At 34.7% G+C, this 72089-nt stretch overlaps 2 long non-coding RNA genes and 1 other non-coding gene across 5 annotated transcripts; 2 read left to right on the top strand and 1 right to left on the bottom strand.

Moving 5' to 3' along the window:
* Nucleotides 1–11744: 11744 nt before the first annotated feature.
* LOC112668938 (U6 spliceosomal RNA) lies at nucleotides 11745–11846 on the top strand. The gene has a single exon (XR_003141961.1). It is a non-coding gene; the product is annotated as a U6 spliceosomal RNA (small nuclear RNA).
* Nucleotides 11847–18698: 6852 nt separating this feature from the next.
* LOC112668791 (uncharacterized) lies at nucleotides 18699–48903 on the top strand. Of its 3 annotated transcripts, none has more exons than XR_007405211.1 (6): nucleotides 18699–18883; nucleotides 21905–21971; nucleotides 26734–26858; nucleotides 28051–28331; nucleotides 47845–47911; nucleotides 48779–48900. It is a non-coding gene; the product is annotated as an uncharacterized LOC112668791 (long non-coding RNA). The 3 variants fall into 3 exon arrangements; XR_007405210.1 differs by having other exon boundaries at nucleotides 21814–21971; XR_007405212.1 differs by lacking the exon at nucleotides 18699–18883 and adding an exon at nucleotides 20276–20395 and having other exon boundaries at nucleotides 21814–21971; nucleotides 48779–48903.
* An 8106-nt stretch (nucleotides 48904–57009) lies between these two features.
* Nucleotides 57010–61990, bottom strand: LOC112668917 (uncharacterized). Its single transcript, XR_004808690.1, has 3 exons — nucleotides 61887–61990; nucleotides 58336–58461; nucleotides 57010–57295 (listed from the first exon to the last, which is right to left on the bottom strand). It is a non-coding gene; the product is annotated as an uncharacterized LOC112668917 (long non-coding RNA).
* Between the last annotated feature and the right edge of the window lie 10099 nt (nucleotides 61991–72089).

Below are 72089 nucleotides of genomic sequence, written 5' to 3'. Positions count from 1 at the left end.
TTCATTTGGGGAATATAAATAATAGTGAAAGGGAATATAAGGGAAGGGAGAAGAAATGTGTAGGAATTATCAGAAAGGGAGACAGAACATAAACACTCCTAACTCTGGGAAACGAACTAGGGGTGGTGTAAGGGGAGGAGGGTGGGGGGTGGGGGCGAATGGGTGACGGGCACTGAGGGGAGCATTTGACAGGATGAGCACTGGGTGTTATTCTGTATCTTGGTAAATTGAACACCAATAAAAAATAAATTTATTAAAAAAAAAAGAAAAGCAATGCTGGAGGCATCACAATTCCAGATTTAAGGCTACATTACAAGCTGTAGTTTATCAAAACTGTATGGTCTGGCACAAAAACAGACACATACACCAATGGAACTGAATAAAAAACTATAAATGACCCACAAGTATATAGTCAACTAATCTTTTACAAAACAGGAAATAATATCCAATGGAAAAAAGACAATCTCATCAAAACATGGTGTTGGGAAAACTGGATAACACGTGGAAGAATGCAACTGTATCATTTTCTTACACCACACACAAAAATAAAATCAAAAAGGATGAAAGGTCAAAATGTGAGACAAAGAAGCATCAAAATCCAGAGGATAACACAAGCAGCAACTTCCGATATCAGCTGTAGCATGTCTCTGGAAGCAAGAGAAACTAAAGCAAAAATGAATTACTGAGACTTCATCAAGGTAAAAACTTCTGCACAGCAAAGGAAACAATCAAAGAAACTAAAAGGCAATCTTAAAAATGGAAGAAGATATTTGCAAATGACATATCTGATAAAGCATTAGTATCAAAATCTATAAAGAACTTATCAAACTCAACACCTAAAAAACATAATACAGTCAAGAAATGGGTAGAAGACATGAATAGACACTTTTCCGAAGAAGACATGCAGATAGCTACTAGACATATAAAAAGATGCCCAACGTCACTCATCATCAGGGAAATACAAATCAAACCACAATGAGATGCCACCTCGCATCTGTCAGAATGGCTAAAATTAACAACTCAGGAAACAACAGATTTCAGTGGGGATGGGGAGAAAGGGAACTCTCTTACACTGTTGGTGGGAATGAAAACTCAGGTACCCACTCTGGAAAACAGTATGGAGTTTCCTGCAAAAGTTAAAAACAGAACTACCTTATGAACCAGCAATTGCATTGCTAGGTATTTACTTAAAGAGTACAAAAATACTGATTTGAAGAGGCACATGCACCCTGATGTTTATAACAGCATTATCAAAAATAGCCCAAGTATGGACAAAGCTCAAATGTTCATCAGCTGATGAATGGGTAAAGAATATATGTATCTCAGTCATAAAAGAGAATGAAATTTTACCATTTGAAACGACAGGATGGACTTAGAGGGTATTATAGTTAAGTGAAATAAGTCAGAGAAAGGCAAATAACATATGATTTTATTTATATATGGGATTTAAGAAATAAAGCAGATAAACATGAAAAAGGGAAAGAAGAGAGAAAGCAAGAGGGAGAGAGAGAAACAAAAGAAACTACAATAAAGAACAAACTGAGGGTTGATGGAGGCAAGTGCGTAGGGAATGGGTTAAATGGGTGATGCGTATTATGGAGGGCACTTGTGATGAGCACTGGCTATTATATATGAAGTGATGAATCACTCAATTCTACTCCTAAAACTAATATTTCACTACATGTTAACACTAATATTACACTACATGTTAGCTAGAATTTAAATAAAAACTTGAAGCATTTAAAAAAAAGTTATGTGAATTGAAAACAAAACAAAACCAGCCATTGATTGCAGATTTTATTCATATAAATAAAAAATATTTAGATGTATTATAGTTAATAAATGAATTTATCAATTTGATGAAATACAATGTCGATACACAACCAATAACTATTTTTATGTTATAATAATGATCATGAAATAAGTCTGAGGGATGATTAGGTATAGCATAAGAATAGTCAATATTTAGAACTAAATCTAAAAGCTTGTGTGTAAGACTTCTACATACATAGCATTTTATTGAAAGAAATTAAAGATTTAAATTAATGGAAGAGTAATCTATATTCGTGAAACAGAAAATTTAACATTGTAAAGATGTTGATTATACTGAAATGATTTATAATGCAATAATGGAAACCTATATTGGCCATCTACTCCCAAAATAATGCTATGGGAGAAAAAAAACCTACAAAAAATAGTGACATAAAATAACAATATCCTATATAGCTTATAATTCTATATGTTGATATATGGCTATAGCTGGACACACATTTTTTTTTTTTAGCTGGACACTCTTTATCTCAACCAGTTTCTGTCATGCTTCAAAATTAGGTAGCTTTGTTTCCATGGATTGGCTAACTGTTGGTGTTGCTCTTATATCCCTCGAACAGACTAGTCGGGCAATTCTTTCATGGAAAGGAAGAGGTTCATAAGACCAAGTAGAAGTAAGCAAGGCCTTTTGAGGCCTAGGTTTGCACTGAGACAATGTCACCTTTGCTAAATCTTATTGGCCATGCAAATTATAAGGCTATTCTAGATTTAAGAAGAATAGAAATAAACTATATTTCTCGAGATAAACAGCGAAGTTATATTACATAGGGGAGATTGAGGGAGATCAATAATTAGGGCCAGTAAAGAAGTCAGTCTACAACAAAACCCGCTCAAAATCTCAGCAAGTATTTTTTGTGTAAATTGAATTTATTGTGAGAGTTATATAGGTGTAACATATATAAAATTTTATTAAGCTATATAGTTACTGATATGTGCATTTTAGTCTGAGTAAATAGTATTTCAACATACTCACAAAGAGAAATGAGCTATGAAAAGCTATGATAATCTTGAGAATGAACTATGTTGGGAGATTTATTATACTATATACTAAGGAATAAAACATTTATATTAATTAAGACAGTATGTTGTCTGGTAAAGGATAAACAAACAACAAAAGAAACAACAGTATTTGTTAGTAGATGCATGTATGAACTTTTGATTTATGATACAGTTGGTAAGTAGAACAGTAAAAAAATGGCAGTCTTCTCACCAAATTATATTGGATTATTTGGATATGAACATAGAAAAACAATGTAACATAACTAGGTAACCTCATATAAAAATCATTTGTGGTAAATTTTTTACCTAAATGTGAAAAATGAAACAATAAATCTTCAAGGACTTAACATAGAGGAATATACTAATGACCATGGAATAGGAAATGGTATTTTAAACTAGACTCAAATATCACTAACTACTAAGAAAAAAAATTTACACATCTGAACTAAATTGTAATTAAAAAATCCTGTTATCAATTGAGTAAAAAGTCAAGCTCTAAACAGGAGATATTTGCAATGTCTACGAATGTCAAAGGAATCATTCACTAAATTTTTCAAAGTCCTATCAATCAATAAGAACAGATATTAAAAAAACAAAAATCTGGGCAAGAGAAGTGAAGAGGATATCCAAATGTTCAGTAAATCTATGAAAATTTGCTCAACATCATTGCCATCAGGGAAATTCAAGAATTCTAGATAGGATGTGGAAGTTCACTGAAGAACAATTTTCCTGCAACAAATAGAAAAAAAATTTAAATTTCATAATTTAAAGGCATTGTAGAGGAATGGAAGCAATGAGGCTCAGAAATTAAATTTCAGAGGTGAGAGAACATCTCTGAGACAAGTTAGAACTCTCCAACTCTCAAAAAAAAAAAAAATTTTACCAGAAAATTTTCTGTTATTGGATGCAAGTTGAGGATCCAGCTTGCTCTGGCAGAGAACCTCTGCTAAGTGTTATAGAAATATGCAAATTATTAATGGTGCTAGCATGACAAATTAGAAATTTGAGAGAACACAAATAATGGTCAGTTTTCCCTATGGGACATTTGATGAGTGCTATGGCTGCTTGGGAAGCTACAGATTCAAGTTAAAAGATTCTGAAAGGCAGAGAGTATTATCTTCTGGTCTTATGCTTCTTAAGAAACAAAGACCTACAGAATTAAAATACCAAGAACCTGAGCTGGAAACTGAATGACAGATGACAGAACACTGTTTCCTGAAGTTTTCCTTCTCCCCACACCCCACTCTCACTCCACTCCTTAAAGCTGAAGTAACTGAGACCCACAAGACACAAGGATTGAGTCAAAATCCTGGTTGGGTTCAACCAAAGATTGGGGGAACTCAAAAGATTAAACCTTTCAAATTATACTGTACTCCTAACTCAGATTAATTTAAAATTGAATTAATGTTATTAACTTTTCTCTTTTTTCCTCCCTAAAGAGAATTTTCATTTATCAAATACAAATATCTAAATCTTAGTAGGCTCTTTTGCTACCATGTCTGGCATAAAATGAAAAATTACTAGATATGTATAGAAGGAAATAAAACATATTTATGATCAATGAAAGAGCTGACTATATACTAGCCCACTTAAAAATTATGATTATTAAGTTAAAGGAAATAGAAGAAAAGATGGATAATATGGTGAATTTCAATAAAGAATTGAAGCCTATATTAAAGAACCAAAGGGACATTCTGAAAATGAACAATACAATATCCAAGTTGGGAAATATGTTCAAAAATAGAATGATTACAGTAAAAGGTGTTTTAAGAAACACTAAATTTAGTTTTAAGAAAACTAAAAACAGTTCAATAAGAAAATGTCCAAAAGGAAACAGAGAGGAAAACAAATATAAAGTTAGATCAGAATTTACACATTTAGACAAGTCTAAATTTACACATTTAGACAAGTCTAAAATTCCAATAAAGATCTTAGGTATTATTGAATCCTTTTCTTATCTATATTTTAGGCTGTGTACATTTAAAATTTACCTTATTTTTTTTTAGATATATTTATTCATTTTAGAGAGACAGAGAGACAGCACTAGCAGGGAAGGGGCAGAGGGAGAGAGAGAGAGGGAATCCTCAAACAGTCTCCCTGCTGAGTGTGGGTGTCTCTACTGGGCTTGATTCCAGGACTCTGAGATTATGACCTGATCAGAATCAAAAGTTGGCTACTTAACCTACTGACCCACTTACCTTGTAATTTTTTTTAACACTAAAGACTCTTAGTACTATTATAAACATTTATTTAGATTTATTCACATGTTTAGTATTTCCTTTGTTTAATAAGACTTCTTTCACCTCAGGTACACATTTTTAGATATGTCATCAATTAATGTCTTTAAATACAAAATATATTTGGTCTTTTAAAATGTCATCTTTTTACCCCATGTAAGGTTAAATATACTTGCAGATTTGCAATTTTTTCTTTCCATATTTTTGATATTATCAGACTGATTTGGGCCTTCTTCTAATGTTTTTGGGAGGTCAGTTCTCAGTTTATTATTTCATGATAACCTATTTTTCTCTCTGGCTGCTTATAGTTTCTCTTACTCTGGTCTTCTAACTTAAATTATGATATACTGGTGTAGGTATTTTTATTATTTTTAGTTGTTTTTTTTTTAAATATTGAGTTTAGAGGATTCTTTGGTTATCTTGAATCTGATGATTTGCTTCTTTCATAAATTTGGGAAAATCTTCAGTTATTTTTTTCCCAAATATTAATTCTTTTTCTCATTGAGGTTTTCTCCTTAGAATTGCATTTGTCTTCAAGTTAGACTCCTTACTCATCATTGTCATTTAGCATCTTTTTTGTATGTTGTTTTCATCTTTTTAATGTCTGCAGTCTGCTGCATTATCAGACATAGCAATGCTTGGTTATTTCTCTCTTTCACTCTGTCTAATATGCTCTTTAGATTGTCCATTTTCCAATTACATATATATTATTTATGTACATAAACTGAAATGAAAATAAAAAAATAAAACTATACATTTATCTGTATCTATATCCATGTATATATAATTGTTATAATTCTTGTCTTTTACAAATACATCTGTTAATTTGATTTTTATTCTTTCCTCATACATATAATGGAATCTTAAAAAGTCATACTAATATGTTTTTATTAAATATATTCAACTGATAAATTCAAGATCTACTGTCTTAATATATGTGATCTCACTATTTTTTGTTTTGTATTGTTTTGTTTTTTAATCTCTCACCAGAAGTTCTATTCCTAGTGGCTTGGTTTCTTGTGTATAAGATATTTTTATTTATTACTATTGTTATTTCTATTGTGAAGTCATGAGTTTTTGAAACCTTATCTGTAAAACATCTTTGATTCCTGAAGGTTAAGTTCTAAGTTATGTTTCTCCAGAGAGTATTTTTTATTTCAGTTTTTCTTCAAGTAGGGACATTTAACCAACATAGGATGACCTTAAACTAAACTTTGTCTTTGAGAGGGTTTTTGCTACACAAATATTTAAATTTGTCACTATTTTTAGCAACTCGCAAAATAACTGTGCATGTGTATGAATCTATGTATGTATATTTAATTATAGTTATTTTATTATATATTAATTACCTTCCATTCAAAATCAAGGATGAAATACAGCTATCTGGTCCATCTCCCACTGTATCATTTTTTCTTCAGTTCACTGTGGGTTTTGGCTTTCATAAATGCAGACTTAATAACAAGGTCTTGTATGAAATCCACGTGCATTGCATGGGTCTCTGACTTTATCTCCATTCTAACACAAAAAGACTGACTTAAATACTTAGCTCTAGGCCATCAGAGATAATCAAATACTCCAGAAAATGTACCATAGTCAATACTCAATACTGTTCTAAATTTACTTTCTTTCTCAATATTTGGCCTCTGTAAATTGTCTTATTTCAATCTACATCTTATATTTTATCCAGAACTTTTTTAAGTACTATATTTCTCAAGGATTGCTCTGGTCACCAAGACCACCATATTGTTAGAACTGAAAATCTAGTTTTGTGACTTTAAAAGTCATAGCTGTCAAAAACGGAATCTAACATATAATTTAAAAATACAGAAAAAATCCCACCCCACAACAACTTCTATTTCTGAGTTCCACACTCTCCCTTCACACAAACATAAACTATAGTTTAAATGAGTACTTAATTATACACTGGTAACGTTGCTAAAGAACTTGGCAGACATTCTACTTTTAGAAGCACTCCACACAGATTTATATATCACATTTTACATAATGAAGACTTCTTTCCCACCTCTTACTAAAGCAAAGTAATAATAATGATAATAATAAGCTTCTTAAAAGAAGGATGGGGATATATCAGGAAGGTTTAGTGAGCTGAGACAAGGAACAAGTTAAGGGTGTTGCAAGTTAAAGGGTGGGTGGTGGATACACTTCAGAAACAAGGTAAAACACTTAAGATTTTGTAGCCCAAATTAGATCATATTAGTGTTTAAAGCTTCTCAGATTCCCTGGATTGTTGAAGGAAAGGCACAAAAACTAAACGTATGCCTGAACTGCCTCTCCCCTGTATTGCACCCAAGTTGGGTTTCACATTTGGCTGTGCTCTTTCTCAATCTCCAAAATAAGGTATAATTTAGACTACTGTTTGAGTACATGGGCAATGTTTCTTATTTTTTCTTCTGGTTGAAATTAAATAAGCAGAAAGACAGAGCTTCATGCTTCTAAACCTGGTTGCTATTTGGTTTCTGTTTCTGAGAATACTGACTTGCTCAAGAAAGCCTTGGGCCCTTTCATGAGCATATACTAATCTGATTCATTCTGTCTGCAAGCTTAGGCATGTGGCAAGATGTCCCCTTTACAAAAACTATATCCTATGCAAAACATATGCAACATGGAGAATATTTCCTTTGCATTGATTATGGCAGAAGTGATTTTATGCTTCTATGTTCCGAGTCTAGAAGACTGATAGCTTCTGTCTGGTTCTCTTGGATGTCTGAGCTAACTGGAAAATGTTCCATTATTCTGTTAGAGAGATAGAACCAAAAAACCCTATGAATTCATTTATAGGAAGAGGTTCTATGTAAGATTGGCCTTGAATACAACAGCCATATACATGATGCCATCTTGAACACTTCAAACTCACCTGCCAGTTAAAACAGCAATGAATGATTCCAATGGAAACCACATGGAACAGAAAAATTACTCATCTAAACCCTTCCCATATTCCTAACTCACAAAATTATGTAACTAAATGAAATTGTTATTTGCAAATAATTTAATAGCAACAAATGAATGAAGTGCTTGTTAAGCTGAACTTACACCCTTTGTCAATAGTTAGAAAATATAATTATTTTGGATAAGGAACTTCACATTTACATTGTTGAGGAGCGAACTAAAAATTGGACATTTAGAAATTTGTGGGTTTTTTTTTTTCACAAAGACATGATGATCATTTTTACTTCAGTAAAGTGGTCAGATTTGAGGTGTACTGTATTCAGGCCTCATCTCCTTAGGTTTCTGCTGTTAAGTTGAGCTGTTTATGGGAACTGGAAAACAAGTAAATAAAGAACATCGGAGAACTGTTTCAAAAATAATTTTTGGTGTGGCTACTCATACATAAAACTGATTAGAAGTAAAAAAATAAGAAAGCTAATCAGATTTTGAAAAAATTAAGTTGCAAAGAACATTAGCCTCATCTGAAAGTTCTGTTATTGTTTTGGCAAGTCTTAAAATAACTCTCAATAGGAAGTGGGCTGCAGAGGGTGCACAGGTCCCAAAAAGGACATATACTCCTATAGCTATGTCTGATATGCCTGGAAAATAATAAATGTGGAGAGCCACTCAGAGACTTGCTTCTTTTCCTCCAAAAGTTTATAGCTTTTGATCTTTTAGGAGAAGATTCCTTAAATGTCGATTAATTCAAGCTGATTATGTTGAGTCCACTGTATATTACTGAATTGTTTGCTTAGTTGTTCTGCCAATAACTGAAGGAGGGGAATGAACATTAACAAGTTTAATTGTAGATTTTTCTATTTCTTCCTTTGATTCTGATAGCTTTTGCTGCATGCCTATTGAAGCTCTCTTATTAGGTATATTCACATTTAGTATTAGTATATTTTCCTAGGTAACTTCCTTTTATCATGATGGAATGTTCCGCCTTATTTTGGGTAATAAGCCTTGTCTTAAAATATACTTTGTTTAGTATTTTTTCTTCTTGTTAAAGTGTACATGCCATATTTTTTTCTATTCTTTGTTTTCAACTTATCATGTAGACAACATATAGTCCAGTTTTGACTTTTTTTAACTTCTAATTTTAAATTTTGAGCCTATCTGAAGCTTTCTTCCTTTAATTGGAAAGTGTGGTCCATTTATACTTAATTAGATTACATAAACACTTAAGTTTGTGTATCCCATCTTAGTATTGATATCTTTCAGCTCCACATGTTGTTTCTCTTTTCCTACTAGGAAAAGAGCTAGATTTATTTGTTTATTTAAAAAAATGTGATAAGATTTAACTTTTTACTTCATCATGTCACAAACATTCTCTCATTTAACATATTTCCTCTAGTTTTATGTCAAAAACATCAATTTAGCCATCCTGACATATATGTCAATGGTATATGGCTGAGGGAAGACACTGCCACCATTAGTCATCCTCCTTCGCAATTGTTCTGCACATGTGTCAACATCCTTTGCCTACATTCATAAAGCAGGTGCTAATGCCATATATTGTCAAAGTCAGTGGGTCGATTCATCCAATATCAGGAAATATATCATCAAATGCCATGTGTAATCCAATGCAGCCATATGACTAGAGTCTAGTATTTCTGTTAAAGAAAAAAAAATGCAGTTAATCTAATATAGTTTATTTCTGAGGCTTTATTCTCTTCTTATTCAGTACATCCCCCAAGGGCCATTTCATCTTTTTCCCATAAATTCAGTTTTTCTATAAATTAACTCTTGTGTGTACTACTCTTCTGGATAATTCCCTCATCTTTTCCACAGCCCCTACCATCATGCGGACCATTTCTTACCTATATTACCTTAGCCACATCTTCACATGCATCTCCTCTCCATTTACCAGCTTCTACCCCACCAGCATTAGCATCACCTGGAACTAGATAGCACAAATTCTCAGGCACCACCCCAGAGTTACTGGTCACCTTGGGGTGTGAACTGGCAATCACTGATGATTTGAAAGCACACTCAGGTATTAGTACCACTGCTATACAGTAAAGATGATTTCACATTCTCTCCTACCAACATGTTATCTTTAACACCAATTGCCTTTTCCCATTAATGCTGCTGATTGAACAAGAATTATACTACTCCACAGAAAATCTGGAATATTCTTTTAATCTTTATCTAAATTATTACTTATAGTTTTGAAGTAAATTCAATTTTATCTTTGTTTCTTTTGCAAACACTAGCCAAAATGAATGAATCAGCACCTGAGTATACCTTGCCACTAAAATTGACAAGAGATGATCTACTCTGACAGTCTGTACACTATGATCCATAGGCCAAATCTAGTCTATTCCTTGTTTCTGTAAATAAAATTTTACACAATACAGTCAAGCTTATTCTTTTTTTATAATGGCTGCTTTTGATTTACCCTAGCAAGGTTGAGCAGTTGTAACAGAGACCATATAGTCTGCAAAACCTAAAATATCTGTCCTTTTACAGAAAATGTTTTTTTATCTCTAATTGACATTGTTGCCAAGTATTAATTCATCACATATTTATTAAACATATACTATTTTTTAAAGTTTTATTTATTTATTTATTTATTATTATTTTTTTATTTATTTATGATAGACAGAAAGAGAGAGAGAGGCAGAGACACAGGAGGAGGGAGAAGCAGGCTCCATGCCGGGAGCCCGACGCGGGACTCGATCCCGGGACTCCAGGATCGCGCCCTGGGCCAAAGGCAGGCGCCAAACTGCTGAGCCACCCAGGGATCCCTAAACATATACTATTAATCAGGCACTGGTTCAGGCACTGAAGTGAACAAGGACAAAGTCCTCTGCAATCATGGAACATATATCATAATGAGGGAGGGTGGCTGAAAATAAAAGTGTACCAGTAAATAATTAATAAGATAATTTCAGAAGGTCATTGTGCTGCGAAGAAAACAAAGTGGATGCAGCAATAGAAAATGACAGGCCAGGAGATAGCACCATTGAGTTAGATGTCAGGAGGCCTCTCTAAGGAGATGACATTGAGCTAAAACCTCTATGAAAGATGAAATAATAAAAAAAAAATGTGCATAGTTCATGTGAAGAAAATGACCTTGATTTGTCCTAAAAACATAAAAAAGGCCAGCATGGCTACAGCAAAGTAGGTAACTGGGAAGATATGGGACCCTGGATAAATATTTGCAAGACTCTTGATCGATGACAAATTGTATTTTTTTTTCATTTCCACTGAGTCTCATAGAAGGAAGTGATATTGATTAAAGATTGCTTACTATTCTTTTGTGTGTTAATGATTTATGTTGGTTGCACTGCAAGCATAAATGATTTTTACATCAATGGTGAGAAAATTAGGAACTTCTGATTAAAAATTTTTTAAAAAGAACAAGATTAATGTCCTCTTTAGATGCAAGGTTGAAATATTGCTCCTTACTCATCTCTACCTTGATCAGGCTGTTTAAGGTGGCATCATTAAGTCAGACCTTAAAGTTTTCCACTTCCCTAAACCTAGTGATGTGAAAAAGTACAAAACAAAACTCAAAGACTATAAATAATCAAGCAAGGGAAAGATACAATAACTTGAACATGAACAAGAAATAAGTTCAAGAATATATACAAATCTCCTTTTATGTTTTTTATGGGAAAAAATGTTAACTGTAGGTGCACAGTGGGGGATGGTGGTTTGTTGGGAAGAGGAAAATGTGTTAATGAAACACTAAAAATTCAAACTAAGCATCGACAACTTAGATGTTTGCTTTAGCAGCATATATACTAAAATTATAAAGATACAGAGAAGATTAACAGGCTCTGGTGCAAGGACAATATTCAAACACATGAAATATTCATAGTTTTAAAAATGGGCAAAGAAGATGTTTAGAGATCTCCCCCCAAAATGATATACAGATGTCTGACAAGCATGTGAAAAGATACTCAATCATTAGGTAATTGCAAATCAAAACTATAATAAGCAGTCACCTCATGACTCTTGGTTACTGTTGATGGGAATGAAAAAGGGTGCAACTTCTTTTCTGGCAAATAGCATGGAATTTTCTCAAAAAATTGAAATAGGACTACTAAATGATCCAGCAAGTCTACTAAATCTAAAAGAACTGAAAGCACAATCTAGGAGATATTTATACACCCATGTTCAAAGCAGCACTGTTGACAATAGAGTTGAAGTTGAAGCAATCCAAGCATCATCAATGGATGATTGGATACATAAAATGTTGTTTATACATACAGTATAATATTATTTAGCCCTCAAAGAGAGGAAGGCAACTTTGATACACGTTTCAATGTGAGATGAACCTAGAGGACATAATGCTAAGTGAAATAAGTCAGCCACAAAAAGATACACGTTGCATGATTCCACTTATATGAGGTATTTTGAGTAGTCCAATTCAGAGACAACAAGTAGAATGGTGGTTGCCACGGGCTGGCGAGAGGGGAGAAGAGGAGTTATTGTTTAATATATATAAAATATTGATTTTACAGAACAAAGGGGTTTATAAGGATGGATTGTAGTGATGGTTACACAACCATGTGAATAAATTTACAGAGTTGAGATGATACGGCAGCCCCAGTGATTCAGTGATTTAGCGCTGCCTTCAGCCCAGGGCCTGATCCTGGAGACCCGGGATCGAGTCCCACGTGGGGCTCCCTGCATGGAGCCTGCTTCTCTCTCTGTCTGTGTCTCTGCCTCTCTCTGTGTGTGTCTCCCATGAATAAATAAATAAAAATCTTCTAAAAAAAGAGTTGAGATGATAAATATTATCTTATGTATATTTTACCAAAATAAATGTTTTAAAGGATATCAATAACTTGTAGGAAAAAAAGAAGACATGGTGTCAACAGATTAGAACAGAGCTTGGGGTATTGTAGATCAGAGTAGGTATTGTTGACTTGTTAATATTACATGAAAATATCATGCAGATAGAATTTCTCACTCTTCAGTTGGGGGTGAAAGGATGAAGAACATATAAAATCTTGCCCTATAAAACTGCTCAGATTGAAAAAACTAACTTAAAAATGATTTCTCTTTTAAGAAAGGGCCAGTGTGAAGTAATTTTACATAGATTCTTTTGTTTTCTCCTTTTCAATGTGTTGAAAAACAGAATATAGAAATTAGCAAAAGGTTGATCATGGCTATTTATGACTTGACTCCGCTCTATGTTTGAAATTAAGTTCATGTTCATATTTATTTGAAACATCATTATCAGTATCATTTTACTTTTATTTTTTTATTTTAAAGATTTTATTTATTTATTTATGTGAGACACACACACAAAGAGAGAGAGAGAGGCAGAGACACGGGCAGAGGGAGAAACAGGCTCCATGCAGGTAGCCTGACGTGGGACTTGATCCCAGGTCTCCAGGATCAAGCCCTGGGCTGAAGGAGGCGCTAAACCACTGAGCCGCCCATGCTGCCCCTATCAGTATCATTTTAAAGATGAACAAACTGGGACTTCTGGGTGGCTCGTGGTTGAGCATATGCCTTTGGCTTAGGTGGTGATCCCAGGGTTCTGGGATCGAGTCCCACATCAGACTCCCTGCAGGGAGCCTGCTTCTCCCTCTGTCTCTGTCTCTGCTTCTCTCTCTGTGTTTCTCATGAACAAATAAAGAACATCTTTAAAATAAATTATAAAGGTTAACAAACTGAAGGTGAAGAGACTAAAGAACTGTAAGTGGTAAGAATTTCCAGTGGAGTTGAATAATGACCTATTCCTGTCTGGATCTAAAACTTAAGTTCTTGGTAGTGAAACACTATATTTCTTTTCTGTAACTTCTATTAGAACCCAATTTCTCTATGCATCCACATGGACTTTGGAAATGTAGAGAATAAAAGATGGCAATTCACAGGAAGCCGCTATTTATAAACTCACAAACCATCTCCTTTCCACATGACCCACCCCGAGAATTAATTTCTTACTGTCTTCCTCAGCATTGGCTGTAGTCAAAGACTTCATAAATGGCTAAGCTACGGGAGACAAATCCCTGCTTTGGGTCACAAGAAGATATAGATTCATTACCTAGCTCTGCTATATGCCAAGTACATTAGTGTGGGCAAGATTCAATCGCTGCAATTAAGTTTCCTCATCTGTAAAATTATTTCGTCTACCTCATAATGTTGTTGTAACAGTTAAGGGAAATAACATATGTGCAAGTACTTTAAACAATAAAATTGCATATAAGTGGAGGCTATAATTGTCATCTAAGTCCCTGTAAATCCAGGAGGAAGGATCTTAACCACCAGTTAGAGATTACAAAGAAAACCTTTTAAGAATCCTAAAAATAGGATCTTTCAATGTATTACCTATGGCAATAAAGCATTCAGAGATTAAAATATGAGAATATTCCTTTAATAATTTATTTTGAGAATAGTAGAGAAATACAGCTTTTCTGTCACAGAATATTTAGTGTTCTGTCTTAATTTCTTATCAAGAAAGTACATTTTCTTTATTTTATGCATAAGAAATTATAATTTGGAATCATAGAATCCTACAGTGGAGTTTATAAATCTTTTATTTATGTGTAAAAATTAAATAATGAAAATCTTGATTCTGAGAGATTAAGTATTGTTTAATGATAGATTAGGGGCCAATCTAAATTCTAATAATGTCTGTAGATGATTTTGATCAAATTCTTAAATGTTTATAACCTCCTTTTTCTATCTGTTAAAATGAAGAACAATTTGTTTGGATTAGTTTGGGCTCTCTACAAACAGTACCTGAGACATGGATTTGGATATAATTCATTTGAAAGGTAATCACAGAAAGCAGAGTGAGGAAAACAGGACAATGAAATAATAAAGGAAGAAAAGGTAATGAAAGATGCATCTCTAAACTAGCTTCTCTGGTGGACAACTAAAGCTCAGTTGCTCTGGGGATTGTGCAAGGAACTCCACAGAATTCATCTCAAGATGATCTCTCCAAAGGGAAGAAAGCTGAGGTATTTATCCACTGACTCCTGTCCCTCATTGGTTAAGGACTGCTCCCAACCTGTGTGGCTTTAAGGCTTTAGAAGAACTCTGAGAGGCAGGAAAGCAGAGAGTCACAGAATGTGCATTTGTGGGAGGTGGGTGCGGGCCAAGTGCACTGCAAACAAGTAAGCACAAGAGAATGTTTTGTACCTTATTAGTTGCTGCGATGACTAAGTAAATAGATATGGGTGTACTTAGAATGGTGCTTCAAATATTGTGAAAACCATAAATGAGAGCTGATGTTTTTATTAGACTAAGAGATTTGTTTATAGACACTACTAATTGTTTGGGATTTTGCTCCGGCCCCCTAATGCTTACTCTTTTTTTTTTTTTTTTTTTTAATGTATGCATTCTCTCCTATACTCTGTTACTAAGTATATCTTTCCATGATTTGCATAGGTATGTCTCTGTGTCAATATGATCAGTCTTCTTTTCTCCTTAGCAGTTTGTACAATTCATTATCTCATCTATGAGGTCCTATTTAAATGGCAACTCATTGGAAAACAAGATCAAGTGGTTTGTTCAATCTTCTGTAATTGTGAGGACCTAGAAAAATTTTATGGATAGGAAGATGTTTAATAAATATTATGCTTTTCAACATGGTTATAAAGTGAATGTCTTTCAATTGCCCTCACCACTGAGTTTTACCACTGTTTAAAACACATGGCCTTATTACTTCAATGAAAATTCAAATTCATAGCTCCCATTAGCATTGCAGACAATTTCTGGCCTACTTTCCCTGGATATTAATGGAAGTTTAGATCTTTTAATGAGCTTAGTACAGAAAGAATTTTGGTATTCACATAAACTACTGCCCCTCTCTTAGCCTAGGGCTACAGAGAAAACAGTCACTATGTTGGTCAGGTAACTTCAAAGATATTTAACTGTTAGAAAAGCCACTAGTTACTGCATAAACAACAAATGCACAGTCATTTTTGGCACATTTCAATGCCAAATTTAACTTCCTGGACACAACTTTTACTTGGTCTCCTCTTACCTCCCTGATACATCCGTTTCCTCCTTATTTCATTGTTTTTCAAATTTCCAGATAACATCAGGGCTCAGCATTTGGAAAGATTCTCTTCATCAGTCTCCATGCACTTGTCAGCCAAATCTTCCCTCCTGAACTTCAGGAACATGTAACTGATTATGTGTACAATATCACAACTTTGATGCTGTGATAGATTAAACTATTTTTAAAAAGCCACTGATTCTACTCTGGCTTTATATATATCTTTTCTTTCATATATATATATATATATATATATATATATATATATATATATATATCTTTTCAATGTGATATTGATAGTCCTATCAAGAGGTTGAATCTTCTTTGCCCCATCGAATCTTGGTTGAATCTATAACTTATTTCATTGATCTCTTTCATGTAGTGAAAGTGATATTGTGTAAGTTGTAAGCCAAAACTCAAAGTAACTTGCAATTTTCATACTTTCTTATCTTGCCCTGAAATTTCCACATAAAAGAGTCTAGGATGGGGGCTCCTGGGTGGCTCAGTTAGTTAAATATCTACCTGTGGCTCAGGTCATGATCCCGGTATCATGGGATCTAGCCCTGCATCAGCAGGGGAGGGGAGGGACTGCTCAGCAGGGAGTCTGCTTCTCCCTCTCCCCCTCCCCCCTCCCCCTTGCTCATACTATCTCCCTCCCTCTCTTTCTCTCTCTCTCTCACTCAAAGTAAAACAACAACAACAACAACAACAAAAACAAAAGCCAAAAAACAAAAACCTAGGATAGTGTATCAGAGGACAAGATCGTGTGGAGGTGAATGATCTAACCCATCTGAGACACCATAGGTCAACTATCCTGCAATTAATCCACTAGCTTATTGTGGTTACAAGTAACCCCCTATGAGGTCTGCGGAACCAGTCAACTGAGCTCAGACCCAGTTGCTAATACAAAGATTCATAAACCAAATAAACCACAAAATTTTGTAGCAGTTTGTTACATAGTTATAGCATCTGATACAGATGTTAAAGAGATATTGCCAATTTAAGATATACAAGGTTGAACCTTTGGTTATATTCCCTAAACCCAATACTCCTCAGTTTCCCTTTTAGAAAACACTGGTCATTTCTATCTTCCAATTCCTCAAGTCAGATATTTTACAATCATCCTTGCCACCTTTATTTCCATTATGTCCAAGCCATCAGCAAATTTTGTCATCTTTTCCTTACTACCCTAAATTGGAGCACTTTTCTCTGTTCTCCATTGCTTATATGCTGCTTCAAGGCAGATGATTGCAGTTAAAACCTGAATTATTTCATTGCTTCTGCCTTGATCCTCTGAAAGCTATTCTCTTCATAGTACTAAGAAAATCTTTTAAATCATAAATTGTATCAGGCCCTTTCTCTTACCAAAATTCCTTCACTGAAAACAAGTTTTTGTTCCTTACAAAGTTAAATACACAATTATATGTAACTAGGCAATTCTGCTCCTAGGTATATATCCAAAATAGTTGAAAACGGGTGTCGAACAAAATTGCAAATGAATGTGCATGGAAACGTTATTCACAATAGCCAAAAGGTAGAAACAACTCAAATGTCCATCAGTACATGAATGGATAAATTAATCTTCATGTATTCATATATTATTGCAATATTTTTCAGCCATAAAAAGAAATGAAGTGCTAATACATGCTACAACATGGATGAACCTAAAAAACAGTATACTCAGTCACAAAAGGTCACAGAAGGACTTCATGTATAGGAAATATCCAGAGTAGGTTAATCCACTGGACAAAAAGCAGATTGATGGTTACCAAGGGTTGAGGGTAGGAAGACATGGGGGGTCATTCCTTAATGTATTCTGAGTCTTAGTTTAGACTGATGAAAATGTTTTGAACTGGATCAAGGTGGTGGTTGCACAACACTATAATGTACTAAATGAATTGTTTACTTTAAAATAGAAAAAAGGGATTAAGAGTATGCTTATTGTAATGAGCACTGAGTAATACATAGAAATGTTGAGCCATTGTACTGTACTCCTGAAACTAACATAAGACTGTATTGTATGTTCATTACACTTCAATAAAAAATTTTTAAAAAAATAAAATGGTTAATTTTAAGTTATGTGAGTTTCACCTCAATTTAAAAAAATATTTCAATGGTTTCTCATGTTACACAGAGGAGCTGCCAAAAGCCTCACAAAGATGTATGTGTCCCTGTGTGGTCTAGCCTCCACTTCCATTCTTCCTTCTCTCTCCTCTCCTGCTAGATGCATCTCTGTGTTGCTTGTCAAACATTCCTTGGGTTCTTTTGTTTTAAGATTCATGCATCCTTGATTTCTCTTGTCTGGATGGCTTTTACCCTAGACAGTAACACAACTCACTCTCTACTACCTTTCAGTTTATTAAGATAGTATAAAAGATTAATTTATTTAATTTTTTGGCCTATTGAGTCTGTATAGAAGCAAGAACAGTAATATGCATAATGTCAAAAATGTTGGTTACATCTAGTCCCCTTGGGAATATTTTTCCAGATCCTAAATTGTGCATACTGACCTAAGCTGCCAAAACTTCTTAAGAAAAAGCACATGAAACCTCCAAAGGCAAACATCTACAAATTGAAGGTAAAGTTCACAAAGGAAAGCTGAGTGTCTCTATATGCTACTAATGTCCCAGATACTTGGGTTATCTGTTGTTATGGTGATGGGAGGGATTGTGAAATATTGTACCAAGTACCTTAGTTTCCTCTTAGTTCCATTCTTTTGACAAAGGCTATAAACATTCTGGAACCTGATTACATTGCACTGTCAGAGATCACTGAATATTTTTTCATTCTCATGAGATTTGTTTTGCTACATATTACTCTAGAAACTCAGAAAAGCTACTAAAAATAAGCTTGGCCGCTAGTGGTGGTAACATAAACTGTTTCTCATGAAACAAGCCAGGTAAGTCAAGGTTTAATATCTGCAACCCAGCCTAAGGTAAGAGGGGTCTTACTGGAATATAGCCTACAAACAAAAGCTAGAAGTTGGCTGTAGTTGGAATGGAGAATCTCATCTAATTTATAAACAGTGACAATCCAAATCTAGTTTAGAATATATAATCTCTCTATGTATGAGATCTATCTATATAATCTATCTCAATATCCATATTAATAACTTTATATGCATCCTTTCTTTTACTTTTGTTCTTTCTGCCCCTATACTGATAAAAACACTACATAAATTCCTGGAGATATTTACATGTTTCTTTGGGTAAAAAGTGCTTGCTTCCACACCTTGGTAAGTATAGTAACATTATCAGTAGGTCATTTAAGGACAGATAGTGAGCCAACTCCAAACATGGGGAGAATGATGGCACTGGTGCCCACAAGGCATGGGATTTATAAGGAATGAAGGCTGGTATATTCAGAGATCTTTTTTCCATCTACAAACATTCTTCCACCTTCAAGACAATTTACTCTATTTGACTAGATATCCAGAAGTTCAGGTCTAATTTGAAGTAAGTATTGCTCTTTGCATGTGCCTAGTTTCACCTTGATTTTTAAAAATTTCTTAAGTGAAACAAGATTTCAACTCTTGAAGTAATTCTTAGTGTATGGTGGACTGTATATCGACAGAGCTCTCCTTCAATCTTAGGGCTATAGCTGTTCTGAATGCTGATCACCAAACTACGAATGAGATCTCTATACAGACAGAACAGAGCTAATTTCCCTATTGATTTGCAATCACTTATTTTGAATATGCATACGTATTCTTTAATGTATGCTTTAAAAGTCCTTTGAAAGAAAAGAGAAAAAATATTAACAAGCTTTTGACATATGTGCTATATGCAAAACTGATAGGTTGTTTTTTAATGGTTTAGCTCATGATTCACTTCTAAAACACATGAAAAACTACAAATTATTGGAGCAAAGTAGCAAGAATACTTTATGACATGCACAGTAAGAATCCAATAAACGTTTTAATCAGTTTTTAAAAAGGGTTACTTTTGTTGTAACAACTAGGCATTTAATAAATATTTGATTATTGAATAAGAATAAATAAATTCAATATGACTTTTGTATATTTCTCGATTAAATTCTGAGTTCATTTGACTTCATTCTTTTTATACATGGTAACTTTCTCTGGTATAACATTCAGAAACTAGCAAAAAAAGAACTATATACATCCATCAATTTACTAATTTTATCATTCATCCATTCCATCTTTTATTTGTTCAAGTGATATATTTATTGAACACTGATGATGGCAAGCCTTGTTCCAGGTGTTGGAAATCAAGGAATATGGAACAAACAGTGGCAGCATATCATGGCATGTATTAAAATAAAGGAAAATATAAGTTGTATGTGAACTTATATTAGAGGCATCTAAACTTCACTTGATGAATAAGGTCAGGCTTTCAGAAAAAAAGTAACATCTTAGCTGCAATCTACAAAGCGAGAAGGACTTAGTCAAGTGAGTAAAGGTATTGGATGGAAAAGGATGTTTCAGACAGAAGAGAAGTAATAACACAGAGTTTGACACATTGGAGAATTGGTGGGAATTTACTGGGGCTATAGAGCGAAACTCAATACTATGAGGATTCAGTGTTCAAACTGGACTTCTTCAGGAGAAAGCTAGTGTTTTACAAAACTTTTTTTCTGTGGATATTCACATAACATTTATTTATACTTCAACTACAACAGATTTTACAGTGTATTAATATTAATAGTTCATACTTTCTCTTTGTCTCCCAAAACAAGCCTTTTTAAGTTTGAACTTCATACAGGAATCATGAGATCCTAGAATAGAAGAGCATTAATAACTAACGATTAGGATTCAAATCTGTTTTTATTGCTTTTATAGAATATCTGATTTCTTAATTTCTAAACCCTCTCTGTCTACATAAGTTTTCCTAAATAAGAAATATTCCCATTGGCCTTCTTGATCCTCTGACCTGGGCTAAATGTAGACTGTTTAAAAGTCCAGAATTCTCCCTAATGTAGCTTGCAAATCTGACCCATGACAAATTATCCAGGCTTCTCTAAGATGAGGAGATGTGCAGCTTGAGAAAGTGTACTTGGTAAAAGCTTTATTTCAATTAACACAAATACACTCAGAGAAGGGGTTAAGAACCTATGAGGATTTTCTAGTTAAGAAGTAGAAACCTCAAAGGCACAGAAAAATATTTGAGAGTTGGAGAAGGCATCAAAAACTCTGGGTGAGGCAGAGCATCTAGAATGGTTTCAGTCGAGTTATGGTGGAAGACTGATGGCTTGAGATTTTTGGGACAGTGAATAAGGTACACAGGGCTGGGCATCATGGTGGATTAGACTCAACTGTCCTTTGTTGCCGAGAGGGTTTAGGGGCTGAAATTTGCCTGGCTCAAACTCAGAACTGACTCTCCGTGAACCTAGAAGCTGCTTTGCCCTGGATGACCTAGCTCATAATTGCAGTTTGAAAAGAAGCCTATGAAAAGAGTGGTATTTTGAAATTTTCTGTAGTTGTATGCAGGCTTGCCAATAACTATATTATGCAGTCCAAAACATGCTTAGCATGATTTTAAAACGCCCTCAGACACCTCTCCCAACTTAGCTCATTCTAGCACTTTGCTCATAAACTTTGTGCTCCATTTAGACAAAACCACTGCTTAAATCCATGACACCAATCCAGCTCTCTGCACTAGGCTCTTGCACTGGTAGGGTTCATCATCCTGATTCCTCTATTGTGGACCACTTCTAATTTCAACTTTGATAGGAAACTGCCCAGTATACTCTGTGTTCTCACAGTGCTTTGTATAGCATAACATTTGTGGTTGCATGTCATTCATACACACTTTGTATGTGAATAACCAGTCTTTTTCAACTTTATTTTTTTTTCTGTTTTAACCACAGGTTCACTTAAGCAATATACTCCCAAGGGGATATTCAAAATTATAAGCTATTTATTCTTCTATGTTAGTAATTCATTTGCTTCCATATTTAGGAAAGCATATTAGAATCATGGGAGTGAAACATTAAAAGGAAAACCTTGAATCTATTTTATATAATAGGTAAGTCATCTGTAAATTTTAGTGTTTTAACGAATAATAGCAAATGCTTCATAATTTAATAGATTCACCAGTAAAAGATGAGGATATATGGAATCTTTTGCTTTTGTCCTTGTGTTCCAAGATGGATGCCATGCCTGAAATACTGTCAGAGCTTAGCACATATAAGTATAATGATTCTATGAATGAATGAATGAATAAAATAAATGAATGAATGAATGAACTACTTGGGTAATTGACATTATATTTTCACATAAAGCTATGCTCAGGAAGATACTGAATTTCAAAGGAACCCAATGACACCTACATCTCTATCAACAGCTATTCTGAATAATTAGATATCTGGCACAAACCCCCAAAACCTTGAATTAAGAATTTGAAATCACAGGCCACCAAGATGAGTGCCTGTATGTATATAGATGTTGTATGTATATGGTATGCATATAGATGGTTGTGCGAGGGATATAAGACAAAAACTCCCGTATCTCTTGCTGAATTTTGTTCAGGCAAAACATAGCTATTGAGCACAGAAACTACAACTCAACTGCCATGGGAGTTACAGGCACTGGTTGTGTTTACAGAACTACTGCGGATGCTTTGTATCAAGGGCAAGTCATCAAAGGCGGTAGTCAGAACTGTGACCACTGGGCCAATGTGACATAGACCTTTCAGGGGAGGGAAATGTCTTCATCACTAGCAATCCTTTTGGGCTGTTCCACTTGAGATCACTGACTCTGCCAAGGACACAATTCAGTTCCTTTGGATTAAGAACAATGTCAGTCATTAAGTGTGTGCCTTAGGTTCAGGTCATGATACCCGAGTCCTGGGATCCAGCCCCACAGCGGGGTCCCTGCTCAGCTGCTTCTCTCTCTCTCAAATAAATTAATAAATAAATTAATTAATATTATATATATATTAAAGAGCATTGACAGAAAGTGTGAAACCAGAGATTTTACAGAGAGTGAGAGGAACAGAATATCCTGCACTTTATGTTGGTCTCAGTGCGTGGAACAAGAGAAGAGGTTCTAGAGCCTGTTACCGGAGTTTGCTATCCAGCCTCCTCACCTCCTCACTATGCAACACTGGAAATGCTACTTGAAGATGCTATCCCTCTCCTTATTGTGATGCATAAATAACAATGTCTGCCCTGGAAGGGTGATGTGAATGGTAGTGATAATAGTCAGTGAGTCAGGGGATCCCTGGGTGGCTCAGCGGTTTAGCGCCTGCCTTTGGCCCAGGGCGCGATCCTGGAGTCCCAGAATCGAGTCCCGCATCGGGCTCCCAGCATGGAGCCTGCTTCTCCCTCCTCCTGTGTCTCTGCCTCTCTCTCTCTCTCTCTCTATGTCTATCATAAATAAATAAAATAAATAAGTCTTAAAATTTTTTTTTAAAAAAAATAGTGTGTCAGACATTGCAAGTGTTTGTTAGGGTATAGCTCTCCTTAACACTGAGAGAGTATTTGCTTATATAAAGAAAAGAAGGAAAATACATAATGTATCTTCTTTGAGAAGTGATGCCTTTTCATCGATAGAAGAACTTAAATGCCTTGAACTGGGTAGTTAGAATACCTCCCCTTCCATCTCATGAGTGAAATACAAGAGGCATCAGAAGGCCCACCAGCTCACTCTGTGGATGAAGTTACCGCTGTCACATCCTAGTTATCCCAGGCAACAGCAAGTGTTCATTAGATGCCTTATGACTTATTTCTTTGCAATGCCAAATCATCACTGCTTACTCTACCCTTTTGCTTCATTTCGAATTCTGTGACTTTATATTTTCCTGTTAATCTATTTATTTTCACCAACTCGACCAGAACTTTTCTCATCTGGTTCTACTTTTCCTAGTCTTTTCACTTTCTGAATTGGGTACGTCTGCTAAATTTCCTCAAAAAAACCTGGAGCCCAGAACTAAGGTTCTCAAAGTTTTCTGATTTGTTAATGCATTCTTGCTCATCATCAGGTTCTTTTGTGTCCATTTCTTTTTCTTTTAAGTGGCATTTCTATGAATCTACAGTTCTCAAGATGCAATGTTTCCCATGCTTTTTATTGATGAAATTAGAAATGACATTAACTAGTCTTTCCGGTTTTGAGAGAATTTTAGCACAGCTAAGATGAAAGGGAACATGCAGGGATCTCTTTCATCATTGCTGCTCCCACAAATGTTAGCCTTCTGCACCATTTGAACTGCAAGATGTTGCATAATTCTCTACCTCAGACCCTGAGATCTGTAGAACTCTCACCACTCCCCTCCATTTTAGCATAACCTTCATTTAGAGATTTGTAAATCTCTGCTTTGATCTTTTTGGTTCTTTTTTGCAAGTATTCCCTGCCAAAGAGAATAATACCATTTTAAAATCTTTTAAACAATTGCTAATCATAAATAACAAGGCTTTAGAACAAAACAGAACCAATACCAGCCCATACTGAGATGCATTAGTTATTTATATAATTTGCCATATATTCTCATCACTCATGATGATCTTTGACCTATTTCCAAAGCCATGATTAAATCACTTTTCTTTGAATCACTCAGATTAATTTTTCATGCACAACTGGGTGACTTAGCAAATCAAAAGTGACCCTAATGTCCCAATGTTTGACTTTTGCTTTTTTAAAAACTTTCCCTTCAGTTTCTTCTGGGGTATGAATTCGTATGTCCCATTTTATTCATTTTGAAGGTAGTAGACCAGTTTCCCATTCTTAATATTTTTCATGGGTATCATATGCCACACCTTTACTGATGGTTACCTTCCTGGGCAAAAGTTTCCATTGCCTTTCAAGAAATTCTTTTCTACATATTCTCCAATATTCTAACATTCTTTCATTTTCTAAGAATGAACATGCCTGGATTAGTAAACATGCTGACCTATCCTGTGAATAACTCAGGGTGATGTGGGCCTTTCAATGTTTGCCAAGTAAGGAATTCCCTTATCTTCATGTTGGCCAGAGCAATTTTTGCAATGTCTTCATTACTCTCTAATTGTCTATATTTCTTTGCTTCATTTCTCTTGTTAAAGGCAGATTTAAAAAATGAGTTCAATAACTCAGCCGTTTTAGAGCCATCATTAATTTCATGCCCTTCCTCATTCATTAGTGGACCTATTTTCTTGTGGCATTCTTTTCCTCTGGGTCTTTTTTTCTTTTTCTTCTCATTTATTTTAACCCTTTGATCACACTCTATTATGACCATTATCATGTCTTCTCTAGCAACTGAATAACATCTCAGTGGAAAATTGATTTGGTTTTCTAGATTCCCCATCATCCCTGAAATAAATGTTCCTTTAGTTTTTTCTCTGAGAAGTTAGACTATTACTGACACAATTGCTAAAATCTTATTCAGAGGAAATTTATTTCTTCTTCATTTCTTTAAAAGAACACTAAAAGATGCTTTAAGTGTCTTAAACATGAGACAGCATTAATATCTTTGAACTGAAAATTTTTTAAAAGCCTAGATTTCTAAAAACAATTGATTTTTTTTTTTTAACAAAATTGTTTTCACTTCATCACAGTTTAAATTCCTGTAGTTCAACAACCCTCTTTACTGCAGTCTGGGTTTGGTCTCATTAACAGTCCATATTTCTCCAGAATCCAATAAAAACCATGACACTACTTCTTATCCCCTGCTTCGTGTGGCATGCAGGTTCTTAAAACATTAAGATAGTTCTTAAAATAAACAAAAATGTGAATATGAAAAATTCAAATTAAACAAAACCTGCTCTTGCAATCTAATTGTTTGAATACAAATCAGGTGCTCAGTTCAATTTTTTTCAGCTCAGTATTTTTATCAGCATTTTTTTATTTTCTGAGAATATATTCTCAGTTAAGTAGATTTTATATTCACTTTGTCTTACCCGGGGCTTTACTAGTGGGTGCCTGTAGTCAGATTCTCCTTAGTTTTTCCATTCTTTGAAAATGCCTTTTTTTTTTTTTTTGAAAATGCCTTTTGCTTCCATCTCTTTTTCTTCATTCAACTTAAAATTGATTGTTTCTATGGTAATACCAGCAAAATAACATGAAAAAGAAATGAAACTGAAATTAGCCTGACCCGGATTTGCATCCAAATGGTTCCACTTCTAGGGGTAAACTATAGAGTAGTTTACACAAACTCTTTGAGATTCAATCTCATCTGTAAATGGGAACTATTAGTATGGCAGCAGGAAAGTTTACTATGAAGGTTAAGTAAAATAATCATAGTAACATATTTAGAGAATGTATTGCATTTAGCAGATGTCAAAAAATGTTACTGCTTTTTACTTTTGTTATTGCTACTTTATCCATGGATTTTGTGTGTTCCATCTTGTTTAATCTATAGTATTTTTTGGGATAGTTGAATATTGAAATAATAATGAAGGATGTAAAGCATTTAGGAAATGGGATTTTTTTGGTATTAATTAGTCACAGAATTAGGTCATTGAGACATCAGATTAGAAGCTCCAAATGATCTTAGAAATTGTTTAGTCCAACTCTCTTTTTCTAGCTGAGGAAAAACTCCTAAAGAAACCCTCAAACTCAACCAACCTAATTGTGATCTCTAATTTCCTACTGAATTCTGGAGGGAATAATTAGGGAACTAGAATAGGGAAGGGATTTCTATTCAGTAAAAGGCTTAAATTGGTGAGAAGGCTACTATAGACTCCTGTCATTATTATAGAAATCTATTCCAATGAATGATTCAGAATTTTCATGCAGAGTTGAGTGTGTCACAAATATTCCACACTGTAATTTAAACAGCTTTTCCCATAGTGTTTTTTTTTTTTTTTTTTCAGGGAACATCATTTCTATACAGTATTGCACACTGAGAGATTGCCTTAACTACAAAACCATGGAGATGCTGAACTGAACTAAATGAAACAACAGACTTTCTGAAAGCTGTGAACATCTTAAAAGAAAGGTACCTTTGTGCTTGTGAAGTTCATATGCTAAGCAATTAGAGCACTGTGTGTGCACAAAGCTCATTCACCATAAACTGTTTGAGAAACACAAAGATTGCCTTTTTGTCTCTAAAACTCCAAACATTGGCTTACCCTGTCAGTGAACTATTACAGTAAAAGAAAGAAATCAATAAAACAAAGTATTTGATATGAATACAAATAGGAATAAATAGAAGTTTTTGACCAGTTTTTTCACTTTTCTACTAGACATTTTGGTATCATGAAGAAACTGTCACTGTCACCTAAAATAATCCAACTACATTAAACTTTTAAAAACCCATCTACAAAAAACGTGAAGCTAAAGCTTTCACTTTTAATCTCTTGACATTCATGGAGCAAGACGACATGGCTGTAATGAACCACCACTGATTGTTTCATGTAATGTGGGGAGGCATCATTAGTTTATGATAACAAGGGGTGGGTTGTCAGGCTTTTCCTGAACTGATATACTGAAATCTAATTAGTCATATCACTGTTTTATTTTCCTTGGTAATGAGCATATGCCAAGGGGCTTATTGCAAAAAGGTACATCGTTCAGAAATCTAAAAAGTACATTGAATGTGAGGTACTGTTTGTTTGTGTTTTTTTTCAAAATTTCGTCTCCAGGATACACTTTGATTTTTATACCATAAGAGAATAATTAGAAGAGTTTTTAATTCTACAATTCTTTTTATTTTTGGAGGTCTAAAAAAATCTCTCATAATGTAACATATATTACCTTGTATGTGCTTTTTCCTTCTCAGTCTTGGATATTTGTAAACACTCTGTGAACTGCTGTACATTTCCATTAATGTTCAGCAAATGCTGTCTATGCAATAGAACTTTTAAAATACCTAATAATTGGATTCTTCCTGAATTGGTAGGTGGGTAAGTAGGTAGTGAGTATTGCCAGGTTTCATATTATCTACATTTTTATAAATGTCTAATATTCTGCCTCCACAAATAAAAGAATACATTATTAAATTCCTCTTTGGCAGCTCTTTTCTAGGATGAATCTGATTCTTTCACCTCTTTTTGACAGGATCTAATTTCTATTCTTTTCAACAGTTCCACTGACCTCCTGTGCACTCTCTCCTATGCTGCAGAGTTTCACTTGACTGCTGATCTCCCCATCTCCATACATTAAAGATGCATTTATACTTTTTTTTACAGTGCTCTGAACATAATTACAAAAGCTTTGAATCCAGAATCAAAAACGAGCAGTTTGATCACATAAAAGCTAATTTCTGAAAACTACTACACACAGAGATTCAAAGTCAAAGGGAGGACAAACTCAGAACTCTTCAGGAGCAACCAGCAGAAAAATATTTTCTGAGCAGACCCATGGAAGAATTTATTATGTACAGTGATTCAAAATACTGGCCCCATCTACCTATTGTTTTCTAAACTCATTGAAGTCCTATGATCCAGTCTGTTGAGTTTTTTCATTAGAGGTAACTAATGTGCCATTTCTATTTAATAATGGTATCCTTCAATTTCCCTTTGTAATTAAGGTACATGATTAACCATTTAATTGTGAAATTTTAAAAAGTAACGTAAGACAGGATTTAGCAGCCATTTAAAAAAAAAACCAAAAAACCAAAGGTACGTCTAGAGTCAAAAAGCAGGAACAAAGTTCTCATACTGTTATTTGTAAATATTTCCAATATACAATGTGTGATGATAATCTTGTCTTTGGAGTTTAAAGTCTAAAAAGTGCAGGGAGGGTAACGGTTTGCTGTGTTTGCTCCCTCAAGGGCAGTTTGATTTTCCCTTAAACTCCAAATAGAAAATTTTGTAATTTTATTGCAGAAAGAAGAAACCCTGCTGGACCTCTCCTCCCCACCATCACTTCCCCTGATGCTAACACTTAGTTCTGCTGTCACTTTTCATGGAAGCTTTCCTTTTCATTAAAGTCCAGGACATCACTACTGTTTTTTAATATAGTCTGGGCTGCCCATGACCAAACTAGTCCAAATGATATTAGCTTCAGTTATTTCCTTGTCTGTTTCCCCATTGAACTTTGGGACTCTCCAATACATACACTATAGCTTTATCCCATCCTGTGAACATCAATTTTTCATATAACAGAAACTCAATCCTTAATATTTGAATGAATGACGTCCCAAAATTGCACAATGCAAAAGATGGCACTGGGAACCAGCTCTTCACATAGGCAATCCAATTTAATTGTGAAATTTTTATTTTATTTTAGTTTTAAAGATTTTATTTATTTATTCATGAGAGACACACACACAGAGAGAGAGAGAGAGGCAGAAGCATAAGTAGAGGGAGAAGCAAGCTCCATGAAGGGAGCCTGATGTGGGACTCAATCCTGAGACTCCAGTATCATACCCTGAACCAAAGGCAGATGTTCAACCTCTGAGCCACCAAGGCGTCCCAAATTGTGAAAAATTTAAAAGTAGTAGTGATTTTTTATGTAGGACAGTATCTAAGAACCATTTTAAAGAAATAAAAGGTGTCTCTAGATTCCAATGGAAAAATAAAGAATTCTCTCACTGTTATGCATAAGCTTAAGCAGCAGAAAAAATTATTGAGGTAAATGTCTAAATTACAGCTTGTTTAATGGTTTCTCTCTCCCTGAATTCTTCTATATATGCTTGCAGGGTGGTGGAGTCCTCCTAAAGGCCACTTAAACTAGTTTCAATGTCTTCTAGCTTTTCCTCTGGTGAACAAATATATGTCAGATATCCATGTATTAGGATCCATGCTAAATATTATAGACATACACAAATGCATGCTTATAATTTTCAGTTTCGTAGGCAAAGTAGAATATGAGCAAACAATTCTAGTAATTCAGGATAGTAATTCAGGATAGTAATTCAGGATAGAAGTCTGTTGAACATACAAGGAAAACAAGGATAGAAGTCTGTTGAACATACAAGGAAAACAAAAATGGAATTATCAGCATTATTGGGATCTAAAGGGGAGAATGAGAAATCTTTCATAGAGGAAGTAATAGTTGAATTAAGATCTGAAAACCAGGATCACTAACACACATTTAGGAAACTGAATTCTTAGTAGTGTGGCAGAGACATAGAAGCATGAAACTCTTTTGTTTAATAGAGAACTTGAAAGAGAAAGAATGAAAAAGTGCTGTACTCATAAAAGGCCAGGTGAGCACAAATCACAAACATGGTTCTTTCCTAGTCTTTATTTTTACTTTATATTTTGGTGAAGAATTTAGTGTCAACTTTCATGTAAATATGAATATAGGATTGAATTCTATGGTAGGAAGAATTTTTAAAATATACCCCCAAAGATATTCCTCTCTAATCCACAGAACTTGTGAATATGATGAGATATCATTCCTTTGAATATATTATAATAATATGGTATTACATGCAGTTAACTTTGAGACAGGGAGATTATCTGGGTGGGCCCAATCCAAACATATCTATCTTTTAAAATACGGAGGCTTTTCTGGCTGAACGCTAAGATGTCAGAGATGTTCAAAGTGTGAGAACTCAGCTCAGAGCTGCTGCTTTAAAGATGGAGAAACTGGATAAGAGGAGCACAGATGGCACAAGTTGCTGAGGGAATCCCCCCAGCTGAGAAACAGGAACCTCAGTCCTGCCATCACAATGAACTGAACTCAACCAACAATCTGAGTGAGAGCATGGAAGTAAATTCTTCATCAGAACATCCTAATAAAACACTAGCTCAGGTGACACATTTTAAAATTTTTATTTCTTTTTTTCTTTTCAAAATTTTATTTAAATTCTAGTTAGTTAACGTATACTATAATATTATTTGAATTCAGTGATTCATTACATACATATAACACCCAATGCACATGATAGCAAATGCCCTCCTTGGGACACCTGGGTGGCTCAGTGGTTGAGCATCTGTCTTCCACCCAGTGCATGATCCTGGAGTCCCAGGATTGAGTCCCGCATCGGGCTCCCTGCATGGAGCTTGCTTCTCTCTCTGCCTGTGTCTCTGCCTCTCTCTCTGTGTCTCTCATAAATAAATAAATAAATAAATAAATAAATAAATAAATAAAATCTTAAAAACAAACAAACAAACAAACAAGTGCCTTCCTTAATGCCCATCACCATTTAGCTCATCCCCCCACCCATCTTCCTCCATCAACCATCAGTTTGTTCACTATTTTAGGGTCTCTTATGATTTGTTTCTCTCTCCCTCTTTCTCTGTTCCTCTTCCCATATGTTGATCTGCTTTGCTTCTTATATCCCTTATATGAGTGAAATCATACGGTCTACAGGATAACGCCTTGGGCTGAAGGCAGTGCTGAACCACTGAGCCACCCGGGCTGCCCATGAAATCATAAGGTATTTGTCTTTCTCTACCTGACTTATTTTGCTTAGCATAATAGGCCCAGATGAAACCTTGATTTCAGCCCTGTGAAACTTTTATGCAGAGCCCAGTCAAGCCCACCTGAATTCTGACCTAAAGAATTAGAAGCTAATTAATGTATATTGTTTTTATTCTACTAAATTTTTAGTAATTTGTTATGAAGCAATAAAAAGTAATAAAAATTTATTGTGTATTATTTTTTTCTAATGAAAATTTGAGGGCAGCCCTGGTGGCTCAGCAGTTTAGCTCCACCTTCAGTCCAGGGTATGATCCTGGAATCCCGGGATCGAGTCCCTTGTCAGGCTTTCTGAATGGATCCTGTTTCTCCCTCTACCTGTGTCTCTGCCTCTCTCTCTCTCTCTCTCTCTGTGTCTCTCATGAATAAATAAAATCTTTGAAAAAAAAGAAAATTTGAGAATATGTTAAGTGTTCAAAAACTGTTGATTAGGCTAAGAAAGAGTAGGAAACAAATTATTCATATCAGAAATGAAAAGGGGACATAACTGCAGAATCCATGAACATTAAAAGGATAATACAAAAATATTATGAACAACACTCTACCCACATTTCTGATAACCTGAAATGGATCATTTCTTGAAAGTCACAGCTGCCAAAATTCACACAAGGAAAAAGATAAATCTGAATAGACCTATATTTATTATAGAAATTGAGTCAATAATTAATAGCCATCTAAAAGAGAAAACATCAGACCCACATGAGTTCACTGGTGAATTTGACCAAACATTTAAAGAAGAAATTATACCAGCTTTTCATAACCTTTTTCAAAGGATAGAAGCTGCATTATCCTAGTATCAAAACCTGGAAAAGATATTAGAAGAAAAAAAAAGTACACGCAAATCTCTCTCATAAACATAGATACAAAAATCCTCAACAGAATATTAACAGATTGAATCTAAGAATGGAAAAAGAATATACACCACAACCAAGTGTCATATAAAGCTGATTAAACATTCAAAAATCAGGTAATATAATCTATCACATCCATAGGCTAAAAACAAAAATCACATGATCATATTAATTAATGTAGAAATACTATTTGACAAAATCCAGTGATAAAAACTCAGTAAACTAGGAATAAAAGTGAACTTCCTCAACTTAATACAGAGGTCATCATTGAAAGGCAAATCAAAACAATGAAGTATCACTACATACCTATTAGAATTGCCAAAATTCAAAATGCTCACACAGCAAATGCTGATGAAGATGTTGAGCAACAGGGACTGTCATACATTGCTGGTAGGACTGCAAAATGGTACAGCCACTTTGGAAGGCAGTCTGGTGGTTTCTTACAAAACTAAACATACTCATATCATATGATGCAGCAATTGTATTCCTTGGCATTTACCCAAAGTAGTTGAAATCTTATGTCCACACAAAAACCTGCCTATGGATGTTTATAGCAGCTTTTTCATAATTGCCAAAATTTGTAAGTAATCTTTCAGTAGGTGAATAGGTAAATATAATTTGTGGTACATCCATAGAATGAAATATTATTCAGGGCTAAAAAAAATAGCCCTATTGAGCCAAGAAAAAACATAGTGGAACCTTAAATGCATATTATTATGCGAAAACGCCAATGTGAAAAGGCTACTTACTATATGATTCCAACAATATGACATTCTGAAATAAGAAAAAAAACTATAAAGATGGTAAAAAGATCTCCAAAAATGGCTGTCAGAGATTGATGTGGATTTAGGCAAAAAATAGATAGAGCACAGAGGATTTTAGAACAGTGAAAATACTCTATACTAATACCATAATGATGGATAAATATCATTATACATTTGTCCAAGCCCATAATATGCACACCACCAAGAATGAATCATAAACTATGGACTTTGGGTGATTATGATGTGTCATTGTAAATTTATTAATTGTAACAAGATACCACTGTGGTGGGGAGTATCATAATGAGGAAGGCTATGCATATGGTGGCAGGGACTATATGGGAAATTTCTGAAACTTCTCAATTTTGCTGTGAAGTGAATTTTCCCTAAAAATAAATTATCAAAAAATTAATGAGAAAAAATATTGATTATATTAATGAAAGAATTGAAAGGATATATTACACATTCTATTTGTCTCACTCAACGTCCATTCCTCTTCTTCTTTGGTAAAATAACTGAATCTGTTTGGATGGGTAGCTAATGTAACCAAATTTTGGCCAACTGCATTTAAAAAGAAGTGTTATTCTGAGAAGTCTTCCTAAAGTTAGGGATTATATACTTTTTTGTCTTTTCTCCTTTCTGCTGTATGTCTTTCTGAAACATGATATGATGGCTTAAATTTATCTTGCACCACAAGGTGATACTTGCAGCATCTATGGATATATTATCTACTAATATATCCATTGGTGCACTTATATAAAATACCCTAAAAACTTAGTGTCTTAAAAAACAAACATATAATTATATATCTCAATTTTGTGATTTTTCTGTTCCATAGAGCATTGTTTGAGGTCTCCCATTGAAAATTAGCTGGACAGCAGGGCTGGTTTGCAAGAACCATGACAACTTACTCTCATTTCTGGCACTGTGAAACAAATGGCTAAAAGGTGAAACCCAGCTGGGTCCCTTGCCTTTATATAGTCTCTGAGCTTGTCTGGATGATCTCTCCAGTAGGCTAGCTGGATTTATTACATGACAGCTCAGGGCTCTAAGAACAAGTGTTTCAAGAAGGAGGATGTAGAAACTGACAGTACCTTGAGGCATGGGTCTGAAATTGGCACAGTGTTATTTCTGCCATACTCTATTATTCAAAGAAGTCACTTATTCTGCCCAGATGCAAGGAGAGGGGACATAGACCTCATCTCTAAATAGGAGAAGTGTGAAGAATTGGTGCCATTATTGATCAGCCATAGGTGACCTAAGGATGGCAAAGAAGAGCTGGAACAGGATGGGTCTCTGACAAAAGCTTCTAAGCTAGCTCTATGCTGCTTACATCTGGATTTATTTTATGTTACAGCAAGATAAATGCCCCATTAGGGTTTCTTTTTACACTAGACTGGCATGACAGTGTAATTCCCTGTTAAATGCTGTATTAGCAAGGGTGAGTAATAATTCAGCATGATGCTAACATAGCACAAGTTTAAATTGCTAACTCAATGAAGCCTTCATTTTGTTTTACATTGCTCTAATCATTGTAATTCTTGCAATAAAATATTAGAATCCCGTAAAGATAAAAAGAAACATGAATATAATTCCCACATTTCCTACTCTTGGCTAAATGTACATCTTCAGAAGGAGGTGGTTCTCTGGCTTTAGTATCAGCACTTATCAAAGGAGATTCTCAGGAATCTTTTCAAAAGATTTTCAGAAAACTTTCACTCAAAAAAAAAAAAAAACTTTCACTCTGAGTATAAACAGTGTTGATTCTTCCCTCATTCTTCTGGTTCCTTTAATATGAGAATCAATAAATTATTAATCCTTCTCTCTAATATCGTGAAACCCCTTTTAGATTTTCTCTTTCTTCCTTTCCCAAATCTTGTTATAATACTTCAGTTTACGCCCCTAGCTCTGAACATACAGTTTGTAATACATCACCTTTTTTTTTTAAAGTAGGCTCCACACCCAGCATGGAGCCCAATGTAGAGCTTGAACTCAGGACTTTGAGATCAAGACCTGAGCTTAGATCAAGAGTCAGGCGCTTAACTGACTGAGCCACCCAGGCACCCCCAGTTTATAATACATCAAACTGTGTTTCCACCATATTAACCATCACACATGCACACATATACGCAGAAAAACACACACACTTTAACATTGTCACTCATCTACTCAAAAAACTTAGAAGCTTTCATTGCTTACAAGGTCATTTTCTGGCTTTGAAAGGATTACAGAACATCAGATGAATATATATAGACAGCAGATTTTGTTTTATAAATACAGTACAGTACTATCAATTTATTTTTTCTTCCTTATGATTTTATTAAAGATTTTATTTATTTATTCATGAGAGACACAGAGACAGAGACAGAGACAGAGAGGCAGAGACACAGGCAGAGGGAGAAGCAGGCTCCATGCCAGGAGCCCGACATGAAACTTGATCCTGGGTCTCGAGGATCAGGCCCTGGGCTGAAGGCGGCGCTAAACCACTGAGCCACCCAGGCTGCCCTCCTTATGATTATTTTTTTAAAGATTTTGTTTATTTATGTGACAGAGAGAGTAAGCACAAGCAGGGGGAGCAGCAGAGGGAAATGGAGAAGTAAACTCCCCACTGAGCAGGGAGCCCAATGTAGGGCTCAATCTCAGGATCCTTGCTGGTATCATGACTTCCAGGTGCCCTTCCTGATCATTTTCTTAATAACATTTTCTTTTCTCTAGCTTCTTTTATTGTCAGAATACAGTATATAATACATATAACATACAAAATATGTGTTAATCAACTGTTTCTGTTACTCAGAGCTTCCAATCAACAGTGGACTATTAGTTAAGTACTGGGGGAGTCAAAAGTAAACTGACAAATTTTTATTATGTTAAGTGTTATTGTGAATTGTTTACTATATAATTTATTTCCTCAGTTTAAAAAAAAGAAATATTCAATTTTTACATTGTCAAATCTGTCATTTTTCCTGTTTGTTCTATGATTAAAACAGCCTCTTAAACATGATGATCTGACAATATCTTCCAATTTTTCAAAGAGTTAAATAATTATATCAACAGAATTTGTTGGATAAATTATCCTTAACTCATTGATTTCCAGAGTCATACTTTATATACATTAATTTATCTTATACTAATTTCTATTTGCTATATATTGATTTCAAGTTATTGTATCAGACACATGCTATATTTTACTCTAATTTTCCAAAATCTATTAAAATGAGTAAATTCCTTACCATTCTTAAAAATGGAAAAAAGAATTTTTTTGACCAATACATGCAAGTATTTGCTTTCTACTTTAAGATATAAGTACTCAGAGTAGGAGGAGACACAGTGGTTATTTACAGGATTTTTAATTTGAATTTCCCTAAAGGTTTCCAAGTGAATTATTTACTGCATTATTTCCATTCGGTCCCCTTGATACTGGTGGTAGAGTTAAAATACCTATAATTAAGAAAGATCAATAAATGAGGGTATTTGGGTCAGTTTTCCAGTGTTTGCTAAGCTGTGTGTACAAATACAGAGATAAGATCCATTAAGATAGCCCACATTTCAGCATACCTTTTCCTTCACCAATATAATACAAAACAGATCAGCAACATGACCCATTGTTCCTCAAATGGTGGCTGTGTGTGCAGCTATTGTTAGCATATACAGACAATCCAAAGCACATGAGGAGTGCTCAAACAAAAATCAACACCAAGGTGCCTGGGTGGCTCAATTAGTTAAGTGTCAGACTTTTAGTTTGGGCTCAGGTCATGATCTCAGGGTGATGAGATTGAGTCCCATGTTGGGTTCCCTACTTAGTATGGGGTCTACTTGAGGTTCTTTCCTCCTCTTTCTCCCTCCCCCTCTATTGTCCCCCTACTACAATGTCTCTCTAATATAAATAAATAAATAAATAAATAAATAAATAAATAAATAAAATCTTTAAAAAAATCAACACTGTCTAGGAGAGTCATCCATATGAAAGCATGAGATAGCAAACTTAATGACATAAAGTATTTATAGTCATGAACACAGCATCAAAATGACGACAGGACTTTTGAATGAGTATGGAGATTGAAGATAATACTACATTATCTAAAATGTTCTTTATAGTGTGAAATATAAATTAGATATTTTAAGTATATGAATGTATATATATAACATTAAATATAAAGGTAGGAGGAAAGATTAAAGAAATAATACAATTTTCTGGTTTTTGATAATATGGAAAGTTATTCATGTTAGCATTTAAGATATAACAATTACAAAATAGAACAAAACTAAAACAAAATAATATAATATCTTAAAATTGTCAATAAGATGACAAAGGGAAAGGGTAGTATCTACATAAATGCATAAAATGAAAGAAATAAACAAAGCCCTAAAATAATTTGTCCTGAGGACATTTGCCAAACCAATGGAATACAAGATGTCTTTTAAACTTCAGTGAGTACAGAGAAGAGAGGAAAATCCTAAAGCCTAGCCAAAGTGAGTTTAATAGGAGACAGTTCCCCCAAAACTTTAGCTCCAAAGACTATACTTTTCAAGTCAGAGTAAACCATAATTAAATATTCTCTAAATTCTAAGATAGGTATGAAGGGATTTGTTCTTTCTGTAGGTTCTGTGGAAGAATCTGTTTCTTTTTTCCAACATCTAGAGGCCTTCTCTTTTTTTTTTTACTCCATCTTCAAAGCCAGCAGGCTAGTATCTTCTCTCTTATCTGACCTCTGCTTCCATCCTCACATCTTCTTTTTATGACTCTGACCCTCTTGCCTCACTCTAATAAGGACCTCTGTGATTACATTGGGTCTACCCAGAAAATTGAGAATAATATTTCTATCTCAGAATTTTTAACTCAATTATATTTGCAAAGTTTATTTTCCCATCTAATAAGATAACATATTCATAGTTTCCAGGGATTAAGACATTGCTATTTTCAGGGGTCATTGCTTAGCCTATAATAGGAGGCAATCCAAAAATATTCAAGTAATGTATTAATTTAAGTGACAGTAGTTACCTCTCAGGAGGTACTTGGGTATCCTCTTAGGTATCTGGAAGAAACTCATGCAAACATTTCTGGAAAAACACAGCTTTATTGCAGCCCTCAAACATAAATATGTTTCCAAAAATACCAATGACTTACATTAAAAATTCATCAAACATGCAAGAAAGCAGGCACCATGAAAAAAAAAAAACAGCAGAAATAACATACATAAGAAATAGATATCAAGTTATGAGAGCACAATCTGAATGTAATTAAAGCCATTAATGGTACAATTAAATATAGTTAAAAAGGTTAATGTTTTGTTATGTATATTTACCACAAACAGATAAAAGAGAAATTATAAAACAACTATAATGAAAAGTTTAAGGAAATAAGAAGCAAATTTGAAAATAAATGCAGAGATTAGGAACTATAAGAAATTACATAGATGATTAAAAATGAATTATAAAACTTCTAGAAATAAACTACAAAGCAATTGAAATTTAAAAAATATAAAGCATTGTGCACAATTAAAGATAGAGTTAGGAAAATGAAAGAAAAACAAAGAGACTGGAAAGAGAATCTGATTTTGAAATGACATTATGAGGACAACCACAGACCCACTTCCCAATGAAACAATCATAACTGATGAAATTTATCTATTTATTTATTTATTTATTTATTTATTTATTTATTTATGAAAATTATTTAAAAAACAACTATTTAAAGTCTCTAGAAATTGTTTTCAAGGCATACAAAAGATGGAGAGCATTTGTTTAAGAAAATCTACTGTATCTGAGTAAAGAAGAACTGATGTGTATGGTACATGAGACCCAAGCTGCTACTCCTACCACCTCCATGTCCACTTAAGGTGAGAGTGACCAAGAAGACCATTTTCATCCTATCCTCCCAGATCTTTGTTATAGACATTAAATTCTAGATGAGCACAGCTGAGAGTAAGAGACTCCTGTCCTATACCCATCCTCCACTCATGAAGTGAAATCTTTCCTCCAGGAGTATCAGACCAGTATATTAGGTCCTCAGTTAACCTCTCCCCAGCCCCTCATAGTATGGAAGCCATGCTGGGAGAGACATGCTAGGGAAAACAGCAGCCACTGTCCCTGCCCAGCTCCCAACTCATAATGCACAGTTGTCACTCCAAGAGAAGCTAGCCATTGGTCATGCTCTCAAGTCCAGAGTAGTAAAATAGAGATTTTGCTCAGGGTGAGAGAGAGGCCTTAAGAACAGAGAGCTCTGAAGCCCCCATCATATGAAATGGCTAACTTTATTAGAATAGAGTATAAAGAAATTCAAGAAATTCAACGCCTATGAAAATAATGGAGAATTTTTGTGTTAAGCAATTAAAAGAAAGCTGGTAGCTTCAAGAGAATACCAAACTAAACTCTAGGCCAGCTATTTTGCCAGAGAAAACAGGAGAAAGAGGCAACTAAGAGCCCTTTGGGGTTGAGAAAAAAACCTCAAAGACTGGCCTCAAAGTTACCACCATGGAGGGGCTTTAATTTATGGAACTCAAATTATAGAGCAATGTATGTCCTGGAACATTATCAAAATCAATAAGCAATCAGCTGGCAATTAATGGAATCTAACAGCTTTATGTGAGACCAACAAAGTCAGACAGTTTAATGGAGAGATCAAGGACAGAGATAACTAAAGACAGTCCTGTTGAAAGCAATCATCCTAGGGTAACTATGCATATGCCAAGGCTGTGCTTCCAGAAGAGTGACTTTTCACTAAACCAGTAGAGCAATAAGCAAACAAACAACAACACCAACCCCCAGAGGAATGGGCATAACTATTCAAATTACCACAACATTTTGTTTAAAACCTCCAGTTTTCAACAACAAAAACCACAAAGCACTAAAAGAAACAAGAACATTTGACCCATGCATGAGGGAAAAAATGTAGGGAACAAAATTTGAGTGTAAGAGTACCCCTATGTAGGATTCAACCGACAAAACTTAAAAACAGTTTACCATAACTATGTTCAAAGAACTAAAGAAAACTGTATAAGAATTAAAGAAAGATATAGTGACAGTGTCTCATTGAATAGATAACTTCAATAAAGTAATAGAAGTTACAAAAAAGTGTATTTAAGATGGTAGAGAAAGAATTGGTGAACTTAGAGATCAATAATTATGTGACTTGAAAAACTAAAGAAAGAAAATGAAAATGAATAAACACCTCAGAGCAATGTGGGACTTCATTTAGCTTACGGACAGGTGCATACTGGGACTAGCAGAAGGGGATAGAGAAAGAAATAGATAAAATAATCAAGAAATAATGGTAAGAAAGCCTTCCAAATGGAATAAAAAACATTAACCTGCAAATGCAAGAAGCAAGAAAAATACCAAGTAGGTTAGCAACAATGGAATCCACACCCAGACCTATCATGGCATAGATATTGAAACACAGAGAACATCTTGAGAGCAGTGAAGGATGTCTTTTAGTACATCAAAAAAAAAAAAAAAAAAATTCCAATAAGATTAACAGTTGATTTCACATCAGAAATAATGTAGATCACAAGACAGTGGAATGACATATTCAAACTCCTACAAGAAATAATAATAATAATAATAAAAAAGCTACCAAAATTCTTATATCCCAGAAAACTATCTTTTAAAAATGAAGACAAAATACATAACTCTAGGCTTATAATGTGTAAAAACATTCCAGTACAGGGACATCCCCTGACACACCTGATGACTACTTATATCTGATGATTATTTCCCCAAACTGTCACAGTCATCAAAAACTAAAAAATAAAAGATTTGATAAATAGTCACCACTAAGAGGAACATAAGAGACATTACATTACAATGTAATTTGTCCCAATATCCTGAATGGGATTCTGGGACAGAAAAAGAACATTTAGTTAAAAACTAAGAAAATCTTAATAAATTATTCAATTTAGTTAATATTTATATAGATAATATATATTAATACTGATTTATTAGTTTCAACAAATATACCATACTAATATATGACATTAACAAAACAAACTGAAAAACATAAAGGCAGAAGGAATCCATTTCTAGATGAAACTGATAGCACTCGATGCTAGCAGACCCATTGAATGAAAAACGTTAAAGGAAGTACTTCAGAATGAAATTAAGTAGCACCAGACAGTAATTAAAATCGACATATATATATATATATATACATATATATAAACAAAAAGAACAAATAATAAAAACTATGTCCTTACAAATATGTATAACATACCTGCAATATGGATGTTTATAACAGCTTTATTGATAATTACCAAAACCAGAAAGCAACAAATATGTCCTGCAGTGGGTATATGGATAAAATTTTTTCTACATCTATGCATGGCATATAATTCAGTGCTAAAAATAAGTATCATTCAGTGCTAAAAATAAATGCTATCAAGCCATGAAGGACATGGAGGAAACTTAAAAGCATATTACTAAGCACAGCAAGATAATGTGAAAGTCCATTTAGGGCAGCCCAGGTGGCTCAGCAGTTTAGTGCCACCTTCAGCCCTTCAGCCCAGGGCCTGATCCTAGAGACGCAGGATCGAGTCCTGAGTGGGGCTCCTGCATGGAGCCTGCTTCTCCCTCTGCCTGTGTCTCTGCCTCTCTCTCTTTCTCTCTCTCTCTGTGTCTGTCCTGAATAAATAAATAAATAAAATATTAAAAAAATAAAACACATTTATTACATGTTTCTAATTATATGACATTCTAGAAAAAGTAAAATTACAGAGACAGTAAAAGAGTCAGTGATTGCCAGATGTTGGTGGCAGAGGAATAACTCGATAAAGCACAGAGGATTTTTAGGGCAGTGAAAATACTCTATGATACCACAGTGATGAATATTGTTATTATACATTTACCTATGCCCATAAAATGTACAACGCCAAGAGTGAACTGTGATGTAAACTATGGAATTTTGGTGATTATGATGTAAGTTTGTCAACTGTAACAAATATACCACTCTGGTAGGGAATATTGATAAATGGGGAATCTGTACATTTTGGGGAGTGGTTGGTAGGCATATAAGAAATCTCTGTGACTTCTCCTCATTTTAAAAATGAACCAAAAACTGCTCTAAAAAATAAAGTCTTAGTAAAAAAATAAATTAAATCACATACACACATACTTATGAGATATAGCTAAGGCAGTGCTTAAAGAGAATTGAGAAACTCTAAATGTCTGTACTAAAAATAAAGAAGAACTCCAATCGGTAATTAAACCTTTTTACCAGAAGACACTGAAAAAACAGAGGAAACAATATGTAATGCAAGCAGAAAGAACCAATAATAAAGAGTAGAGTAGAAATTAATAAAATAGAGAATTGGCAAAAAAAAAAAAAAACAGTAGGGAAAATCAACAAAATCAAAAGTTGGTTCTTTGAAAAGAACAACAAAATTTTCAGCTAGACTGTACAGAGAAAGAAAGAGAGAGAGAATGAGAGAGAGAGAGAGAACTCAAATGACTAGAGCCAGAAGACATTGATACATAACTTAAGGAAATAAAATTTAAATTTTATTTAAAAAGTATAAGGTAATACCATGAACAAATGTACAAAAAAAAAAAGGAAAAATTAGAGAAAAAAACCCTAATTCCTAGAAATATGCAAATATCAACTGATTCAAGAAATAATACAAAACATAAATAGTCCTATTACAAGTACAGAGGTTTTAAATCCTTGGGCAAAACAAACAAAAAGAGGCCCAGACTTAGATGGTGTTACTGATGATTTCCACCAAATATGTAAGGAATTAATAACTTCTTCACAAATTCTTCCAAAAAAAAAAAAAATAGAAGAGGAGGTAAAATTTCTCAAGTCATTTGATGAGTTGTCCTATCCTGATACCAAACAAGACCAAAACATTATAAGAAAACTACAGATCAATATCTGCCATCACTATAGAGGAAGACGTCCTCAACAAAATATTAACAAACCAAATCCAGCAACCTAAATAGACACCATTAAGAAAGTGGAAAGGCAATGGAATGGAAAAAAAAAAAAAAAACTTGGATAATATGTATACGATAAAGGAGTTGCATCTAGAGAATATAAGACAAATTTTGATCAATAATAGGACACATACCCAATCATAAAAATGGGCAAAGGACTTGATTAGAAATTTCTCCAAAGAAGATACACAACATAAAAAAGGAAGAGATGATTAGGAAACAGAAATGGAGTCTCTTACACTACTGATGGGAAGTTAAATGGTACAGTCATATTGAAAAACAGTCTGTCCATTGCTTAAAAAACTTAAAAATTATCACAGGGCCAAACAATTTCACTCTTATATGCATGCAGCCAAAAGACATGAAAACATATTGACATAAAAACTTATAGACTGGGCAGCCGGGGTGGCTCAGTGGTTTAGCGCCATCTTCAGCCCAGGGCCTGATCCTGGAGACCCAGGATTGAGTCCCATGTCAGGCTCCCTGCATTGGAGCCTGCTTCTCTCTCTGCCTGTGTCTCTGCCTCTCTTTCTCTCTCTATGTCTCTCATGAATAAGTAAATAAAATATTTTTAAAAAAACAACTTGTAGACATATCTTGCATTAGTTTTCTAAGGCTGCTGTAACAAATACTACAAACTATGTGACTTAACTAATAGAAATTTTTTGTTTTGTTTTGTTTTGTTTTGTTTTTTTATATGTCTGGAAGTTAGAACTCTGAGATCAAGGTATAAGTCAGGCTGTTTCTGAAGCCTCTCTCCTTGACTCATAGCTGATCATCTTCCTTGGGAGTTTTCACATGGTATTGCTAATCCCTCTCCATTTCTGTGTCCTAATCATCTCTTCCTGTGAGGACATCAGTCATATTGAGTTATAGCCCATCTCAAGGATCCCATTTTAACACATTTACTTTTTTATAGGCCCTATCTCTAAAAGCAGTCACATTCTGAGATATTAGGTGCTAGGGCTTCAACATATGAAAAGGGGACCCAATTCAACCCACAACAAATATTCATAGTAGCATTATTCATAATAACCAAAGTGGAAATAATCCAAAGGTCCATCAACTGATTAATGGATAAATAAAGTTGGTATATTTATACAAGAGATTATTTGGTAATAAAAGGGAATGAAAAATTGATGCATGATACAACATGGATGAACACTGAAAACATTATTCTTAGTGAAAGAAGAAGTTACAAAGCCCTCCTATTGACTAATTTCATTTTTATTAGATGTCCACCATAGTGAAATCTATGGAGACAGAAAGTACATTACTAATTGCCTGTGACTGGGGGTCATTTTAGAGGAAATGAGGAGTGATGATTAATATTTACAGGGTTTCTTTTGGGGTTGAAGAAAATATTTTAAAATTAATTATGGCAATGTTTGAACAACTCTGTAAATATACTAAAAACTATGAAATTACACACTTTACATTAGCAACATTTGTGGTATGTGAATTATATTTCAATAAAGTTGTATACATTAGAAGAAAAAGAAAGCTGATAGAAGACCAAGGATACCTGAGTAAAGGGAGTGATAGATAGTAAGTATAAGCCCAGATAGATTTCTAGTCAAGAATAAGAAATAAAATGTGATCAAAGCAATATTTTAAGTGTGCAAGGCAAAGTTTCCAAAACAAATGACAACAGCAATAGAAAGACTTCATAAGGTCAACAAATCCCACATTGAACGCAGTAAAAAGAAAACCATAGCTAGACCATCATAATGAAACTGCAGCTACCAAAGACAAGGAGAACATTTTGAAAGAAGTTAGAGGAAGGAAAAATACAGATTATTTCGAAGTCACGATATTCAACTTTTAATTGTTTTGTTTAATATGCAAGCTTTTAGTTATTGAGAACACCTAGACCCAAAAAACATGAATAACTTTTCCAAAGTCTCATAACTATAAAATTTTTCAGGAATAGTTCACAATTATATTATGTTCATACAGAATCTATCTACCCTAACTCATTGTCTAAAATGTTATTTTTTGAGTAAAAAAAGTATAGTGGAAATTCAAAACATATGACTGTTTTTTTCAATCCAAATGTTAAACACTGATTACAATGGTTATTTTCCTATTCTTTCATGTGAAATGGGATATTTTCAAAGTATGAGCCTAGTTTGTGTTTTCCAAGTCCTCTGTTCAAATATCAAATGCTTGTGGTGTCACTAGGAATTTTCTGGTAGCTATGTATCTAACTTGTCTCTATTTCCATTTCTTTTAGCTGTAAAAAAGAAAGAATAATTCACCTGAATATTTTCTCATAATGTAAATTTGAAAAAAATAAATATTGAGGTCAAATAGTTATGCTTATATCTACAAAGCACTCATCAATTTACCATATTCTTCCTGTGTGACGGAGGTCCTTTAAATTATTCTAAACCTAAACATTATTGAAAAGCATCATTTATTAATACACCATTGTCAAATAGATCAAACGTTTATCTTATAAAACTCCCTGATGGGTTTTGGAATGTGGAATAAAAAGACGTCGAATAGAAATACTCTCTCAAGCTAACAGGAATGCTTCTGGTCATCAGAGTGAACCATAATTAAGAGGACAACAGATGGTTAATAGGGGCTGCTGTTTCTATGAGAATACTAAGCTATAGGACTTACTTACTTGACAATTACTGGAAAAGCAAATACAAAAGACTGGTCTAGATAATTTCCCAAGTTGAAAAAAGAGAACAAAAAGAAATTAAAGGAAAATGTACAAATTACCTCTTACCAGAATTCTCTAGAACATGTTAATTTTTTAGCTTAGTGTTTATTCTACTTGGCATGACCTCCACTGTGACAAAACTATCTTCTCTATGCTTTCAAATTATTTGGAACATCAGTGGCTAATAATAATAGCAGGCATGGCTATTACATTATATATCAAGGTTGATTAGGGTTTCAACATAATTTTCTTTTTCTTAATGATACAGCATTTCCAATGTCATTTAAAAGAGAACTAGTTTTGATAATATCACGGATGTGGAAAAAATTTCAATTTACTGTATATCTATCAATAATTTCAAATCACATAAAATTTAGACACAGTAAATCTTTTTATATTCATATTTTAGTCTCCCACAATTTGATGTGGTATGTTCATTAACTGTATCTCTACTTTGAACAAATCTAAAATGTGCTTTAATGCACTTGATTTAAAATTGCCAAATGAAAAAAATGAACCTCCCAGACACAAAATAATATTTAGGCTGTAGCTAAGGTTAGTAAAATTCAGCAGTCACTGACTAAAGACAAAAGTCATTAGAATAAGGAAGATAGTCAATATTTTTTACATCAGGGTTACCTGACTATGTAAGTCTCCCAACCTTGGTGGGTTAGTAAGATTTTGTTTGTTTGTTTGTTTGTTTGTTTGTTTGTTTGTTTTATCACACTGGAGAAACAGGGGTACACATGTTTGTGTCTCTTGCTGTGACTAGATATCCCCAGCTGCTATAGATCTCAGATATGGGTAAGATGGAGCTACCTTCTAGTGAACTAGCTTATTTCTTTGGGAGATGAGCATCTTCTAACTTCTTACATGGAGGAAAGATGGAGAAGGAATATGGAGTGGGGGGAGAGAGAGATAGGGAGGGCCCCTAATTATGTTACCTACTTCAGTTTTCCAAGGATTTGCCTACTTTTCATAAAAATTGCTCCTTCTTGTTAGACTGCTCTTTTCTTTGCTTTTTACCTGGTATACTCCTCAGCCCAGAGGTCACCTTAAATATAATTTATTCAGAGATATTTTTTATGGCTCTGGGCATAGTTCTACTCCCACCATAGTCATATTAATCAATTATCTCCCTTAATGTTAGTTATAATACTATGTAAGTTTACATTTCCATATGTGATTATTTGTTTTAATGTATGCCTCCTACCCTTAAATGTCTTTTTTTTTCACCAGTGTGTTTCAAAATGTAACACAGTGCTTTGCACATAGGCAATAAATAAATAGTTGTTCTTTTTTTCCTCAACTATTTTTGGGCACTTAACTATGAGCAAAGCATTATGGCTGTGCTATACTTGTGAGAGATATAAAGATGTATAATGCCATGCTCTTGCCTTTAAAGATCATTTAATTGTCAATTTATATAATCAACATAAAACAAAGCAAAAATTGAAGTCACAGAAGAGAGAGAAATCAAGAACTTGAACCAAAACAAAGGTCACAGGCATTGGAATATTTTCCTTGAGAGATTTTAAGGACCCTAATTAACTAACTGCTCTATGTCCTTAGGGTGAGCAGGTATTTCTCCTAGAAAATTATTATTTTTAAATCTTCTTATGTCAGTCCCTCCCTGCCTTTTTAGCAGAGCTAAAGTTCAAGTATGTTTAGAAGAGAATGGGGAAGTATCACAGAGAAAGCTGTAAGGCATTTGAAGATTCGAATCACAATGAAGTCTAGTCTTCACAATAACACAGAAGTCATGAGGCAGTGTTAACTTCCACTGCCCGGATTTAATGATTAAAAGATGTTTAACTACCAAATTAAGTTCTACGTTTCAAACCTCCAAATACAACTTGTAATTATTTCATCTACTTATTAGTCTCTTTGTAAAACAAAACATAACATTTACAAAATAAGAAGAATGCTTAATACTGATATACCAAAATGTTTAGATATGACTTCTACTAAAGAACCACATAGTCTGGGAAAGACAGATCTATAAACAACTAGATACAGTATTTATGTCTACTAATATAGAACTAATTTTCAAAATCTAAGTCCTATACATATTTTGTTAGATTTACACCTATGTGTTTTATTATTTAAACTGTTGTAAAAAATATTGTATTTCGAATTTCAATTTCCACATGCTTATTTTGAGTATATAGAAATACAATTGAATTTTACATGTTGATCTTATATAGTACATTATTTCTTTGCTGAACTAAATTATTAATTCTAGGAATTTTTATTGTTTTTGCTATTTCTACTTTTAGAGTCTCAGAATGTTCCATGAAGATTGTCATATCATTTATAAATAAAGTGTCATTTTTTTCCTTTCTGATCTATGTGCATTCTGTTTCCTTTTCTTGTCTTATTGTTCTATCTAAGGTCTCCAACATGATGTCAAATACCAGTGGTGAGAGTAGATGTCCTTGCTTTGTTTCTAATATTGGAGGTAAAACGTTCAGTCTTCCATTATTAGGCATTATATATATTGGCTGTAGGCTATTTGTAGATATTCCTCAGTAAGCTGAAGAAGCTCTTTATTCCTGGTGTCCTAAGGCCAAGTCTGATGACATATAATTTTTTAAATATATTGCTGAACTATACTTGGTGATATTTTCTTAAGAATTTTTTATTCATGTTCATGTAGGATATGTAGGGTTTGTTTTGCTTTTTTTCCTCTTTTTATATTATCTTTCTCTGGTTTTGGTGTCAAGGTAGTGACAAAAGGTTTCATAAAATGACTTCGGAAATATTCTTTCCCCTTCTATTTTCTGGAAGAGATGCTACAGTAATTCCTTTTTAAACGTTTGATAGAATTCTACAATAAAAACATTCAAGCCCTAGAGATTTCTTTTTCATGAGATTTTCTATTGAACATAAAGAAAGGGAAGGAAAAATAAAATAAGATGAAAACGGAAAGGGAGGCAAACCATGAGATGCTGAACTCTAGGAAACAAACTGAGGTTGCTGGAGGGGAGGTAGGTAGGGGAAGGTATAACTGAGTGATGGGCATTAAGGAGGGTGAGTGATGGGCATTAAGGAGGGTACTTGATGTAATGAGTACTGGGTGGTTTTTTGTTGTTGTTGTTGTTGTTGTTGTTTTTAGTACTGGGTGTTATATGCAATTGATGAAACACTAAATTTTACCTCTGAAGCCAATAAAAAATGGAAAAAAAGAATATATACATATGTTTGCACAAAGCAGCTGGAAAGATAAACAAGAGAGCAATTTAAATGGTTGCCTACAGAAGGAAGGGAAATGGAATGGTTGAAGCAGAGAAGAGGATTTCTGTGTTTGCCTATTTTTGTTTTTTAGAGAAAGAGACGAAGGGACAGAAGAAGAGGGACAGAAAGAATCTTAAACAGGCTCCAGGCCCAGTGCAGAGTCCTACTTGGGGCTCCATATCATGACCCTCAGATCACAACCTGAGCCAAGATCAAGAGTTGGGTGCATAAATGACTGAGTCTTCCAGGCACCCCGTGTTTGTCTTTTTAAATAGTTTTGACTTTCAGATCATAATAAATATTGAGAAATGTAAAAAAAAAATCAATTTCCTTCACCTGAAACTAATATTACACTGTATGTTAGTTAAGTGGAATTTAAATTTAAAAAAGCTTTCTTAAAAAGGGAAAAAAAGAAAATTCAATTCCCTTAACAATTATAGAACTATTCAAATTATCTATTTTAACCATGTGGTGGCACTTTGTGATTTTTGATGATTAGATCCATTTTATCTAAGTTGTCAAATTTATAGTGTAAAGTTGTTTGCAGTGCACCTTATTGTAGTGCACTCTTTTTGACCTTTGTAGAGTCTTCAGTGATGTCCTCCAGTTCGTTCCTGATATTAGTAATTCTTGTTTTCTCTCTTTCCTTTTGGTCTCAATTTCAATTGTGTATGTATGTATTATAGTAATAACACTTAACGTGAGATCTAGCCTCTTATTAAAATTTTAAGTGCACAACATAGCATTAACTATAGGCACAATGTTATGTAGCAGATCTGTAATAAGTTCTTTAAAACTTACTTATCTTGCATAAACATTGAACATCAAATTCCCATTCCCTCTTCCCCCATCCCCTGGCTACCATCATTCTGTTCTCTGTGTCTATGAGTTTGACTATTTATTTATTTATTTTTTTTTATTTTTTAGAGTTTTATTTATTTATTCAGGAGAGACACAAAGAGAGAGAGGCAGAGACACAGGCAGGAGAAGCAGGCTCCATGAAGGAGCCCAATGTGGGACTTGATCCCAGGACTCCAGGATCACGCCCTGAGCCGGAGGCAGACACTTAACCACTGAGTCACCCAGGCATCCTGAGTTTGACTATTTTAGATCTCTCAGATAAGGAGAATCATGCAGTATTTGTTCTTCTGTAACTGGCTTATTTCATTTAGCATGATGCCCTTTAGGTTCACTCACGTTGTTGCACATGGCAGGATTTGTGTTTGTTTTAAGGATAAATAATATTGTTTTGTATGTATATACCACATTTTCCTTATCCATTCACCTATTAATGGACATTTTGGTTCCTTCCATATATTGATTATTGTGAATAATGCCTCAATGACCATAGGGATGCAGCCATCTCTTCAAGATTCTGATTTCTGGTTTTTGTTTTTGTTTGTTTTTGACAAAAACCTCAAAGTGGGATTACTAGATCATATGGTAGTTCTATTTTTATTTTTTGAAGAACCTCCATACTATTTTCCATAACAGTTATATCACTTTCTATTCCTACCAATAGTGTACAAAGGTTCCAATTTTTTCACATTCTCTCCAATGCTTGTTTTGTTTTTTAATACTAGCCATTGTAACCGATGAGAAGTAACATCTCATTGTGGTTTTAATTTGCATTTTCTTGGTGATGAGTGATGCTGACCACCCTTCATTATACCTGTTGGCCGTTTGTATGTCTTCTTTTGAGAAATATTCTTACTGAAGTCCTTCATCCACTTTTAAAATTGCATTATTTGTTTTTCTAGGAGCTCCTTATACATTTTGGATATTAACATCTTATTAAAGATATAGTTTACAAACATTTTCTCCAATTCCATAGGATGTCTTTTAACTCTGTTGATTGTTCCCTTTGCTGTACAGAGGCCTTTTAGTTTGAAGTAGTCCAATTTGCTTATTTTTGTTTTTTGTTATTTGTGCTTTTGGTGTCATATTCAAGAAATGATTGCCAAAACTGATATTATGAAGTTTTCCACCTATATTTTTTTCAGAGTTTCATAGTTTCATGTTTAAGTCCTTAATTTATTTTGATTGTTTGTGTGTATGTGTGTGTGTCTGTGTGTGTGTATCATATAAGGGTCTGATTTCATTCTTTTGCATATGGATATCCATTTTTCTCAACACTGTACTTCCTCATTTTGTATTCAGTTAACCTTATATACATATCCTCTCCTCATTGTATATTCTGGGTACATATGTTGAAGGTCAGTTTAACATATTTACATAGGTTTATTTCTGAGCTAGGTCCTTTGTCACCAGTCTGTTTATCTTTATACTGGAAACCACCATACATGTATATTAGGATTAAAGAATTAATTAAATGGATGACAGATAGTGGTAGCCAGCTTTTTTATCATTGGAGTGGAATTCACATGTGAGCAAGGACTAGAAACAAGAATGAGTCATATATTAATGGTTTAGAGTTAGAGACATTAGTAAAAAATTATATTTTGTTTAATATCGAGATAATTAAACATAGAAATATTTATAAATATTTGTGTATACACAGATTAGTATAAACACATATATTTTTTTCTCTGTTCACTGAAAAAGTCTAAAAAGAATGGGTTCAGAAGCCAACTGAAAGTGCTGCCAAAGGACAAATCTTAAACAATTTGAACAATAAAATAAATAAAGTAGTATTGGATCACAAACTAAAAAATCAATATTCATATTGATATAAAGCAATGATTTAATAAATAAATTAATAAAGGAGATAAATTTCACTTGCAGAAGAATTCCAAATAATGTATGTAAATAATCTGATAGGCAACCATAAGTCTCCACTCTTTATGTCTTAATTTTGCAAACAGAATTTCTTCCAGAACCTAGGCCATGGAAAGGAGGAGGAGGAACCTTACAGTGGAGACATCAAATGTGATCTCCACCAATTAATCAAAGTCAATACCAAAGGCAATAAATCATGTAGATATTAGGTATTCTTGTAGGTATTCTTGTGACAATATGATGAAAATGACACTTTACTTCCATGAATTTCCTCTTATAAAGTCATAGCACCAGCCTGTGTCTGAGAAAAACATGAGGCAGAATCCAATAGAAGGGAATACTACAAAACATTTGACCAGCATTCTTCAAAATGGTCAAGATCATCAAAAATAAGTCTAAAAAACTGTCACTAAGAAGAGGTGCTTAAATAGATACGAAAACCAAATGTAATGTTTTATTTAGAAAGGATAATAGAAATGAAACAGACACCAGGCAAAGAATAAGAACATTGGATTAAAGTATGGATTTCAGTTAACAATGTAATAGTAATAGTAATAGTAATAGTAATGGTTCATTTATTGTGGCAAATGTACCATACTAATATAATAATAATAATAAGAGAAATGGAGGTGAGTTATATTGGAACTCCCTGTACTATATTATTTTTTCTAATCAAAAAGTAGTCTAAACTATAGTTTTCTGAAAAAAATCCTTTTCAGAGAATTCTAATATTCATGTCACCCTTTTTATGATGTCTATTGTCTTTTCCCAATCAAGTTATTTTCACAGTTCTTGATACGACAGGTAATTGTTTTTATTTTTCATTTGAACCTGGAATTTGGGGTATTTACATGAATCTTACTTAAATTTTTTGTTTAAGTGGTATTCCTTTGATACTGCTGCATTAAGAAAAGAGTAATGCTATCTCATTGCTGCCAGTGGAAGGTGAATGTCTAGGTTTCCCAAGCAATCTCTGTTCATATTCAAGGAAAGAGCCTTTTTATTACTGCTGAGTAGGACTGGGAATTCTAGCTTACCATGTGGGAGCAGGGGGCTGGTTACATCATGTTGTGAATGTTCTAGTTACAGCAGAGTGGCTGGAAAACTCCTACCTCTCCACTAGAACCCCTCTGACATCAACCCATTGGGGAAAGGAAGAAGTAACTCCATACTCAGTATTACCAGCTGGGAATAGGAGTCTCCACTGTCAAGCACATTGTGGGGGATACAGAAATGGAAAGGTGGAATTGCAAAGGGGTTCATTATTACCCAGCATGGGTGACAATTTCAGCTCCCCATTTTTCCATACTTTATCATTCCCCTGGCAAGAATGGAGTGGGGATGGAGTGCCTTGTTATAGCCTAATGATAATGGAATTCCAGGCTCCTTATGAGGAATTTTCAGGACACGTTTTTTTCAGGACACTTGAAATAGAACATGGAAAAAAAAAACATTTTTGTATCAGAAATCTGGTGAATATAATCACGTTACATTTGATTTGGATTGGAAATCTTTTAAGTTTTGTAGATAGGAAAAATAAAGCAACTATTCCTTGTCAAAGAAAATGAAAGTGACTACAAGTGGTTAAGAATGGCTACAAGATGGAGAGGGGTTGGTTTTCAATTGTTTGGTTGAACACTTGCTTGGGCAAAGGACCAGTAAATCCACTGGATCTTTCTAAGGATATAAGAAGAGAAGTAGAGTGAGCTGGCACATAGCAGACACCTGAGAGGAATATGTGAGTTTTCCATGAGTCAAATGGCAGCTGAGTTTGAGTCATCTGGTGCCATTTAAGATCTCCAAACTCAGGAGCAGGGAGAGGTAAAAAGGGGAGACCTCACAATGTGATAGTCAAACATATATCATGCATCAGTGAGATGCATGAGGAAAGCAGGTCTGCCTTTAGAAGATAACCAGGGTCAGCCAGTGTTGACCAAGCAACAGGAATGGTCCGTAACAAAAATATTAAAATTCTATCTGGTTAATAAAGGAGAAATTTCACTTATGCCTCCCCGCTCCTCTGCTGCTCTCTCAATGAGCTGGACTAGAAGACGTGTGTGGGTCTTAGAGCCAGAAATCTTACCCTCTCTTTCTATAGCCACCATCCTAGCTCAAGCTTGCACTGGCTGCCAGTGATGCTGGGAGGAGAATGGGGGATTACGTGGAGTATGGTAAGGAAATGAATTTCAAATTGAGTTCAACTTTGAAGTTTTAAAATGGACCAAATTTTAATAACTGCCAGTGAATTGGTTTGGTTTCTAAAGCTTTAACATGGTCCAAATTCTAATAACTGTGAGTGAATGGAAAGCTGTGAAATTCACATATCATTAATGAATAGCAATGTGAAATTTGACAAAGCTGTGATGGAAAAAATAAAGCCATTTCACCTTTAAACCCTACCACATTGAGCCTTCTTGACAAACTGGTTACTGAATAAATGATTTTTAAGACATTGACTATTTTCTTATTCATCATTGGGTTTGTGACTGCATGACTGTGTTGGCTGTGATAAAAGGGAGGCATGAATATACCTAATGCCATTTATTAATATAGAAAAAGTTATTTTTCATCTTCAGTGAGGGCCATTGAACATAATGCCTTTACGTTCTATCCATCTTCTTGTTTACAAAGCAGACTAGAATACAATTCAGAGCTTTTACTGCTGTTCTCCTTGACATTTCACTTACCTGTTTTTCTCTCCCATTAGCCTGTCTTTGAGAGAGTGTGGGCACTGGGTAGTAGATCAACTTAATAGCTGGGACATCTGGTGCAGCCTGACAGACAGATTGCTTGCCTACTTAGACCCTCTGCATGAGTATAAAAAATCATAAGAATTTGGCCTTTCCAAAGTTGAGCTGACCTGATAAAAATCTTCCCACAGAAGGCAATGTCACCTCTTTCCCAGAATAAAAAAATAATATTGTGCAATGTTAGAGAAGAAACTTGAGAAATTAGAACTGATGTGAGTTGATTGCTATTTGATTTTGTAAAATAATAAGATGCTTTTATGTTTTGTAGTAATTTCAAACTTAAAAATGTAAAAATTAAAATAGTAAAAAGAACACCTATTTTTACTTCTATTGAGTTGTTACAATTTATTGCATGCCTTATGTGTGATGTTTACATAATTTTTTCTGAGCCATTTGAAGGTAAGCTGTATACATGTCCCTGATACCCCTAATATTCAGTGAGTATTTTCTAAGAATGGGAATATTCCCCTACATACCACCAATAGAGTTGACACACTTATAAATTTACATTGATAAGGTAATTTTGTCTACTCTAAAATCCACATAAAAATTTTGTCATTTGGCTTAGTAATGTCTTTATGTCATTTTCAAAAGAACAAAGTCATTTGAAACTTAAGCTTAGTTAGTACATCATCTGAACAAACATATATGAGAAATTGCAGGGAATTGTTTTCTTAATGTTCCAGCGCACCAAAAGAAACCAACAATAACAAAGATGCTGTGTTACTTGTCATTTATGCCTTTGCATGAAACTGATATAGCCATGTAGAAGACAAAAAAAAAAAAAAAAAATCAGAGAAACAGGAATATGACCTTAGGAAACTTCCTGGTCAAACCTGTCTTCTAAGAGGTCTTTATGCCAATAGGGCAACTATGAGAATTTCTTCTTTGTAACTGTCCAAAATGTCCAATTGAAATCTAAATTGCAGTTCATTCTTCGCAAAAGACTGTATTTCTGATCTGTAAATTCAAGAACCTAAATGCACAACTCAAGGCGGTCTTTTTTATCAGTTAATCAAATAATGTCCTTTTTTTAGCATTTTCAAAACAACATGCTCCTTAGGGGCATACCTGAGCCATAGACTAAATTGTGCTTCCCTAAGACATAGGGTAGGAGCCACATCTCAAGTTTGCAGAGGTGAAATGCAAAAAAACCAGCCAGATATTATCCTCATATATGTCCATGGCTCTTTTCAATGTGACTTACAGCTCCTCCTACCAAGAACTGGAGATTGTTTTTCATTACTTCACTCTGGTTAGCCATATAACTTACTTCGATCTATGAAATATTAGCATATGTGATATGGAGACTTAGGAAACACTTGGACATTAGATTTACTCATCTTTTCTCTTTTTGGATTCCTGAAATCACCATGTATTAGTTTCCTAGAGCTTCCATTAAAAATGCTGTAAATTGGTACTGAAAACAAACAAACAAAACACATTTATTTTCTTACATATCTAGAGGCTAGAAATCTAGAATCACAGTGACAGTAGGGTTGATTCCTTCTGACGGTCATGAAGGAAAATCTGTTCTATGTGTCCCCTAACTTCTGGTGTCTCTCAGCAATCCTTAACTTACCTTGACTTATAGCTATATCACTACAATCTCTACCTCCATCTTCTTTTTTCTTTTTTTCTACCTCCATCTTCACATGGCCTTCTCTGTGTGTGTCTCTGTGTCTTCTTGCCTTCTTATAAGGACACCAGTTATTGGATAATTGGTTATAGGGCCCACTTATAATCCATTTAACCTCATCTTAATTTACTGTGTCTGCAAAGATACTGTTTCCAAATAAGGTTATATTCTGAGGTTCCAGGTAGGCAAAAATTCTGAAGGAGCATTATTCAAAAGTACATATCATGTGAAGAAGCTTGGGATAACCTGCTGGAAGACAGAAGACCACGTGAGACCCCAATAGACCAATCAGACTTCTAACCACCAAACTTCCAAATGAGGCCATGTCACGGATTATCTAACCACCATCCAACCCACCAGATGACCACAGATGTACAAGAAGAAACATCAAGCTAACTCATAACTGAACTAGAGAAAATGGTTGATACTTTAAGCCACTGTTTTAAAATGTTTTTCCATAGCAAAAGCTAATGCAGCTGTCCATATTCATTTTATTGGGAGCAGATTTGATATCAAAATCAACTTAAAACAACAGAGAGAACATAACTCCAGTCTTTCTCTTTGCGAGATTGTGAACATCCTCCTTGTTAGAGCTCAGAGAGAAATGAATATAATAAACACCAGTGCTGAAGATACTGCAGTATTGTTAATTAACCTTTCATAAGAATCACACAGGAGAAAAAGATACATAGAGGAAATATAATACCTGAGATCATTAGGCATCTTTGAACATGAATCCCGACTGATGTATGAAATATCTAATCTTTTGAATTTAGTTCCACAGAAGCTCCTGGCTACAGGGTGCCTCTGGACAAAGAACTATTATTACCTAGACTCTGCTCCAAAATTCCTGAAAATCAGAATCATTATGACTTTAGATGTGGACTCAAAGGTTATAACTTATATCTACTCAATTTTTAACTCAAATTCTGAACTCCCGAATGCTGAGAAGGAGAAAGCATGAGAATGTGGATATAGGACTAGTTGCAATAGCCATTCATTTTATGGGACAAGATTAGAGGAGTTTTCCTCTGATATTCCCCAGCACAGAGTCTTTCAACTATTTTACAATTTTTTCCAAAAGAATATTACTACACTAGATTAAAACAAAACACAAAAACATGATCACTTTTATTTTGAAAAATTTATTTTTTTCTCTTTAAAATGTTAAAAGAGAATGTTTAAAAGGTGATAAACATGCAGAGGACTAAAGAAAATCTCAGCAATAAGCTTTCAATAAATTGTTCAAAATGTAATTTAAGGCCAGGAGTAGGAATGAGGCAGTATTACCAACATGTCTTTTTCTACTCCCTGGAGTGTTTCCTGAATGCTATCATTATCCATCTTGCAGTTTTTCAGCTTACATCTTCAAAATAGAAACAGATTTTTAAAGACATGCTACCTTTCCAAAAATAAGTTCTAGATTTAATGAAGTACGCTTTTGACATAGTGTATTATCTTCAAGAAATTGGAGAAGGTCCTGGAAAAGAATGAAAAATGAAGATATATATATATATATGTATATGTATATGTATATATTATATATATATATTTTTTAAACAGAAGCATTATGTAACTTTTATTTTACATGTCCACAAATGCTTGTACAACATACAATGACTACTTCTAACATTTATAGCATTTTTTTCCATATCACAAAAAGAAAGGTTAGTGACACACTGTGCTACAGTGATGCTGGGTGGAGCCCTCAGGAGCACACTTTGAAGAGGAGGGCTGAGTGTTGCTGACATTTGGGTCCTGAGCACCTGTTGGGGGATGCAGGCGAGCCCACTGAAGCAAAGGGTGGGTTCCCTGCACCACCGCCAGGCTGCTCATCTGCTACCTATCATGGCGGGAAGGGACAATGATAGAAGAGGCTACTGATGTTTCTAGCAGCAATGTCCACAATAGCCAAACTGTGGAAGGAGCCTCGGTGTCCATCGAAAGATGAATGGATAAAGAAGATGTGGTCTATGTATACAATGGAATATTACTCAGCCATTAGAAATGACAAATACCCACCATTTGCTTCGACGTGGATGGAACTGGAGGGTATTATGCTGAATGAAATAAGTCAATCGGAGAGGACAAAAATTATATGGTCTCATTCATTTGGGGAATATAAATAATAGTGAAAGGGAATAAAGGGGAAAGGAGAAAAAATAAGAGGGAAATATCAGAAAGGGAGACAGAACATGAAAGACTCCTAACTCTGGGAAACGAACTAGAGGAGGTGGAAGGGGAGGAGGCCTGGGGGGGTGACTGGGTGGCGGGCACTGAGGTGGGCACTTGACAGGATGAGCACTGGTTGTTATTCTATATGTTGGCAAATTGAACACCAATAAAAATAAATTATTATTAAAAATTATTTTAAAAAAAGGAGAGGATACTGTATATATATATACAGATGTACAAGATGTATATAATATATAATTTATTTATTCTTCTGGGTAATTATAGCCCAAAGGCACAGAAAAAGGAATAATGAAAGACAGAGAAAGAAAAAAAAATGAAACCTACATGGTGGAGCAAAACATTAGGAAGGTACCCATCTGTCTGCACAGCTTAGAAGCATCCCTGACAGGTGGCAGATACATGGAATGGTGACCTCTGGAGGGCCCCTTCCAGAACTGTGAATAAATGAAACTGGGTAAAAGCAAAGTTAATAGAGTAATTAATTCCTCCTCTGATTGTGCCTCCTTAGTTTTTCTCCCTAGATATTTAAAATAATTATATTAAAAAGGAGAGCAAGGAGGTTTTAGAACAATTATCTCTGTATTTTGATTGGCTGCTCTTCAATACAAGAAGGAAAAAGACCCTTGTTCTTTAAAGAATGTGATTATGAGAGATGTTATTAGAGTAATTAATTCATTGCTGTGATTGTTTCTTGTTCACTAGCACAAATGTGGGAAGAAAGAAGCTCAAAAATGACTTCATTGAATTTTTTTTTCTGAAATGCATTTTACTAAGAAACTATTGAAAGCTAACTAACTGCAAAAAGGAAAAATCCATGAATTTCTTCAGTTCAATTTACATTATAAAGTGGAAAGAATAGGACCATTTTTTACAGTATATTTCCCATCTCTAGGTAAATGCTCATATTTGATGTTTTACAAAGTGCTTAAATTAAGACTAACAAAATGTTCACTTCCAGTTTGAGTCTAACTTTTCCATACACAGTGGGGGAAATACAAGATCTCACTTTGGGAATACAGGCATTGCTAAAAGCAAAAGTGATTTAAGCTGTCATTAAAATCAGGAAAGAAAGTGAGACCCTCATTTTAGGTCAGGAATAATTTCAAAGGAATTATTATAATAATAATTTCAAAGGATTATTCCAAAGGAAGATCTCCAAAATTCTTGACAAGCTGTATATGCTGTGCTAGCAATCCTTTTTGGGGAAAAATGGAATTTTAGGTCTAATAATATAATAAAATGATGATCTTAGGAGAAGTTGAATTCACTTGGAAAAGTTGAATTCACTTGAAATTCACTTCCTTCTTTCAGCAAAGGTCAGATGAAGAACTCCAAAGTTTATCCTTATGCTTAAAGATGTGAGTTGCAGGGCTGTTGCTAGATTCATCCAAAACCATTCCAAAGACTGTTTGGCTCTCATGTAATATAAAGGCTATGAATAATGCTGAGGCTAAAGGTAAATCATTCCAGTCCAGCAGATGTAATTGTAACTCTGAACAACCCAGAAGCCATTGTTCAGATGCTTGTTGTTTATTATAAATGACTCATTTTTCAAGATTTGAATTGGTTTACTTAAGCAAGATGTGTACAGTTTTTTTCAAAGTTGTGAAGTTTTCTAAACAGTAGCAAACATTAGAAGCTGCATTATGATAGCAACTTCTCCAGACCCAAGGAACATACAGAGACTCAGGGCCAAGCATATAGAACCCAAAACAGAAGTACAATGCTGAGACACCTGGGTGACTCAGAGGTTGGGACCCTGCCTTCAGCTCAGGGCATGATCCCAGAGTTCCATGATAGAGGGGAGCCTGCTCCTCCCTCTGCCTATGTCTCTCCCTCACTCTGTGTCTCTCATGAATAAATAAATAAAATCTTGAAAAAAAAGAAAGAAAGAAGTACCATGCTACCCAAGAAAAATCAGCTTCTTGGCTTTAGTTTTCTTATTTCAGATGCAGGGATAGAATTGCCTATCTCATGGTCTTGTGAGAACTGGATAAGGTAAAGCACTGGAAAACATTTTGTAACCATGCTGAGAGGTGATACAGTTGGTGAAAATCCTTTTTCTTCCTTTCTGAGCAGATTCCTTGGCCACACATCTTGTCATAGGCCTAGCCTTGGGAGGCGTAGCCTCCTAAGCATTAGTGTAAAGACTCTAAGTATGGAGAGAAAAAAAAAATACCACGTATAAATTAGTTTGATCTTGAAGAAAATGCAGTGATCAATAGGTCAAGATATTAACCTTAAGAAAAGGTGACTTCAAGGAGAAAATAAGTATTGGAAAATTTAAGAAATAATTTACCAGATTGCCCCTCTCCATATTCCATCCTGCTTTTTTTTTTTAATCTTGGAGGTTGCCTTGTAACCTATAGCAGCAGCATTGGGATTCTTTGCTCTCTGGTTCCCAGTTCTGGTTAGCCAATGGGGAGCTCCAATAGATATGAGAAAGGTAGGAGGGTAGGGACTTCTATGTTTCTCTAGTTTCCTCCTTGAGACATACTGGTGCTAGCAGTGTCCCTTTGACCAAAAGCCAGTCTTTCTCTCAAGGTAACTGTCTGCATAGCTCTCTAGTTCTAGATCCCATAACCATTCAATTCACTCTGGTGCAGGGTGGTAAGAATAGAAAGTTTTCCCAAGATCAATGCAGGCACCTTTTTTTTTTTTTACCTTTTACAATTCATTTACAAACAAACTTTCTCAAATTACTCAAATTTGAGTATAGCTTTTGTTTTCTATTTAGATTCTGTTTGATCAAAGAAAGGCATATATAGAAAAGCCCCATTCCCTCTACTGTCGGAGAAATTACTTAGAGCTTCTCATAGATAATCACTAAGCACACTTTATGTATACTTCTGACATGCTGCTGTCTTTGTCTTCTCTAAGAACTATGGTTTTAATGGCTTATTCTATAATGAAAAAATAAACTGGTTTCTCTCATTAGTATTTTAATGTATTCTATGAAAATAAAAATGACTGGTAAAGTTATTTAGGCTTTCAGATATTCTTTTTACATCACCTCCAGCACACTGTGGCCCATTTGTAAAACTGCTCTCTCCTTTCATGAGTGGCTTCCAAAAACCTCTGCAGTAAAGTCATCTGCTATTGCAGTAAAGCTTGATACATAGGGAAAAGAACAACAGCAGCGCAGGAAATCTGTATCCTGACTATGGATGAACAATAGAACAGACGGTGTTTTTCTGAACTCTGAACAATGGGCATATAAAGGATAATTTCAGCTACAGAGCTAAGCAGTTTGGATTGACAACAACATAAATCAGCTTTGACAATGCATCCCCTCAGCCAAGCTCACTCATCTATCCAAATTAGAAAACAGAAGCTTAGAAGCATGATACTAGCTACTGAAGGATAGAAAACATGTTTGAGGAAATTACTTGTAGGTAACATGCTAGATAGAGTATAAAATGATGTAGGACTTAGCTGAACAATTAGCACAGTCCCCCATACTCTTTAGATATATGATTCAATCGCTTCTCTTTTTTTAATTGTACCACGTATCAGTATTTTATTTTATTCTTTTTTTAAAGTAAGCTCTATATCCGATGTGGGGCTCAAACTCATGACCCCAAAGTCAAACATTACATGCTGTATCAACTGAGCCAGCCAGGTGTCCCTCTTTTTTTTTTTTTTTTTTAAATATATACGTTTTCTGAGATTAAACTTAGAAGAAACTAAAAGTAAATAAATAAATGAAAATAAAAGAGTTTGTATTGTTAGGGATTGATAGTGGAGTTGAGAAGTTTGATATATTTGACCATAGGGATAAAGGAGGTAGGGAACAGGTAATCTGGCACTGATGCAGGGGACGGATTTTTGATAGTAAGTATTGCAGTAGAACAGCAATCACTGCTCTATCTTACCCAGGCAGTGTTCTGACAATAGAACAAGAAGAGATGTAAGGCCAACCTTCTCTCCCACAAATGGGAATGGAAGAAGAAACACATTCAACTATCTACATTCTCAGTATCTTATAGTCACCACTATGTCATAGTAGCATTGCATAGATAATCACATCTATAAAGAATGGAATGTTGTGACAAGGTTTTTCAGGTGTCAAAATGTGAACATTTAAACAATCTTCATTTTGTTCATGTTCAACTTCTCTCAATCCTTTACAGTGATATTCCTCAGGTCTTGCCTACAGATTACAACTATTTTCTTACTAATTGTCCCAACTCTAATCATATTCTTTCCAGTAGTTCTGGAACTGTTTTTCTAAATCCCAAGAAAGGCTATGCTACTCTTTTGGCATTTGACTACCTAAGTCATAAGTCTAACTGTTGTAGAATTCAAGGGGCTTCATGATCTGATTTTTTCTTATTTTTTAGACGCCACAATACCTAGCTGCTAATAATGTGACCTTAGATAAAACCCTTCTCCTTCCTTGAATCAGCTTATTAATCTGTTAAAAAAAATTGATGGAAAGAAGAAAAGAAGGAAGGAAAGAGGGAGGGAGGGAAGAGGAAGGAAAGAAGGGGGAAGAAGGAAGGAAGGAAAAAAGGAAAGAAGAAAAGAGAAGGATAAAAGAGAAAGGGAGAAAGGAAGGAAGGAGAAAGGAGGGAGGGATGAAAGAAGGAAGGAAGGATAAAAGAGGAAGGGAAAAAGGAAGGAGGGAGGAAATAAGGGAGGGAGGGAGTGGAAGGAGTAAAGCAGGAAGAAGAAAAATAACTAGTTATCTTTGTCTTCCTCCAGTTAATACTATGGATCTCCCACTGCACCTCTCTGTTTTAACCTTTTAATTTATAACTCCATGAGTTTCCAACATTATTCTCTTAATTGGGAATACACCACCCACCTTCTCTACCCATTAAATTCTACACATATTTTGAAGCTCAGCTTAAAGGCCATTTTCCCACTGACTCCTTAATCCGCTAGGTAAAGAAAATTTTCCTTCATCTGTCCTTTTATAAAACTTTGGTAGCAATTTTCTATTATTTACATGATAGCTAATGACTTCCCAGGCAGCTTTCTCTGGCAGTCCATGTATGCATTAATTTGTCTAGAATATTTCTTTATGAACAGTTGTAGAATGGATAAAATGCTTTCGGCATTGAGAAACAGGGCAAGTGCTTGGTAATAACATTTAGTACCACCCCCTTATAATACAGGTGAACAGAAATGCAGTGCTCTTTCCTGTTAGATGAACCAATTCAAAACTATGCTGGAGAGCAAATGGGAGTGCCTGATTTGCAGCTCATTCCATACCTTGATTATTGCAAAGCATTTTGGTTCCTCTCCAAACTCATCAGATCTACATTAAAATTCAGACTCCCAGAATAATTTTTCAGATAGGAAATTTAGAGCTAATCTGGCACCATCATCAATTTTTCAAGAAACCTCTTCCTCTAGTCTATCTTGGGAAAGATGGAGCTGTCTCAACCCTTGGACTGCCTACCTAGATGCTAGCTCCTCATAATCATTCCTTCCTGCAAACCACCTCAGACTTCATCACTGGGCACCTCTTGGAATTACATGCACAGTTCTTTTGAGAGACCACTGCTAATTCATCCCAAATGTCAACAGGCAGCAGGGAACAAGACTTGCAATGGACCAGGATTCCTTCTACTGTCTCAGGACTTTATTCCCTACAGCATCTGATTAGGCTCTGTGAGTGCTTAATACTTTAATGATATATAGGACACAGTAAAGAAAACTAAGAGAGTTTTAAAAAAATTACATAGCATACCTACTGTACTCCTCCTCCCAATTCAAGGGAGGAAAAAAATGTTCCAAAATTTAAGACCATATCAAATGATTTTCGTTGTAGATATGTTTCAGTTCTTAATCTGGATACTCTGCCACACTTTTTAGTTTATACCTACAGTGTGGGGATTGTCCCATCATTTTGAGGGGAACACCACCCCTCATCTAGAGAGGATGACCTCTATCTTTCCCTCACAACTCAACCCATGGGCAGAACTTTACTCATCACCGTATTTACTGAAGTCTGAATTATTCTACTGGACAATATTACCATTACACTTTCATCTGATTATAAGAGAGCTAAAATATTTCTGGAGAAGCTGTCTTTGAAGTGCCTGTAGGTATCTGTGTGAAAAATTGCTAGGTGCCCACTTATAACCACTTTCCATTGCCCTCTTGCTAACAGAATTCCAATCTTATTTGGTAAGACAATATGTCTTTAAAAAGGCAACGTATAGGCAATGTATAGGCATTGTCCATGTGATATGAGCAGAAGTTGACTGGTCAAGACAAGCAAGAAGGCTGTTTTTGCACATATAAATAGTGGCAGGTTGAGGTGTCATGCCTTTGCTTCCCCCCTCCTGCCTTCCTTCAGCCTAGAGCACAGACACAATGCCCAGAAAGCCCTGTCACAGCCATTCTGTGACAGGATGGCAGAGCAGAAGATAAAGGGAGTATTATTGAAACTACTGTACTAATCCTAGACCTCCTGCCTTTAGGTGCTTTGTAATCTGAGAAAAAAATCAGTGAAATCTAAACATAGTTGAACTGCATGTGTTGATTACTTTTATATGTGGCTGAATCCTAAAGATGCAGCTTTTAAGGAAAGGTTAGTCCTTCATTTAGTATAAAATGCTTATACACTAAGTCTCTGTTAGAGTATTAATAGGAGCAGAGTCACTCATTAACTTCTATGAAGGTGATGAAGGGAGAGAGCAAAAGAATTTCCTTTATTTAGATTTAAAAATACAAAATAACATAGTTTCCAGTAATTTAAAAATGTCCCAGACACAGAATGCATATGTATTTCTTTTTTAATCTTCCCAGCAGTATAATGAGATACATATTTTTATTTCCATTTTGCAGACGTTGTAATGGAGACTTAGAACGTGTAAGTGTCTTACTTAAACCCTACCCAGCTATACATTCTGGAACTGGGATTCAGAGTCACCTGTGCTTGCCCAAAAAACTCACCTTCCAGTTTACCCTTAAAGTTATTTGAAAGATTATGAAAGACACAGGAAAATAAAAATGAGCCAGGGCCCCCCAACATAGAACATGGAATTCTTTCAGAGTAAGTCTTCTGAGTTTTGTACCAAAAACAGAGGCATACAAAATGACAGAAATAGGCATGGATCCACTGATCTTTTTTGCTAAAGAGATCACCAAATGCAAATTGTTTTTTTGCCCCCTCACCGAGCAAGACAGACAGTACTAAGTAAAATGAGAAGGCATCCCTGGTTTCTGGAGGAAACGAGGCACTCTTGATAAATACTTTACAGTTTTAAGTTACATAATGTGGTTTGATAATGCATTTAGAAACTGAGGAAAGTAATATGGAATAGGGGAATATAAGAACAGATATTGAGGGGCACCTGAGTGGCTTAGTTGGTTAAGCATCTGCCTTTGACTGAGGTTGTGACTCTGGGGCCCAGGAATTGAGCCCTACTGAGTGGAAAGCCTGCTTCTCCCTCTCCCTTTGCCCCTCCCTCTGCTTGGGTTCTCTCTCTCTCTCTCTCTCTCTCTCTCATAAATAAATAAATAAATAAATAAATAAAATCTTACAATAATAATAATAATAATAATAATAATAATAAAAGACCATATACTGATTTCTCAGCACCAGTGGGAAGGCGATAAACAGAGCATGGATTATCCAGAAGAAAAGAATTTGAACGATAAAGAAAATCTATACTGGTTATGTAGCCTCTTTTCTTACTCAGAACTAATTAAATGCTTTCATTAGTTGAAAATTCATAACAGATCTCATAGCATGTTTTTAATTATATGCAATTATGCTTGAGTAAACTGGTAAATTTTACATAGTTTTCATTGCAAAGTATTATCTGATAATATTTACCTCATCTTTGTGTTATTTTATTAAATTTTCCAGGCATTATATCCTTCCAGATAGTGAGGTAATGATACATGGGTTGAGAAAACCTATTTAAAAAATTACATCAATATTCAGGTACCCACTGAGAAAAAGTTATGAAAGCAAAACCTTTTTCTTTAATCAGTTTATTATAGCATGTTGTTTTTATATAATAACATACAAAACATATAGCAGAGATAGAAATGTGTTCTTGTGTCATTTATAATCTCTAGGTAAATATAAAATAAAGCTCAGCCTTCTTCCAATTTCTAGCACAAAATATATTCACGAGTCCAAGCCATTCTTCCTAATCATTTCTTCTCTACAACCTCTTTTAAAAGTTTGACCAGTTGTGCTTCTCAGAGCTTGTGCTGATGTTTTCTCCCAGGATAGGTGTTGGGACACAGGATGCCTCTAGTCACCTGTGAGCTCCAAATAGGCCAGGAACAAGTATTTGAAACGAGACATAGTCAGATTCTTGCTGAAGTCAGTTTTAGTTGATACTCATAGTGAGCAGATACATAGGCATCTGGAACTAGGCTGTGACTAGGGCTCCTGGAAATGAATTTGCAAGTTTTACCCATGAAATTACATTGCCTAAAAACCAGCCTGTGCTTCATTTGCCAAGTGTGTTTGACAGAGGAAAAGGATACTACTTACCCCAGAAGTTCTATATGAGCTCGGGGTGGCTGAGATACAGTTGGCATCTAGGTAAAGAGAAGCAGAGAAAGCCACAGAAGGCTAAGAATGAAGAGGCATGGGAACCATGCCAAAGAGTGGATACCAAGATATAAAAATACAGAAATGGCAGCCAGGGTGGCTCTGCGGTTTAGCGCCACCTTCAGCCCAGTGCGTGATCCTGGAGACCCGGGATTGAGTCCCACCTTGGGCTCCCTGCATGGAGCCTGTTTCTCCCTCTGCTTATGTCTCTGCCTCTCTCTCTCTCTCTCATGAATAAATAAATAAAATCTTAAAAAAAAAATACAGAGAAAGCAAAATGTAAATGTGAAAGCAGGAGAGCCTCAGGATGGAGGTTACAGTGGCTGAAAGCTTTCCACTTTGTTGTTACAGTTCAGGGAAATGTCCGTTGCTCTTGTAGCCCTTGTTTTCTGCGTGTGGTAGTTTGTAAACACAGCTACACATAACCCTCTCATCCCCCAGTCTTGAGACTTACTTTAGCCTATAAAATGTGAAGGAGAAGCCTTGGGTACTACTGTATTCCTTCTTGGAGCCCCCATGTAAAGAAGTCTGGGTTACTTAGTGGATGATAAGTCTGGTTACTCCCAACTCCCAATCAACAGCCATTAATTCCACAAGCAGAGCCCCTTAATTGACAAGCTTCTGACCATAGGTGAGTGACAGAACCTAGTGAACACCAACAAAACAAAACAAAACAAAACAAAACAAACAAACAAACAAAAAACCCAAAAAACAACCCAGACTGCTGAGCCCAGGGTGTTTCTGAATAACAGAAGCATGAGCTAAACCAGATGTGGGCACAGTTTTTCTAGAAAGGGCCAGAAAATAAATACTTTAGGCTTTGTGAGCCAAATAACTTCTCTATATCATATTCTTCTTTGTTCATTTATAATCCTTTAAAAGTGTGGAAACCACCCTTGAATTATACTAGAACTGGCTGCTGGTCTGATATGGTGGTCCATGACCCATAATTGGCAGAGCCCTGGTGCCTATAAATGTTTCTTGTTTTAAGGCTGCTAAAGACTGATGTTTGTATGCTCCCAAAATTCACATGTTGAAACTTAATGTCCAATATGATGGTATTTGAAGGTGGGGGCCTTGGGATATGATTAGCTCAAGAGGGTGGAGCCCTCTTGAATGAGATTAGTATCCTTATAAAAGACACCCCAGAGAGCTCCTTGCTCCTTCCTTCATGTGAGGACCCAGCAAGAAAATAGCTATCTATGAACTCGGTAGGAAATGGACGGTCACCAGAAGCTGAATTTGCCAGCACCTTGATTTTGGACTTCCCAGCCTCCAGAACTGTGCAAAAACAAATGTTTCCTGTTTGAGCTACCCAGAATAAATTTTTTTTTTTTGTTATAACAATCTAAACAGACTAAGATGAAGGCACTATGCTTTGGGATGGTGTGTTTTTCAGTAGAAGCCAACTGATACACTGTGAGATACTTCTATCTCTTAAAACAAATACACTTTTCCTCAAAATTGGTGTTTTTGCAATCCAAATTACTTTGAATTGGATTACAACTTTCAAACAACATAGTCCATGAGGGAAGAAGTCAGTATCACTCTGAAATAACCTGAAATAGCAAGATTGGTATCCCACAAGAATTTGTGGCTGTTGCTTAGAAAGAGTTTGCATATCCCATAGAAAAAGGCTCTTTCTTTGCTTCTTGAAAATCTCACATATTCAGAAAGCAAACCATTCTTTGCATTATTTCTTGGTACTTGATGTAGCTTACTTTTGTTCTAAATGTGCTTCTTTACAACATATGCTCTGATGGAAGAAATTATCAAAGGATTATTGCTTTCCCTAAATCAATTAGGCTGAAAAGAATGAGTTGTTTTTTCTTTTGCTGTCATTCCAGCTTTATTTCTAAGACAATATATGCAGAAATTGGATTCTAGTAATGGAAAGATTACTGCAAAATTTGCCATCTTAGGTTCTACTCACACCTTGTTTCAATCTTATTAGAACTGAACTCTAAATCTGTATTCTGATGTAAATAAAATCAGGAAAACTTACTAAATACAAGAAAGCCTTGTGTAATGAGGTAAAGGGATGTGTGCATTGTGAGGGAGACAGAGTTTTTTCTTTTCCTTTTCTTTTTCTTTTCTTTCCAAACACAAGAGATGGCTTTAAAGGAAAAGCAATTAGAAAATTTAAATATTCTACTACAAGGCATATTTATTTCAGAAAGAACCTAGCCCTATATAGACGTGGCTTTAAGAAGAAGCTGATGTAGCAGCATGACCCTTCACTCTCTAAAACTGTATTTGGTTTATCAACAGGAAGCATGATCCAAAAGGAAAAGTAGATACTTTGTTTTTCAAGGTAGCCAAGCGAACATCATAGATGGCTTTGCTGAGTAAGCATGTTTTTTGTAACCAACAATAATGGAAGAAATTTCATTAATGGAAATTAATGGAAGTAATTTCTCTGTAACATATTTGAAAAAACTCAGACAATGATTCTTCATAACAGAGGTAGAAGTAAAGAATTAAGAGTCTTCAGGTACTTGAACCAGTCTTGGCTACTTGAACAATACACTGTTGATAAGATTAAGTTCAACCATGAGTCAATTAATATCTGATATTCAATAAATATCAGATATTAATAAATTCTACTTATATTAAGTGAAATTAAAGTTTCTTTTTCAAAGCCTCAACATTTTCCCCAGAGCATTACTTATGAGTATATTGGTTAGAATCTTGTATATAGTAGTAATTCTCTCAATAGATAGATAGATGTATATCTCTATATAAATAGGTACACTGAATATACTTATATGAGTGTAGGGACCTGGTATAAGAAGACTAGGGGCATAGGAGTGAAGAAGATGGCTGAAAGAGAGGCATGATTCCCATGCACCAAAAGTATTGATGTGTCTGGGTCAGAGTCCAAAAGTTATCGTGTGTTGCTGTGGAACTGAAGATGCTTCTTTAAAGACTCACCAGTAAAATACTACTTCCTCCTGGGCTGCTATAATCTGGGATTATTCCTTTCTCATGTTGTTCCTGGAATTGTTAATAACTGCTACCTTGTTGATGCCAGAAGCAGGGAGGCTTAGTTTTCATTGTTTTAAATTTTATTCCCATATTCGGATCTATTTTGTGAGCTCTGTACTGGAAGGGACTGACCTAGAGTTTGCAGGCAAGGAAATAAGGAATATACAATCCAAGCAGAAAAGATCAAGGCATAGAGTTGGGAGTACCCATGAAAAATAACATATGTATAAACTATAATGGAATTATAAAGAGAGTAGGATCCCCTTTTTAAACTTTCTAAAGTTAATAGTTACATATTGTCTCATCTCCTACTTGGAAACTCATTTGTATAAACCTTTCAAATTGTGCTTTCTGGGTTGAGTCACAGATGCCTAGTAGTGGACATCCTTAGATCTAAGTCAAGCATTCATGCTGGAACCCATGCAGTTATGTCTGTGGGTGGGGCTGTTAGAGACCAAAAACACAAATTGATGATGGCTGGGTTATATATAAAGATAACCTTCACTTGTTTTCATCTCGATGGCCTTTGTTTATTGCCACAAGTGAGAAAGGGAAATAATAAAATCTGCATCCAAGGAGGTAGGCGTTGTTTAGGTCTGCTTCTGTAAAGACCTTGAAAATGCTGATATTAATTATTTAGATGGCTCCAGATCACCTCAAGGAAAATCCAAAATCTCTAGGATAGGTTTCTCAACTTGGCACATTGACCTGTTGGACTGAGTAATTCTTCACTGTGGGAGGCTTTCCTTCATAATGTGGAATATTTAGCAGCATCCTAACTTCTATTTACTAGGTACCAGTAGTATGCCTCTGAGTTGTGACAATAGAAAATATCTATAAACTTTGCTAAATATCCTCCAGGAGGAGCAAAATCACACTCTAGTTGAGAAGCTCTGCCTTATAAGAATTCAGAACTTATTTTATCTTTAAGGTGCTTTAATTCTATAAGAGTGTTAAACACTTTAAGCTAATATGATTATAGGTCTCAAATTATCAAATATAGTATCAATTTTGTATAATTTAGTTCTTTATAATAAGAGTAATTTGGAATTTGCTCAAAGGCATTTTTCATATAATTTAAGAATACTTTTCGTATATATGAATTCACAATTTAGGTGAAAAAGACAGTTTTTTTTTTTTTTGACTCATATGTCTTCCATGTATCCAGCAATCATGGTTTTTAGACTCTGTTCAAATATAACATAATATATGCAGGCAGAATCACTGGATAATTCCACAATTCTTTCCTGGTGGTTAGCCAGACCAAGATTCCAATCATCTATTGCAAACCGGCTTTCCATATGGTACAATACTGATTTATCCTATAGACCTAATACCCTAGAGATTTCTGTGATATCTTCTTTTGAAAGGTTCTTTGAATGGTTATTTAAAGACTCCATCTATTTTTTCCGTATATGAATAGAAAAACATTTTTTTCTTAATGGCCAGCATATACTATATGCCAACACACTGTAGAACATAATTTTTAAAAGCATTTTAATTTAAACCTACTCTCGGGATCCCTGGGTGGCGCAGCGGTTTAGCGCCTGCCTTTGGCCCAGGGCACGATCCTGGAGACCCGGGATCCAATCCCACGTCGGGCGCCCGGTGCATGGAGCCTGCTTCTCCCTCTGCCTATGTCTCTGCCTCTCTCTCTCTCTCTCTCTCTCTCTGTGACTATCATAAATAAATAAAAATTAAAAAAAAACCTACTCTCATATAACCTAAACAAATCTAATCTCTTTGCTCTTGTTATACTAAATATATTTATGACTTTTCCATATCACCCAGTACCATCCCATTTTTTTCCCATTCTTATGAAATCTCTCATCCTTTCATTCTTTGAGAACATGCTGCTCCAAACTCTCTAGTATCTAAGAATACCAAGATGACAAGACAGGGTTTTTGTCTTAGAATTATCCAGAAAAAACAGAACACTCAGAAAATTATACCTGTATCTATATTATCTTTCTATCTACCTATCTGCCTATCTATCTGGAAAGATTTATTTTATGAAATTGGCTAATATAGTTGTGGAGACTGTTATGTCCAAAATATACAGAAGAGACCAGCATGCTGGAGGCCAAGAAAGAGTTGATGCTGTAGTTCTAGTCTAAATGCTGACTGTTGGCAGTTTTTTCTCATCAGGAAAGGTTAGTCTTTTTCTATTAAGGCCTTCAACTGATTGGATGAGGCCCACTAGAATGGAAGATAGCCTGCTTTACTCAAAGTCTGATTTAATGTTAATCTTGTATAAAAATAATTTCATCTAGAAAAATCTGAAATAATATTTGATCAAATATCTTCATCTCAGGACCTAGCCAGCTTGACATATAAAAGTAAACATCACAACTCTCAAATAACTCTGAGTTAATATAATGATAAACTATACCTGGAATGGAAGCACTTAATATGTGCATACTGAAGAGAAAGCCTTAAGTCCTTGTAAGGCAGTTGAAAAGGATATCAAGGAGGAGGGAGATTTTAACCTAAGATTTAGAGGTTTTTTTTTCATATTTATGAATTTATTAAGACATTTTTGCATATTTTTTTGTAA

This window comes from Canis lupus, chromosome 23 (genome assembly GCF_003254725.2).
Source record: "Canis lupus dingo isolate Sandy chromosome 23, ASM325472v2, whole genome shotgun sequence".
NCBI classification, from domain to species: Eukaryota; Metazoa; Chordata; class Mammalia; order Carnivora; family Canidae; genus Canis; species Canis lupus.
Note: the sequence above shows the minus strand (reverse complement) of the source record. Positions and strands in the feature narration are given on the sequence as shown.